At 38.1% G+C, this 57,000-nt stretch overlaps 5 protein-coding genes across 6 annotated transcripts; 3 read left to right on the top strand and 2 right to left on the bottom strand.

The window, feature by feature from the left end:
* Positions 1-6,168: 6,168 nt before the first annotated feature.
* Positions 6,169-7,253, bottom strand: LOC121976789 (MYB-like transcription factor 4). The gene is made up of 3 exons (XM_042529137.1): positions 7,022-7,253; positions 6,811-6,940; positions 6,169-6,716 (listed from the first exon to the last, which is right to left on the bottom strand). The coding sequence occupies exons 1-3, from the start codon at positions 7,152-7,154 to the stop codon at positions 6,329-6,331; spliced, it is 651 nt and encodes a 216-aa protein (XP_042385071.1). The 5' UTR covers positions 7,155-7,253; the 3' UTR covers positions 6,169-6,328.
* An 8,882-nt stretch (positions 7,254-16,135) lies between these two features.
* On the top strand, positions 16,136-20,754 carry LOC121976790 (pentatricopeptide repeat-containing protein At1g61870, mitochondrial-like). Its single transcript, XM_042529138.1, has 3 exons — positions 16,136-17,363; positions 18,950-19,051; positions 20,432-20,754. The coding sequence occupies exon 1, from the start codon at positions 16,167-16,169 to the stop codon at positions 17,349-17,351; it is 1,185 nt and encodes a 394-aa protein (XP_042385072.1). The 5' UTR covers positions 16,136-16,166; the 3' UTR covers positions 17,352-17,363; positions 18,950-19,051; positions 20,432-20,754.
* Positions 20,755-21,406: 652 nt separating this feature from the next.
* LOC121976791 (glutamate receptor 3.4-like) lies at positions 21,407-31,543 on the top strand. 2 transcript variants are annotated; one of them, XM_042529140.1, is made up of 7 exons: positions 21,407-21,721; positions 24,303-25,639; positions 25,733-26,010; positions 29,224-29,255; positions 29,340-29,746; positions 30,705-30,935; positions 31,327-31,543. In XM_042529140.1, exons 1-7 carry the CDS (start codon positions 21,451-21,453, stop codon positions 31,417-31,419), a joined length of 2,649 nt encoding a protein of 882 aa, XP_042385074.1. In that variant the 5' UTR covers positions 21,407-21,450; the 3' UTR covers positions 31,420-31,543. The 2 variants fall into 2 exon arrangements, with proteins under 2 accessions (XP_042385074.1, XP_042385073.1); XM_042529139.1 differs by lacking the exon at positions 31,327-31,543 and having other exon boundaries at positions 30,705-31,240.
* A 10,421-nt stretch (positions 31,544-41,964) lies between these two features.
* On the top strand, positions 41,965-44,204 carry LOC121976792 (transcription factor bHLH123-like). The gene is made up of 7 exons (XM_042529141.1): positions 41,965-42,344; positions 42,480-42,789; positions 42,858-42,980; positions 43,071-43,136; positions 43,213-43,278; positions 43,368-43,427; positions 43,523-44,204. Exons 1-7 carry the CDS (start codon positions 42,043-42,045, stop codon positions 43,673-43,675), a joined length of 1,080 nt encoding a protein of 359 aa, XP_042385075.1. The 5' UTR covers positions 41,965-42,042; the 3' UTR covers positions 43,676-44,204.
* A 3,032-nt stretch (positions 44,205-47,236) lies between these two features.
* Positions 47,237-49,927, bottom strand: LOC121976793 (H/ACA ribonucleoprotein complex non-core subunit NAF1-like). Its single transcript, XM_042529142.1, has 3 exons — positions 49,264-49,927; positions 49,087-49,164; positions 47,237-48,722 (listed from the first exon to the last, which is right to left on the bottom strand). Exons 1-3 carry the CDS (start codon positions 49,837-49,839, stop codon positions 47,475-47,477), a joined length of 1,902 nt encoding a protein of 633 aa, XP_042385076.1. The 5' UTR covers positions 49,840-49,927; the 3' UTR covers positions 47,237-47,474.
* Between the last annotated feature and the right edge of the window lie 7,073 nt (positions 49,928-57,000).

Consider the following 57,000-nt stretch of genomic DNA (forward strand, 5'->3'; position numbering starts at 1 on the left):
CAGGATGTCCCTTCTTCTTTTGCCTCTCCCGATTTCGATTCCATAACTTTTCAGTGATTGTTCGTGAGCCTTCCTTACCCGATTTGTCCTGAAATCATATTAGCAATACCTCGACGAAGGATTATCTCTAGGAGCCCCTTGCCTAGTTTTACGGTCTCTTCGAGGGATCTTCTAGAGACTCCTCTTCGAACATTATGACCTCGCCGTCTCGGCTCCGGCTCCCAATGCCTCCGTGTTGCTTCAATAATTCTCTGATCTTCATGCTGTCCCTGGGACTCAGCCGGACGGGACATTTAGCTGAGGGTGGAGGAGTTGGCTGTGGAGGAGATCGAGCTTGTTGGTGGTTTTGTACAGTCATGTTGATTTCTTTAACAAGTCTGTGACATGATTGAGTGGAATGTCCGTATACCTGGTGGAAAATACATAATGATCTCGACCCTGGGAAGAGCTGTTTGAGTTGGGTGCACTCGTGACTAATTCAGCGTAGGATGTTCTTCCAATGCTGGAACAACCTTTCCCCTTCTTGCTGTATTTGGGGCGCAATTGAGGAGGGGTTGAGGAGCTATGTTTCGAGAAGGTAGGTGAGTAGCTCTTTTTTCCTAGTCGAGTTTGGGACTTTTAGATGTCCCAGAGGGATATCGGCAGATTCATTCTTCTGAGTGTGCTGATTCTCTTCAACGGTAATATATTTCTCGACTTTTCCTAGGAGGTCGTCAAAATTTGTCGGAGATTTCTTTACCAAAGATTTAAAGAATTCTCCTTCTAACAACAAGCCTTCACAAAAAATACTAACGAGAATTTATGTAGTAGAGGTACTCCTAAAGCAACGATTAAATCGCTGAATGTATTCCAACAAAGTCTTCTTAATCTGAGTTTAATATGCTAAACCACCTGTGTGGGGGGGCCTACCAAAGTTGTTAGAAAAATCATGCACTTAAAGGAGGAGGAGGAGACGACGAAGACGCATGAGGGGAAGCAGAAGAGGATGAGGACGAATAAACGAAGGAAGAGGTGTGTGTTTCGGGGAGATCATCACGATAGAGTTTGGTAGCAACAATCGTGGACTCAAGATGATGAGCATCTCTTGCACTTGCCAAAGTTAAATATGCCTATTTGGTGACACAAATCTTAATTATTTGACCAATCTTTATAATAATTGATGCGGGATTCGTGTTTCATAGGGTCAAAAGTCATACTGATTTATCAGTCAAAATCAAAGTAAGATAGATATTACTAACGAGGGGATCAAACTTATCATAGAAAAAACTCAAGTCTAATCCAGTAAGCTTAATACATTCCTCCCAAAGATTCAAGATTAATCAAGTACAAGTTGTTAGTACCCCAAAGTATTTTTGATGTGATCAATCAATTTAGGTTATGCCTTATTAGTTTTTAACCGTGTCTAAATGTACATGAACTTAGGAGCACAGGAAGTCGAGCGAGAGACGCAGCTAGCGAGAAGGACGGCACGAGAGAGAGCTGACAGACTCTCAGTTAAGTATATAGGTTGCAGCTAATAACGCACATTTCTAATAGGAAATAAACAAATTAACTTGAGTCATCATAGACCTAACAATATCAGGAATAGTTCGATTTCTTCTTTTAGTGACCCCATTTTACTATAGAGTTTCAGGGATAATTAATTGTCTAATAATCTCTTTCTCATTATACATTGTCTTGAACTGATCAGACAAATATTCACTTCCATAGTCAATGCGTAATGTCGTAACCTTATATTCTAATTAATTCTCAACTTCGTTCAAGTAATGATTGAAGAAATTTAATCTTCATATTTGTGAGAAATTAAATACAGTTGACCAAAATATATGGAGTAATCGATAAATATAATGAAATAAGAACTTCTTTGTCTATCTTTCATATTTATTGGACAACAAATATCCGAATAAATTAATTGGAATGATGATTCAACCCTAATAGTCTTACCAAATTGTTTCTTAGTTGCTTTTCCAGTAAAACAATGCTCACATATAGATAAGTTAACCTTAGCATGAGTGTCGACCAGACTTTTTTTAGCTTATTTATTTATTTATTCTTGTCCTATATGTCCTAATCCAGCATGCCAAATTTTATTATTTACATCAGCATCGCTAGTAAGAGCAATGTTTGAAAAGCAACCATTATTATTATAATCAATACTTGGTTCTACATCAAGAATCATGAAATCATTCGATACATAATTATATCCTATTAACACATAGTTAATTCTTAGTTCCACACAACGACTGTAAAAGTTTGTACAATAATCCAAATCAAGAAGACTATTAACGAAAATTAGATTTCGTCGAATCTCAGAAGCATACAAGACATCATGTAGAAACAAGGTATCTCTATCACGTAGGTTGAGTTTGCAAGTGTCAACTCCTTTGACTTCAATCCTTGCAGTGTTGTCAGCTAGTACTCGACGGTACTTCATATATATAGCTCAATCATGAGCTACATGGTTTGTTGCTCCTGAATTTATAATCCATAAAGGATAAAAATTAGCAAATAATACTAAACTAGCAACATAATGTTCACAAAAAGAAGATAAACATGGATCTACTTTTTTCGGCTCAGTACCTTCCCGAGTATAATGATCCTTTTTGCCACAGTTATAGCAAGTCAGCTTGTTTTTAGATTTCTGTTCATACTTCTTTTATTTCTTTTTGATTGGGTCAGCAAGCAACACCAGCTTCTTTTTCCTTTCCCTTTCCTCTCTTAAACCATCTTCTATTATTCTTGGAATCAGAACCTTCAACTAGAAAAGCTAGGTCAGAAATCCTTGCCGATTCTATTCTCTTCGCCTCCAGTTCTACATAGTATGAGACATCAGTGAAAGTCTTGGTATTTTCACTGTGAGTTAGATTTTGTTTCATTATTTCCTAAGAATCAGGAAGGGAACAGATAACTATCTGAACCTGTTGTTCATCAGTCAACTCATGACCAACAATTTTTAGCTCTCAAATCATATTTGTCATTTCCTTCAAATATTAGGTCATGGTAACATTAAGGCACTTTTTGTAGCTGTCAAATTTTATTGTTAGCTGACGAATGTTGCTTAAACTTACTCCACTATATTTCTCTCAAAGGGCAACCCAAACTACATAAGCAAATGGTAATGACTCATACTCAAATACCAGGTCATCTACCATTGAACTAATCAATATTCCCTTAGCAGCGGGCATTAAGGTTACGTTTGTGTTGTGATGTAGAATCATCAGTAGGTTCTTCCATGAACTTATTTACAGTCTCTAGAACTTCTTTTTTCTCAAGAATATATTGTATCTTAAAGTGTCAGATTTTATAGTCATCCTCATATAATTTATCTCTGTTATTGAGTTTAGCTATGATGTTAAACACATTATTTAGTAATTCCGTGAATTTCATATGTATATAATTTATGATTGATTCAATATTAATTTGAGTTGGTATATAAAATCAAGTGGCAATTACGTTTCCACTTATCATTTATATAATCCAATCTAACCAACATTGATTAATACTATTATACACATCTCATCAAATGAACTAAGCATTAAGTGAACAAATTATGAAATAAATTCATCATTTAAATGAACTAATCATTCTTTTAATATTCTTAACACATAACATTCCCTTTTTCTAGTTTGTTAGCACATAACATTCCCTTTTATAAGAGATCTTATGCTTTCACAACAACATAATCATATAGCAAGCAAAAAGATTTATCATGCATTTAACGTTTGCTCTGATACCATTGTTGATCTAAATGCATGAAATGTAGAAATATAAAATCTGTAAAACTCATAGTGATCTATCATAGTAGATTTTGATCTTCGCTTGTCATCGGAAGAATGATCAAAAACGAATCAAAAAGTTCTTCAAGATTCCACGAACCAAATCCTAAGCCTTCTCTTGTGTTCTTCCTTCACTCTTATGATGAACTACTCCTTCAAATCCTTCAGGACAATGGCAGCGTTAATGATCGTTTAATGCCAACTTAATTACATAAGGAGAAAAAAGGTTTGTGTGACAAAATGTTAGTTGATCCGTTTGGACAAACATAAGTAAGTCGTGCTCGCACACAAATCAACATAATTTAGTACAATCCAGACCTTACACATAAGAGAGAACCTACCCCCATGTATTTATTCATATTTTCAATGCAGGTGAATCAATATAAAACAAACAATATGCCTAGAAACTTTCAATGTGGGACTAACATCCCATTCATAATGGAACTTGTATCTTCTTCCACCTCTTCTCTATTCACACATATTCATTAATTCTAACTCTCTCTTTGCCCTTCCTCTCCTTCACCGACGATCTCCAAGGATAAACACACGTCAACCGGTTCGTTGACAGATGGCTTGAATATCTACGATATTTGACCGGAACATTAATCATAGAGATTATAACATAAAGTCTAAAACTAATCTTCAAAGTGCTCTGTACGAGCTCAGGAGCTCATAAGCTTTTTTTTAAGTCGGTAACCGTTATCAGAGTTAAGAACAACGAGGTGCTTGATAATCGAAGTTTTGGGTAACAATTATGAAAATGTAGCTAAGAAAAATCAAACAAAATTATAAATTATAATCCACATTCCACATAGGCAGTCAAAGAACAAAGAAATAAACAAACAAACTGACCAAATCTTTACCCACAAACTTGGCAACTTTAAAGAAAAATAAAACAATCCATGGAAATTAGAGGATTGTTCAGGTCCTCAACGAGAGGCTGCCTCCTCCTCGCACTCTGGATCTGGTGCTGCACTCGTTGCAACTTTGCCTTCTCCATGCATTTTGATGACGGCTTGTAAACACCGTTCTCTCTCAAACTCTCCTTCGAACGCTTATGACGAGCAGTCATCGAGTTCACTGGAGAACGAGTTCTTTTCGCAGGGAGAGTCTGAGTTCTTGGAGATGGGGAGACAATTACTTGCTTATGGGGATCAAGCACAACTATGAGCGGTTTGTGGTTTGCAGAAGAAAGCTGAGGACACACACTAGTAGCACTAGCACTAGCACTAGTGCTAGCAGTACTAATGCTTGTAATTGTACAAGAACTGGTGGAAGAAGAAGAAGACGACGAAGAAGAAGGAGGAGGAGGAGGTGGGGAAGCAGAAGAGGATGAAGAGGAATAAACGGAGGAAGAGGTGTGTGTTTCGGGGAGATCATCAAAACAGAGTTCGGTAGCAACAACCATCGACTCTGAGATGACGAGCTTCTCTTGCACTAGGACAACATTGGAATCATCATCAATCTTGGGAGAAGCCTGGCAGCACTTGCTCACGCATGAACCCATGGTTGTTGCCGTTGCTTCCCTTCTTCAGTTGCTCTGCTTCTTTTTGGAAACTGGGTTTAAATTCGAGGGGCGGGAGAGAAGTAATTATCCGTTGATCAACGGCTTCATGTGTCGATGGCAATGATGGTGGCGAGCTTTTTACCACCCGGCGCTCCAAAAAGTGGAAAACTGGAGTCTCTGGTCTCTGCTACTTTTAAAAGGGGCACTGGAACACTTTCCCTGTACAAAAAGTGGAAGACTCAATTAGTGAAATTTTCAACCGGCCAAAATAGTAACGCAAGTGACACTAGAGTACAACTTGTTTGTGCATAATGATAGATGATATCCTCTAATACACACCTGATGTTTACCTGGGTGATTACTTTAATAAATTTTAAAATTAATTTTGATATAAGATATTTTATTGGGTATCTAATCTTTTTCATATAAAAGATAGATGTACTAAAATAAAATATCTTCCTTAATTTACCTACATATATTTAGCTAGGTCGACTAGACTAGATCATTTGAAATAAACGTTATCATTTTTTTTCCCCCTAATAATTTGGTTAAATTTATAAACTTTTACAAATTTAAGTTTATTACTATTTTTTTAAAAAAATAAATTTTAATTAAAAAGAAAAAAAGATGCGTGCGACGAGGAGTCGCCCCGCCAGGCCGTTTAAGCCCGTAAGAAGTAGCGCAAGCCCCGTAGAAAGTAACGGATGACATGTGACCGACGTCATGCTGATCGATGATGGGTCTGCGGAACAGGCACGTGATGCCCAATCATTCACTCGCTGAACTAGATGCTGACGTCTGATGACGTTAGATCGTGGTGGTTGCTACCCATCAGATGCATTTATCACGGATAAAAAATTCGATCCAACAAAAATATATATATATATATATATATATAATTTTTTCCTCGATCCTCTAAAAATGAAACAATAAATTAAAACAGTCCAAATCAATCTAAATGAGGAAGACGACAAATGTCGACATCCATGGCAGAATCGCCTGCCAAATCGCGACTCGATCTTACTGAGATCGAACTCCTCCGATCTTATCCACGGTGGCCATGAGAATGGCCGCTCGGGCTCGCGCGGCAGCTGCAAGCTTCGTCGCTTCGGAATCCGAGGTGGTAGCAGAAGCAAATTGTCTGGCCACACGACGCGGCTGGAGGCGCCGGCACCACCTCCGGGGAGGCGGAAGTCGTCGGCCAATTAGCAGCCGCGTGGGGGAGGCGAAGGCTGATGCTGAGGTCGAGATCGCCGCCGCCGCCGCTACAGCCGCCTTCGTCCGTGCTGCTCTGTCGTACTCCGGCCTTGAGCGGGAGGTGCGTCCGGGGGTCCAGGCCCTGGCCGACGAGCTTCCGCTTGATGTGCGAGTTCCAGTAGTTCTTGATCTCATTATCCGTTCTTCCCGGTAACCTCGCCGCGATCACCGACCATCTATCGACAGAAAACAAAAACAAAACAAAAAATCGAGCAAACTCATCAAATTCCTGAATACAAAATAAGAAAGTTAATCTGTATACGTACGTACTTGTTTCCGAGCAAAGCATGGAGGTTGACGATGAGCTTGTCCTCTTCCTCAGTGAAGTTTCCTCGCTTGAGGTCCGGCCGAAGGTAGTTCATCCACCGGAGCCGGCAGCTCTTGCCGCAGCGCAGGAGGCCTAATTCATCAAAAAAAAAAATAACTAACAGATCAGGATTATTAAGATTAATTATTAATTCATTTCTAAAGATGATTAAACCTGCAGCCTTAGGGAGCGACCGCCAGCAGCCTTCGCCGTGAGCCTGGATGTGAGCGATGAGCTTGTCGTCCTCTTCCCTGGTCCAGGCTCCTTTGTTGGTGTGAACTTGCTCGCAGCAGGGAGACCTGCCCATGACTAGCTAGCTGCTGGCCGATGAAATGAACGAATTAATCAACAAATTGAGTTAAGAAAGACGACTGACCGATCGAGTGAGAAAACCTTGGGAAGGCGCTTTATACGGGAATGATGGGGAGAGAGGGGGCAGGTTGTGGTTGGTAACTGCATGCAGACTGTTTGGTCCGTTTTGACTCTGTGTCACACTGTCCGTCACAATTGACTGGTGTGCTTAATTCAGCCTGGTCTAACCACGCCTGAAAGTCGGTCGGACTGACACCCGAGTCGTAGGTTCTGTTATGTCTGATCAAATCCGTTATTACGATTTATCCAGATGTTTTATGTATAGTACCATGAGTGAGAGACTGAGAGGAGTTTTTAATAAATACGTTTGGATATATATATATATATATATATATATATTTCATAAAAAAAAATTGTGAACTGTATGCCGTAAATTTTATCCACGTGAATTATATTTATTAATAAAACTTTTATTAAAATAATAAATAAATAAATATATTTTAAAATAAATAAATAAATTTGTATTATAAATTTAATCAAATATATTTTTTTTAACAATCAAATAAGTTTAAATTGACAACTATTCAAATCAAATTTAAACTCTACAAAAAAAACATCAAACCAGTCTTAAACAATTGTTTCAATAATTTAGTCCATTTTAAACTCAACTCGACTTAATTTCATTATCATATCAAATTTAATAAATTTGATTACTATCAAACTAAACTCGGTTGATTCATTTAAGGCCGTAGTTAAAGAATCGAGCTTTGGGGTTGTTATATGTAGTCAAGGATGAGCTAAGCCGGCCCTTTTACACTAAATTAATTCCGAGTAAACAGCTAACGACTTGGGTTTGTACAAGGATTGCGGCATGAATGGTTGTTATGTGATTAGTGCAACAGGGAGTTTGGTGACCCACTGCTCCTTCACGGTCATTAAAGACGATAATTGTGGTCTGGATGAGGTTGATGGAATCAATTGGTCGTTGACGTAGTTGACGTAGTTGACGTCGCGAAATCATATAACGACAAAAGTTTAATCAAAAATATTGATGTTGGGGAAGCATATAATAATAAAATTAGATTAATATGTTGATTCACACCGATTAGTCAAGAAAATTTAATAGTAACTAGTGTTTTATTTGAGTTAGAAGTGTGTTCGAGAATTTTTGTATGATCGATATGAATTGATCAGTTTAACACGCGATCCATTTTCTATCTAATCGAGCACTCACATGTGTCTTGTCGAGCGTTATCGTGTTGGCTCATAATCATATCTGATTAATATGAAATTTTATTTAATTAGTTTTTAATGTGATTAAATAGTGTACAAAATGCTGTCTTAATCTTTTTTATAGTATTCGATAAGCTACGTATATAGATTATCATGAACCACATTCACATTTGGGCCTCCATAATACAATATTGCATTGTTAAACAATGATTTAGAATCTACATATATACATCCTGAATTTAATTAGATCATCACCTTTCCTAATTAATTTACTTTATAATATTTCTTAATTCAACGTAATACAATATCATAGCTATGTATTATGGTGAAATCAAAGTTGTATTGACTCTAAAAAAATATTATTCAATAATCCAATTTAATTATATCATAATTAGAAATGTAGACATTCAATCGAAAGAGAATGATGCAGAAAAATTTGTTGTTAGTGAAAGGCGCAAAGAGTATAGCATGGTTCAGAGGGGCAAACATATCATGTAGTCTGCAGTCCCGTTGATCGAATAGCTAACATAGCCAATTAATTAATTAATAGATTGATTAATTATACCAGCTTTGCTATTGATTGATCTTGATTAGGGTTAATTAGTTGAATGCGTCTCACACATACTAATCAATCATTCATTTTATAATCTAGTGGTATCATACTGATTAGGGAATGGTAACGAATATATGAACATATTTTTATAGAATCATATAAATTTTCAAAATTACCAAATTATGTAGGTTAGTTTTAAAATTATCAAATTATATACTTATTTTCCGTTTTATCCTTAATCAGTCGAATGATAAAAACAATCAGTCGAATTAATTTTTATTTGAAAATCAATCGATTGATTTTTAACACTAGTCGAATTGATTTTCTCCATGCTGAAGTTTCAAGTAAATCAGTTGACTGATAATGGAAATCAGTCGAATTGATTTGCTTATGTATCAAATGTTCTAGGATCCGTGTGGCTGGCAAGAGGGTGAATTGCCCTTAAAAAAAAAAAATCTTTCTCGAACTTTTAAAATAATAAGACACTTGTATAAAAAAAATTAATAAACTAATAAAAAGAAAGAGGCTATAAATTTTTACTTGGTTATAACCATGAAGGTTATTAATCTAAGACTCTGAAGCACTACTCAAATTCTCCCTTCGTCGTAGGCAGAGAACACTCTTGCAAGCTTTGGAAGCGCACAAAGTAGTAGATGTTGAATAAAAGTGAATGGAAAAGAGATGGAAGAGCAAAGAGGCTCAATTGTGAATAAGATTTTAGTCTCACATTGGGAGTTTCATGGCATGATGGTTGATTTATATTGATTCACATGCATTGAGGATGTGAACAAATACATGGGGAGAGTCTCTCTCTCACGCGTGGGTGTGCAGGGGAGGTGCAAATACAGGGCCCGGATTGCACTGAAACCATGTTAACTCGTGTGCGAGCACGACCTGCGCGCCGAATGTCGGACCGGTCGGGGCAAAATTTGCCTAAGGGGAACAACTAATATTTTGCCACGTAAACCTTTTTGTTGTTGATCACAGGCAGAAGACACAGCAACACAAGCTTCTCTCCACCTTCATTCCCTCATTCTCTGTCGTGCAACTCCTGCTCGGGAGAGTGCCCGTGATAACATTCGGGTGTCTCTCAGTTCGTCATGACCACTAGTGCTTAGTGGAATCACGGTCAACCATTGTATCCTGGGAAACAGACGACCCGAGTAAACCTAGAAGAACTGACAAAGGTGGGGCGAATCTGTTTCAATGAAACTGCCTTAGTTACAAGCCTCGGTCAGTTTTCTTGGTCGGTCTCTTCATCTGTCCGGTCGACCTGTCTGCTCGCCCGCCCGGTCTGCCTTTCGCCAGACCTGTCTGCCTCTCGCTCGGCCGATCTGCTTCACGCGACCTGCCTGTCCATTCCTGTCTGCTCGCCCGGTCTGCCTTTCGCCAAACCTGTCTGCCTCTCGCTCGGTCGGTCTGCTTCGCCCGATCTGCATGTCTAGACCTGTCTACTCGCTTGGTCTGTCTTTCACCATACCTGTCTGTCCACCCAATTTGCTTCTCGCTTGGCTGGTCTGCTTCACCCGACCTGCCTTTCTATCCGCCTGACACTAGATCGCCCGGCCTGCCTCTCATCAGGCATGTCTGCCCGCTCGGTCAGCCTTTCTGCTCGGTTGGCCTTTCTGATCTGCTGCGTCCACTCGTGCTGCTCGGCCGATCAGCCCGTTCTATCAACACTGTGCAAACTGCCTTCATCACCTGGTAGAAACCATCCCCTGCTTGTAGTCTAAGATCATTCGCTCAGGTCATCTCTATTGTAAGTTGAATTTAAATTCTGTGTAATTTTAAATTCAGCTAAATCTCCAAAATCTCCGACAACATATTGTTTTGTCCAATAGTAGAACACTTAAAAAAAACTCATATATGAGTTGTTCTAAACTACTGGGATCAAGGCTATATTTATAACTCTGATCAAGGCGCCTGAACGTGGATAAAATTTTATCCTCATCGCAACGAATCACGCCACGTCACGATTTGATAGAGTTTTGGGTTCGGGTGCTCAGAAGGGTTCCGAGCGCCCGGAGTCTGGGAGTCCAAACCCAAAAGTAAACTTCTTGTTGACTTTTTGGTCCGGGTCTTCTGCTCCGATTCCACTCACTTGGGTCCGAGTCTTCCGCTCTGGCTCCTCTCGCTTGGGTGATTTTGGCCATTCGGAATAACGCTCACCCGAACTCATTTTTCGGCCTTTCTTGAGCATCCTTCCACTTCTGCTTCTCGCCCCTCAGAAACACCCCCCGTCTCCTTCTTGTCAGCTTGTGTACTATTCCGCAGCACCTTGTCCTTCAGACGCATCGAGCTCATCGACTCTCTCCTGTGTCGTCCTTCTCGCTAGCTGCGTCTTTTGCTTGACTTTCTGTGCTTTTAAGTTTCTGCATATTTAGACACAAGGGTTAAACCACAACAGGACCTAATTTATCCTAGTCGATCATATCAAAATTACCTCGGGGTACTTACAATCTCTCCTTTTTTTTATATGAGTAACCCAAGTTAAGTTAGGAAAAAAAACAACCAAATAATAGACATTTGGAAAAAAAAACAAATAATAGAGATATTTTGCATTTAAAATATGTAAAAAAATCTATCTCTATCTTCTACCTCCCCTTATACTTTACCTCTAATTTCTAATTCTCCCCCCTTTGATCACATTAAAAATGGAATATTAAACAAATGACTTGGAAACAAATCTAAAACAAAATCTAAGGGACACAAAGTTGAAAATGACTATTATCCAGAAAATTAGGAAAATATAAATTTTGAAAAATATTTTTAAGTTGAACTATTCTTTCTCCGAAAAATTAAGATTAAATTAATTTGAATCAGAAATTTTGCAGAACAATTTATTTGAAAGCATTAAATAATTTTATAACAGTTAAATGCTTAAAGTTAGTCAATTAAACATTCATTTCAGTAATTGGCTTCTAGGTTGTGTTGAGTCATTAGGTCATTTTGATTATTGGAACAACAATCACTTCTAGACAAAGTTTCTTAAAAAAATTAAATATTTAATTTTTTTCTGAAAGTCCTAGGTCTAACTTAAAAAAATAAGTTATGCACAAAAAGATAATTTTAATTTAAACATGACTTTGGAACCAAAAGCAGATTCCTTCCTACTAGATTAATTAAAAACTTTCTAGGAACATACTTCTGTGATATTTTTCTAATTTTCCCTTATAATATTTAAGATACCAATTTAGGTTTCTACAATTTTTCTAGGTATTTTGATTATCATATGCAAAGTTTCTTGATTTTTTAATTTGGTCATTCAATTTTTTATTTTCATCTTTTAATTTATCATATATTTCTAGGGGACATGTATTTTCTATGATTGTTCTTAATTCAGAAACTTTCTTTTTTATATTAATATTTTTTGTTTTTAGTTTACATAGCGATCTGATCCTGGATTTAATACCTGAATATGACTGGTTAGGGGTAGTAAACATATCTCACTTACCAGATCTGTTCTGAAGTTTGTTTCTTCCTTCTCGTTGAAACTTTCTTCTGAGGAGCCTCCCCCTTCATTTATGCTCTCCTCCAGGTGGCTTGTCATAGTGCAAATCTAGTGTACTCCTCCAGATTTGATTCTGATGATGACTCATCCTACGTCGCCTTCAGGATTTTGTGCTTTGTTGTGGTTGGTTCCTTCTTGTTATCCTTCTTCTTCAGCTTTAGCCAGTCATTCTTGATATGACCCTCTTCATTACAATTATAGCATCTTACCTTCCTTGCTCTTTTTTTCTTTGTTTACACTTGATTAAAGTTAATAGTTTTAAAAAAATTCTTGAATTTCCTTATCATATATGTTGTTTCATCATCGTCGAAGGAATTGTCGGCGTCTGATGCATCTTTCTTGGCTTTTAGAGAAATATTATTTGATTTCTCTATTTCCTGATAATCTATACAGCGCGACTCGTGAAGTTCAAAAGTTAAAAATAAGCTTTCAAGAGTGCATAGCTCAAGGTCCTTAGAGATGTAAGCATCTACTAAGGTTGACTACTCTTGAGTTCTCGGAAAAAAGTTAAGTACGTACTTTAAGGAGTCACGATTTGTTACCTTTTCTCCCAGGTTGTTGAGCTAGGTGATTAGGTCTTTGATCCTTACATGGAGTTGTGCTACCTTCTCTCCCTTGTTCATCTAGAGATTTGTCAATTCACTTTGGAGGATGTCCCGCTTTGCGAGTTTGGCTTCCTCGTGGAGCTCCAGGAATTTATCCCAGAGATCTTTGGCAGAGTTGTAGCTTCCAATCCAGCTAACCTCCTGTGGCGGAAGAATGTTGAGTAGATGAAACTCTACTTTTCCATTAGCCACGAAGTCGGCTTGCTCATGTTTAAAAAAAAAATCATTGCTCTTAATATATTGGGCAAAATTGATATTTGAGAACATGGATATAATCAGGAGAATTGGACAAATACATAGGAGCTAGTTTCATATCAATCTAAAGTCGTTTGGTTCATTAGACGGTTTTGGGTAAAACTAGTTGATGGACCAAACGTCCTCATATTGACATGAAACTAGTTTTTATGCGTTTGATTAGTTCTCTTGCTTATATCTATGCCCTCAAACATCAATTTGACATAATATATTGAGAGCGGTAATTTTTTAAATATGAATATATTTGAAAAATCTAATTCATGTTTAAAAAATTACTATTCTCAATATATTGAGTCAAATTGATGTTTGATGGATCTAGACAAACATGAAACTAACTCATATATGTTCGTCTAGTTCTCATGATTATATCATTTTTCTCAAATTTTAATTTGACCAAATATATCGAGAGCAGTAATTTTTTGAACATGAATATGTTCGAAAAATCTAATTCATGGTCAAAAGATTACTGCTCCCCATATATTAAGTCAAATTAATGTTTGATGTCATGAATATAATCAGGAAAACTAGTCGAACATATAACAACTAATTTCATACCAATCCAAACTCGTTTAGTCCATAAATCAATTTTGGACTAATATATTGAGAATAATGTTTTTTTAAAGATGAATTAGATTTTTCGAATATATTTGTATTCAAAAAATCACCGCTCTTAATATATTATATCAAATTAATATTTGAGGGTATAGATATAATTAGGAAAACTAGACGAATATATAGAAAGTAATTTCATATCAATCCGAAGACGTTTGGTCTATCAGTCAGTTTTGCCCAAAACCTACTGATAGACCTAAACAGTTTAAAATGACTTGGAACTAGTTCTTATGTATTTGTCTAGTTCTCCTGATTATATTCGTGTTTTTAAATATCAATTTGATCCAATACACTGAGAGTAGTGATTTTTTAAACATGAATATAATATATTTAAAAATATAATTTATGTTCAAAAAATTATTGTTCTCAATATATTAGGTCAAATTAACGTTTGAAGATATAAATATAATCTGGAGGACTAGACGAATACATAAGTTACTATTCTTAATATATTGAATAAAATTGATATTTGAGGGCATGTATATAATCAAGAGAATTAGATGAACATATAAAAATTAATTTTATGTCAATTCAAGATAGTTTGATTTATCAACTGATTTTATCTCAAATTAATTTTGATATCGGAATAAATTAATTCTATTGATTTTCATTATCAATTTGATTAATTTTCTCGAAACTTAGACATAAAGAAAAATCAATTTGTTTTGTGTTAAAAATCAATTGACTAATTTTTAAAAAATTGATTTGATTAATTTTTTTTTTATCAATCAATTCATTAGAAATAAAATAAAATAAAAATAGATACATGATAATTTTAAAAAATCTACCTACCTAATTCGGTAAACGCTAGTACGTGGTAAAAAAAAAAAAAAAAATAGAATTGTCACCCTAGAGGTTCCTAGCCTCGACCCCACCAAATTTCAGAGATAGTAAATTATGATTAATACTGGGTAGGATAAATGACTAAAGGTCGAAAGAATTTTTGGTAAAACGCTGGTATGTGAATCATAACTGGGATGTATATTTTTTTTTCACGTATCTGAAGCTCCCCGAGATCGCGAAAAGTCTATAACTTAATTTGACATCGCTACTCCATCTCATCTGATGATGTATTTTTTAATGAAAATAATTTACTTTTGTATTTTTGAAATTTGTACAATAATTCTCTTATTTTTTATGATGATCATATATATTTATATATATTAAAAAATAAATCTTATTGCAGTCGAAGCCGCCAACCAATCATTGATACATTTTTTTTTTCATTTTTCAATTTTTTATTATTGAAAAATAAGTACTAAAAGTCAAATTGCAGATACAGCTGGCCAAATTTGTGAACATGGGTGCGCACGGGCAGCATACCAAAATCGACTAAACTAAATGAATATATTTACTATATATAAATAGATTGTCTATAATAAATTCAATTCTTTTTTGAGATTCTATATTGACAACTATACTTTTATACCGTTAAATATCAAGATAGAGACAAACTACGAGTCTCTCCGATAAAAGTTTCGAGAATAACAGCCCTTGCGAGAAGGCCTAACTATATGAGTCCAATAAAAGCACTACGATTTACCTAGAACATTATATTAATTTGAAGTTAGGGATTAAATTATAAGTATTTAAATGATAATCTAAGTATTTTACTGTGATATTATAATATTAGGACCTATTAACTTTATACAGAGGATTTATATCCTTACAACGTAGCACAAACGGTAGATGCACGATATCTCTGGCCTAATAACTAGAGGTCAATTCTTAGGAACGAACGACTTGAAGTTTATCTTATCATACACCTGATGTCTGTGTATCTATATATACTTCCCTCCATATTCATGGGACTAACACTAGGAGACCATTAATATAATGAATCTACATTTATAAAAATAAAGAGAACTCATACTAAATAGTTTGTTTTAATAATTTAGAGTTTAGAATACAACTAATATTTTTAATAAAAAATAGATTATTTATATTATTTATTTGATTTTAGTAATAATTTAACCTAACTTAATTAATGTTTTAATCAATTTTGTTGTTAGATGATTATATATTTAATGTAAGGGTTATAGATTTAAATCTCAATTTTATTATAAATATATATGCGTATTAATTAAAAAAAAAGATCTTTGGGGAGAATTAAAATTTGAAAAAGCAAATCACAGTCCTGAATTAACCCTTTTTAGATTTACTACGATTTATTTAACCCTTTATCCAACAGCGAAATTGCTACTAAAAAAAGGGAAAAAAAACAATCTAATCACCAAGATGGCCTCGCCCTCGCTGCCTGGGCTGCGCCACCGTCTTCCTCCACTCCTCCTTCTTTGTCGTCGCCTCACCAACGCTCCGACGACGGCCTTTGAAGAGTCCCTCACCGCCCGCTCTGCTCTCGCCCTCCTCCGCTCCGAGAAAGACCCTACTCGCATCCTGTCCATCTGCCGTGCTGCCGCTCTATCGCCTACTTCCTACCCCGATCGCGCCGCCCTCTCTGTCGCCGTGTCGGCCCTATCGACCTCCGGATCCCAATCTTCTGTACGCTCTCTCCTCGATGGTCTTCTCTTGTCACCCTCGGCCGCCGCTGTCCGCCCCCATCTCATCGTCCTCTTTGGCCAGGCTGGCATGCTATCCGACGCCCTTCGCGTCTTCGAAGCTTCACATACTCCTTCAGTTCGTACCTTCAACTCCCTTCTTTTCGCCTGTATCCTCTCTAAGAAGCACTCCGAAGTCCCCAGAATCTTCTACGATTTCACCATTTCCTACCAAATAAAACCTGATCTCACTACCTACAACACTGTCATCAAAGCGTTCTGCCAATCTGGATCCTCAAGGTGCTTCTTTTCCGTTTTGGCTGAGATGAAGCGGTTTAGAGTCAAGCCAAATGCCACCACTTTCGGCACTGCCTTGGCCGGATTTTACCGTGAGCAGTTGTTTGATGATGTAAGGAAGATTTTGTTATTGATGAAGAAGCACAAATGCCGTGCCAATCTTTCAATTTACAATGTTAGGATACAGAGCTTGTGCAAGCTGAAAAGAAGTAATGAGGCGAAGGAGTTACTGAGGGAAATGCGAAAAAAGTGCATGGAGCCCGACTGGGTCACCTATGATCACCTGATCTTGGGATGTTGCGGCGAGGGGAATTTGAAGGAGGCAATGATGTATTTCAACGAGATGAAAAAGCGAGGATTGGTTCCTAAGAGTACCTGTTACTTCACTTTAATTTACTATTTGTGCAAAGGTAAGGACTTTGAGGTGGCTCTTGAAGTGTGCAAAGAAAGCATAGGGAAGAATTGGGTGCCACATTTTTCCATTATGGTGGAGCTTGTAAATGGTCTTATTAGTGTTTCAAAGCTCAAGGAAGCTAGGGAGATGCTAGAAAAGTTGAAGGAGAAGTTCCCTAGCAATTGTGAGATGTGGAAGGACGTTGAAGAAAACTTGGCTTTAGTTACACATTGAGGAGTTGGTGAGGTATGTGTTCTTTGGCAGATGTTTTAGTAATATGTTGTATTTATGACTTCTTCTCAGAAATTATGTTTTAGTAGAACTTACATGCAATAGTTGTTCTAGGTTGCCTTTTGAAATATAACACTATAATTAGTTCCTTATATACACTTGGTTTCTAACCGAACCAACCGAATAAACTAAATTAACTGAATTTTTTCAACAAGATTATCAAAATTTTCAAATCTCTAACAAAGGGAGGGAACGAATTGAGCTAAAGGAATTGAAGAACACAATGATAAGTTTACCAAGAGTAAATGGCACTTGGTGCCTTCTTGGCTTATTCAATAACAATTTTTGTTTTGATTTTACATGTCTAAAATTAGGAACAAGCTGACACCGACGATTTAAAAAGATGGGAGAAATGGATGAATCAATGCAAAAGGTAGACTTCGATTGGGATCTTAGAGATATATTTCTCTTGGAACCTCACGACATAGTTGGCCCACGAAAAGGAACTTCCGCATGCCATACTTGAACAGCTCAGATGTCTCCGACACCATAACGCAGAGATCGAACTGTTGCACCTCGTATTCTTTGCAACTGGACCATGAGCACTGGGAGGGTAAGATCGTGGTGGTAGGCACGGCGAGGCCAAGGACGAGGAAGGCAATGCAGGATGCTGCAAGGAGGCCAAGCGAGAAGGAGGTCGAAAAACCAAGCAAGGACAGGAGTACCTCTAGGTTGCAGAGGGTGGCGTTTAGATCCCTCTCACCTCTTCCGTACGGCACAAGCGATGCTTCACCAACCCCTCCATGCATAGGAAAAGGATATAGAGCGTGCATGCGGAGGAGCAGTGAGGTACTAGAGGAGGACAAGCAGCGAGAGCGACGGGAGGAGGAAATGCTGAGCAGGGCGGCGAGAGCGACAGGAGGAGGGAAGGCTGAGCAGGGGGCAGAGCGACAGGAGTAGAGGAGGGGATTGAGCGACAGGAGTCGGAAGGGGAATCATGATGCGAATGATTAGATTAGGGATTACGTAGGAATTTAAGTCCGGTTTGATTAAAAATTTGGTTTTTTTCGATTTAACTAAATAGGAAACTTTAAAATAGAAACCGAACCGAAATAACCTAAATAACCGATTTTTTTTTTAACTTAAATAACCGAAATTCCAAAATAACCGAACCAAATTTTTAAATTCGGTTGGTTCGGTCGGTTTGTTCTGTTTAATCGAATTTATTCTCACCCCTAACAACATGTAAAATTTTCAGTTTCTTTTATTAAGGTGACCACTATTTTGAGGATTAAAAACATTATGTTCTTGCCATTGGTAATTGATTTTTTTAATAAACAGTGATAGTTAGAATTCTACATGTTTCATTCAATTTTCTACCAACAAATGCATCCCGTATTACGTATAGTAAATGCAATAATCCAAATTGCACAATTTGTATATTATCACTTGTACTTAAGTAAACTTGCAACATTTTCAGATTATCAATGTGCATGAAATTGTAGCATCTTCCACTTTTTTGTTGTTCCCAAAATTTTAGGGTTGTCTATTAACTTGCATTTAGGAATATTGCTCCAAAAGTAATCACTGTCCTTTTTCAGGATTATCTTTCTGTATACATGTGGCTGCTGGCTACAGAAGAATTGAGCCTTTTTCAGATAAAAACTTGGTGATCATAGAGAAATGCAACTTTCTTAGTTTTGGTAAGGGAATCTGATGGCTATTGTTTTGCAATTTTACTTCATTTGCCATTATGTGTTTAGTTTGATCTTCCCCCAGTTGTTTTTGGTGTTTAAATGGGTCTGAACCATTTCAGTTTTGGTGACCTTGTCCACGAGAACCTATTATTGTCATAGAAATTCTGATGTAGCTAGACTATTATTACCAAGGTCACAAGCTGAATATTAACAGATTCAATGATAAGGCAAATTCCTAAAGTAAACTGCAGTCCAAATACAATTTAAAAAATATATCTTTATATTCTGATATGTTTTTTTTATTATATGAACTACAAAGTATATTTGTAAATTTTGAGTGGGGTCAATTGACATCGTTAACTAAGGTAGCTAGATGCCATGAGAGATATGAAACTGATTATATTCCATGGGATCATTAGTTTGTTTGAGGGGATTATCTGAGAATCCTAGTTGCTGTAAATTTTACGATAATAATGTTAGAATTAGTTTGTTTGATCTTGTCTTTTTATTTGCTTATATATGTTTTCATGCTTGGGTGTTATAACACGAGGGCAGTGACTTTATTAGACTCAATTTGCAACTTAGTATTAGAGTCATCCTCCCCTATCTCTCCTTGTTGCCGCCTTGAATCTATGTTGCTTCTCACATTGCAAAGTTCCTCTCAATTTACTCTTGCCCCTCTGCCCTCATCACATGTGATTGTGAAACTCCCCCTCCCTTCCTCATAGATCAACCTGCTGTCTCGTGCCAGATTGTAACTTCTTCCACTCTCATTCGTCCTCTTTACCCCCTCCCTTACTTGTGCATGCGCCTGCTTCTCTCTTCGTTCCTGTCTCTGCTGCAAAAGTTTCTTTCTTCCCCCTCCATCATTGCACTCCACTTCCCATCTTTTCCATTCTGCATGGAAGAAGCCTCCCCTTCCTCCCTTCCATGTTTCAAGGGATTACCGTATGCAAGTTTCTCAACTCTAAATCATAAGCTAGCCCCTTTGTTTTTTTTTTCCCTTCCTAGGATCACTGCTTGCTCGATGTGTTCTTTGAACCTTAGGACCATTGATTCTCCTTGACCTTAACAATCTTAATAGTGATATCGAACTAATACATAAAAGCTAATGTTTATGAACAATAGTGTTTCTGTTTTCATCCTAATGTTCTTTAATGCCGATAGGTCTCCACAATTTCTCTTCTTTGCCACTCTACAAAAACAAAAAAAGTAATCCTAGTTTCACTCGTAGTACGTAAGCTTTACATTACCGAATAACTTACAGGAATAGCTATTTGTCGAAATTCATGTAATACGTAATTCCTGTGAATCACTCGAGCTACTGTTTCAGTTTCTGTCTCCTATGCCTGTAACTGAACATCCTTTTCTGCTCATGTATTCCAGCACTACCTGGGCAGATCTTGCTCACTACTATCAGGTTGCACCTCATTCCAGCAATTGGATGCAGCAGCAAAAAACCAACCTCCGGCGATCTATCGAACCCAACTTTGGTGGTGAAGGCTTGCTAGATGCAAATTCTTTAGGGGAAGAATCTGTTTGTTGAAGACAGAGTCTTTTTAGGGTTTAGAAACTGTGCTGTATCTGTCTTCAACAGATACAGAGTCGTTTAAACGCCTCTGGCTTCTTAAGTTTATTTATTTATTTTTTAACAAACTGTGTAACTTCTTTCAGATTTATAGATATGTTTATTAGCAGTGTTCATTTTATTTAAAATGGTGGAACTCAATCTAAATAATGGGACCACACTGAATTTTTCTATGATTGTTTTTGAGAAATTGATTGAACCAAAGGAATATGTATACCCAAATGAAACTAAATTAAAATATCAAATTTGGTTCAGTTTAGTTTAGATTGAACTAAATTAGCATCTAAATATTATAATTTTATTATTAGATTATGATGTTATGGATTATATTTAATGGAATTTTGAGGAGCTATATGATAACTAGGTTCCCATTTCAAATATTCCGGCTTTTAAGTATGTATAAATTGTACCATGAATTTATCAAGTAGGGGAATTAGAAAGAAGATTATTTACCTTCAAAATTAGAACGCTTGAATTATTAAAAAAAATAAAATTAAAAATTAAAAAGTTGATAAATATTGAGTTGTTCATCATAAATTTTAATGATAAGTATATATGTTATTATTATTTAAAAGATACATTTATTTTTTTGTTTGATTGGATTATTTGTAAATCAAATAAAAAAGTAAATTAACATGGAAAGTTTGAAAGAATTGGAGGCAAACTAAAAAACTATTGAAAATGGGCGGTAAACTGTGAAAAAAAATATTTGATAAAAATTAGGTGCAAAGTGAAATTTGCCCTCGTCAGTGTTGTATGCTTCAGTTCATCAGCTGAAGTGGCACAAAATCCCACCACAGGTCCGCAACACAAAGCCATGGCCATTTGGATCACAGGTCGCGGTGGTCTGCGCTTGCTCTTGCTCGTCCTTGCCACTTCCTTTTGCGCGCTTGTGGGAGCCGGCCGGCCTGCCTCGGTCAACATCGGGGCAGTTTTCGCGTTCGATTCCATCATCGGCAGAGCCGCGAAGGTCGCGATTGAAGCCGCCGTTGCCGATGTGAATAACGATTCGTCTATTCTTCGAGGGACGCGGCTGAATCTCATAATGAAAGATACGAAATGTAGCGTTTTTCTTGGATCTGTCGCAGGTAAACAAGTATCGCATTCATCTTAGAAGTATTTGTGTTTTCCTTCCCCTCTAGGTTTTCATTGGCAATAGCTGGAATACGGTTTTATTTTTTTTTGACTATATATCTCTAATTGCTCCGTGGATCACTTCGTTTGCATAATCTTTCAGAAAACTTGAGAGCCTTTTCCACTTTACTTGTCAATGCTACTTGTTAGGACAAAAAAGGTAGAGACGCATTACCATCTTCTAGTCATTTTAAGGGCCGTCTTCTAACCTTTCCTTATGGATTTGCCCTTTCTACTTTTCATGCAAATAGAAAGTTTAAAATCTCTCATCCCTATTTTAAAGTAGATTAAGATCTAGCCTCTATTGTTATTTTGTCCAACCTTTGATAAAAAAAAAAATGATGGCATCCACATGATATTTGTGATGTCAGCAAAATTCATACGTGGATGTGTTTTTTAAATTGTATTAAAATTTAATTGACATTATAATTGTATTAAAGTTTAAACATTTAAACATCTTTTCTCATTGTCGACGTTGTCTCCTCTTTCGCAATCTCCTTCCTGGCCAACTAAGATGAAGTTCAAAGAGAAGATGAGGGTGGTGAACATGATGGCGACAATGAAAGAGACAACTTCCAACCAGGAAGAGAAGGGAGGAGGAAAAGCTAAGGAAATGTGATAACTCCACGTAGATGCAAAGTGCAAGTTTTGTTGACATAATAAATTCCACATGGAAGTCATGTCACATTTTTAATTTAGGTCATATGGTATTACAACAAATATTAGATTTTCATATACTTTAAAATCAATAGAATAGATTTGAAATTTTCTAACGATTTGGATAAATTTAAAGAATTGTGTTAAATTTGAAAAGATTTATTAACCTTATTTAGAAAAAAAATGATGGCTTCTAGTCCACACAACTCCCGCCAAATGTGGTCCGGGAAGGGTTGGATCACATTGCGCCTATTATAGAGCCTTATCCTGCATTGTAAAATGATGCTTTTGTGACTTGAACCCGTGACTATCATCAGGTCACATGGGGGTAACTTTACCGTTGCGCCAAGGCTTTCCTTCTGAAAATGTGTAAACATTTGAATAAATTTATATAATAACTCTAAATAGAATGCAGCTTTTGTTCGAGAAAAATTAAAATAAATAAAAAAATATTTTTGATAATTGTTTGTTAAATAATATTATTTTAACTTAGTAATTGTTGGAACCATATTACAGAATTATCAATTTTATTAATTAGTTGAAGATAAGATCAGACTTGGCCTATTCGATCAAGAGATATCAGCATATAATAAATGATATCTACAAATCTCTTGAACATATTAATAAAAAAATTAGAGAAAAATAAAATCAGAGGCAAACCAATTCAGTCCTAAGGTAGGACTCAGATTCTAATCTTCTACCTTAACAATACAATTAATACTACCCTAAGGATACAACTGATGTTCTAGTGTCAGTATATTAGTGTGGAGGCCATTCATAGGTCGTCGTAATTTTGAGCACCATAAAAAAATTTAGACTCAGAAGTATTTAATAAGAGTCGGGAGAAAGGCATTAGAGAAGACTTTAGATTTGAACTTTTTCCTTGGTATGCTTCCTCTAAATTTGAAATTTAAATTAAATAAAAATAAAATTTGAATTATAGTTTAATTTTCAGTCTCTAAATTAAAGATATCAATAATCCCTAACAAAACTCAAAAGTGAAATGGATTATTATAGTAAATAAATTATTTTTCAATATTTATAACATGCAATCAGAAGGGGAGCTTTGACACAATGGTAAATTTGCTCCCATGTGACTTAAGGTCATGAGTTCGAGCCTCAGAAACAATCTCTTGTAAAGTAGGGCAAGGTTTCATATAATAAACTCTTCCCTGGGACCCCACACCCTTTTTATTTATTTATTTATTTATAATATGCAGCCAATAAGGTGTTTCTAAAAGCTTAAACCTTCACTTGGTACTAAAACTTCCATTGGAAGGAATAAGGTGGACTACATCTTGAACATTATCCATGACTTTAACTAGAATACACATCATAAAGAAGTTTGAAATGTAGGTCAGTGCATTAATGGATGTGCACAATGCTTTAATTTTTTGTGAGATCATCTTGAAAGGTATAGCTTCTATCTGAAAGGATGTATATGAATGCTCCCATGTAAAAGATCCTTTTAGGAATATGTGTAAAAGATCCTATTTGAAAGACTATAACTATATCTCATGGTTTACTGTCTTGTTTTTTTAAGAGTTCTCTAAACATTTATCCTATTCTTTTGAAGATTCAAGTTGTGTGTTTGTTTGGAACTGCAAAACTAAGTCTTTCTTTAACTGGTTACATATTGGTTAAGTGCCAAGGTCATACTTTTTCTTCTTAAGATGTCAGATAGAGAGTTCATAATAATTTGACTTAAAAAATAATGCCATTTCTTTGTATTGCTTACATTATCCTATTTGATTCTGTTAATAAATTCAATTGAATTTTACTTGTATTTAGGAGAATATTCAATATTCTTTTCCAATATGAAAGTCTACCTTTTATGTCTATTTTAACATTTTTCTTGTTTACTTTTCTCTCCTGCAGTCTTGACAGTTCTTGAGCAGGATGCTATTGCGATAATTGGACCACAGTCATCTTCAATAGCTCACATGCTTTCTTCATTTTCTAATGGACTTAATGTACCACTAATATCTTTTGCAGCTTCGGATCCTACTCTTTCTTCTCTTGATTTTCCCTTCTTTGTCCGTACGACATTCTGTGATTCTTATCAGATGGCTGCAATGGCAGACCTAATAGATTATTTTGGATGGAGAAAGGTTATTGCAATTTATGTTGATGATGATTATGGAAGGAATGGAATATACTATCTTGATGATGCACTCGCCAAGAAAATGTCAAAAATTTATAAAATTGCTTTTCCAATCAAAGCAAGTCGGAATAAGATAATGGATTTGCTGCAAATGTCTAAGCTAATAGGTCCACGTGTTTATGTGGTTCATGCTACCCCTGACTCTGGTCTGGAGATACTTTCTGCTGCTGAGCAGCTTAATATGCTGACTGATGGATATGTTTGGCTGACAACAGATTGGCTTGCAACTGCTCTAGATACATTTCAATTGGTCAATTCAAGCTATCTGCAAGGAGTCGTTGGTTTCCGTCAATACATTCCTCATTCAAGAGAAAGGGATTCTTTTTTGTCTAGATGGAGTGATTTACAAGTTAAGGGTGGAGTAAGCTCAAGATTGAATACCTACAGCTTCTCTGCATATGACACAGTTTGGGCAGTTGCTCATGCAATCAACCACTTTCTAGACGAACATGAGAATATAACTTTTTCCTCTAACAGTGACTTACTGGGCATAAAAGCGAAAATGCAGCTGGGAAGGCTCAAGACCTTTGATGGAGGGAGCTTATTACTGCAGAAGATATTACTTCTAAACTTTCCTGGTTTATCTGGTCAAATTCGGTTCAATAACAACAAAAACCTCATTAATCGTATGTATGAAATTTTCAACGTTGCTGGTTCAGTGGCTAATAGAGTTGGGTATTGGTCTAACTTCACTGGTCTGTCCATCTCTTTACCTGATAATCTACCTTTAAGCAGACCAAAAAATTTGAGCCTTGGCAGGGTTCTTGGGAGGATAACTTGGCCTGGTGGAAAGACAAAAATTCCACGAGGTTGGGTTGTGGCAAGTCATGAGAGGCCACTAAGAATAGCTGTTCCTAATAGAGCTAGTTATCTGGAGTTTGTGAGAATATCAAACGTCAGAAGTGGGGATAATATCAGTGGATATTGCATCGATGTATTCAAAGAGATAGTAAAACTGATTCCCTATGAGGTTCCTTATGAGTTTGTGCCAGTTGGCAATGGCCACTCAAATCCAAATTATAATGATCTTGTGAACATGGTGGTGCAAGAGGTAAATTCCTTACCACCAACCTTTCCTACTCAGTTAAAATAAGTTGGTTATAAGTCTTTAGTTTACTGAATTTCACCATGAAATATGGTTTAGGTCGTCGATGCTGCTGTTGGTGATATTGCTATAGTCACAAACCGGAGTAGAATCTCTGATTTTACACAGCCCTATGTCTGTACTGGCCTTGTGATTTTAGCTCCTGTTAAGAGTACAAAGTCAAGTACTTGGGTTTTTGTCAGACCTTTTACTGTTGGGATGTGGTGCATGACTGGATCATTCTTTTTCATCATTGGGTTTGTTATTTGGCTACTTGAGCATAGGGTCAACAGTGCTTTTAGGGGTCCACCGAGGCGGCAATGCATAACTTTATTTTTGTAAGGCATTTCTAGAATTCTTTCAAACATGCAGTTTAAATTTGTCTTCTGCTTATTCTAGTTAGTTTCCTAGCAATGCCAACAACTTTTCACATTTAAATTCTCTTTGCTATATTGCAATAGCACTGGTTACATATAAAATTATACAAGGATACTCCATAAAGAAAATTTTTAGTCTTATTCTTAATCTTCTTATGTACCTGGCATCAATAAATCTCATTTTTTGTAAGTTGTTGACAATGAATTATGAAGAAAACTTGTTCACATTATGTATTAATTAGTCTCAACAATTTATCACATCACACAATTTTAAGAAATACTCAAAACGTGCACCAATATTTGATATTTAGCAAGGCACACTTGTTCTCAAAAATGCCACTCCGCTCATTGCAACCCCAAACCAAAGCGTTGAATTTGATTTCTCTTGGCTGAACCAAACTGAACCAAGGAAAAAAAGCATAAACTTGGTTATTTCATTAAACATTTTCACCCCAAAGTCATTGATGACTAAAAAATCTCAAATTCATATCAAATTAACACTATTGCACTCCTAATAAGCTTCTGAGTTCATTTATATATATATATTTTGAAATTTTAAACTCTTTAGTGCCATTAATGAGTTGACTTGATGATCTGGTTCACTTGGAAAAATAAAAATTTTTAGAGCCTTTTAGAGTCATCAATCACTTTTTGTCAAAAACTCATTGATGGTTGAAGGACTTTTTGGCAAAAAGTCATTCATGGTCCTAAAGAATTCGAATTTATTCTAAATTTATATTGTTGATAATTCAGGTATCTAGCTCTTACGATTTGACTAATCAAGTGATTGGCCTTGCTCTACGGAAGTTTTATACTGACCACCAAGGTCAATTGGGAAGCGCAGATGGGTCCTGACAGATGGCCCAACATCACAAGTAATTTGAACTCCTTGGGTGCAATGTGCCCTGGGTGAGATTCGAACTCTCGTTGCCTAGAGAGCCCGCCCCATCACTTACCATTGCATCATAGCCTCGGGGGCTATTTGGTGGCTCTTGAACCTCATCAATGATTTTTCCAAAAAAAAAATCATGAATGGCCTTAAAGAGCTTAGATTTATTCCAAATTTGCATTGTTGCATTCATATGATCCCTGAATACATCAAATGATTTTGTGTCAAAAAAAGTCAGCCATCAATAAACATTTGACAAACAATCATTGATGGATCTTTAGACACCAGATTCACTACAAATCTACATCATTCTGGCCTTGGAACTCTTCTAGGTTTTATCATGCTTAACTTCCTTTTCAACCATCTATCACTTTTGACCAAAAGTCATAAATAGATCTAGACACATCACACGTCACACATCAGATTCACTTCAAATCCGGATCGTTCTATTGTTGGCACTCAACCATGCTCAACTTCCCTGATTCCTTAGTCATTTCAGTTAACTGGAACTTTACTCTTCACTGAATATGGATAATTTAGTAGACTGAAGAAGTTGATTTTTGATAAGAGCATAAAACTATTTGAGAAGGCTTTTTATATTTACCTAACGTTTATTTTTTTCTAACTTGTTCATTGTAGGGAAGACCCTATTCTTGATGAAATGCTCACATTTATTGAATTTATTAAATCAAGATTGCAAGAATGACCCCTATATGCTAATCCAGAGAGAAATACTATCAATGTGCCACCTGTATCTAGGTCTAGGTCCATCAATAACTTTTTGCCATTCAGTCCATTTTTTTCCTTTTTTTTTTTTTTTCAAATTTGGAGTCTTTTATGTTTATCAATAACTTTTGGCCTTAAAGACTTTGAATTTGTTCCAAATTTACACTAGTAAATTTCTGATGGTGTTGAATTCATCCATTTTTCTTTTTTCAAATTTAGAGTACTTTAGAGTCATCAATCATTTTGTGTTAAAAGTGTTTGATGACCTTGGGCAAAATTGTTTGGTGACTCTGAAGATCTCAAATTCATGTCAAATGAGCACAAATTTGGAAAACTCATGGGGTTAGTGTCCATTCAATACAAATTTGAGATCTTTAGACCCACGAAACAATTTTGGCCAAGGGTCATCAAACACCTTTGTCACAAAGTCATTGATGACCCTAAAAGATTTTAAATTTTTTAAAAATATAGATAAATTTGGAGGACCATCAGGAATGCAACAATATAAATTTGGAACAAATACGAGCTTTTTAAGACTATCAATGACTTTTTGCTAACAAAAAGTCATTGATGGCCCTAAAGGTTCTAAATTGGTAATAAAAAACATGGCTGGATTCAAGAGGTCACTAGAAGTGAAACAACGTAAATTTGGAACAAAATTGAGCTTTAAAGAGTGGAAAAAATATAAACGGACTTAGAAGGTTACTAGGAGTACAATAATGTCAATTTAACATGGTACGCAGATATTAAGGTCATAAATGACTTTTGGATGAAAATGTTTGATGACATAACTAAGTATATACATTTTGCCTTGATTTGGTTGGGTTTGGTTTGGCAAGAAAAAAACTGATTCAATGCTTTGGTTTGGGGCTGTAATGGGCAGAGAGGCATTTTGAGGAACAAGTGGGACCTTTTGTAAATACCAAAGATGAGTATGCATTTTGGGTATTTCTTAAAATTAAGTGCATTTACATCTGTAGAATCTCAAGCTGATAGGATCAAACCAGATGTATGAATGAAAGAATGACACATACTGTTCCAGTAGATGAATAAAAAAACTACTAGCAATTTAGTATTTTTTTTACAAGTTCTTAGGCTTTTTGTTCATTTTGTATATCAACACATGTCCCAAGGAGACTTGTAGAAATTCTAAAGAACTGAATATTGATATTAAATTATAAGTGGACAGTATTTAGATATAAAATCTGAGAAGGAACTAATGTGTCAGCCTAATTGGCATAAAAAGTTACAATAACACCAACGGGCAAAAATCTAAAGACAAAACTGAGTTTATACCTTACCATAATATGGAAACACGCAATGATTTTATCATCTTTATCTCTCTCCTTCTTGTATTTTATACAAAAAAATTTATACATGGATTAAAATGTTTATAGAGTAAGATGTCATAATCTTCAAATTCATCTTGATACAATTTGGTTAAAGACCCGTGACAAAAAAAATGAATCAATGTCTAGCCTACCATCATCTTGATTCATGGTGCAAAGTTTTATTATTAATGATGCTTTGCTTCTGACTAACCTGCATGTATTTTACAGGTTTAGTTTCTCCACTCCCTTCCAATCACAGCGTGAGTGATTTTCTAATGTCATTTGTTTTATAACACTAGCCATGATTTTTTGACCAAGAAAATTAAGATAAGTTTGGATTTCAGAAGAAGACGTTTTGAGTACTCTTGGACGATTTGTTATGATGGTGTGGCTATTTCTTCTGATGGTCACGACATCAAGCTACACTGCAAGTTTAACTTCACTCCTTACTATCCAACAACTTTCATCTCCAATAAAAGGAATTGAGAGTTTAATTGCTAGCAACGAACCTATTGGCTATCAAGAAGGATCTTTTGCTCAAAGCTATCTTGTAAATGCACTCAACGTACACCCATCAAGGCTTGTTTCGCTTGGCTCTCCTGAAGCATACAAAGAATCACTAGAACTTGGGCCAAACAATGGAGGTGTAGCAGCAATTGTAGATGAGCTTCCATATGTTGAATTATTTCTAGCCAAAACCAATGGTTTTGGCATTGTTGGGCAGGCCTTCACGAAGAGTGGATGGGGATTTGTAAGTGAACTCTTTTAAATTCCAATAACATGTGATGACGTAATCTGAGTTAAATCCATATTTATGGATATGTTTTTGGACATTTAGATAGAGTAACCGTATTCTTCTTGTTTAAATTGTTGAATCACTACATTCACCTTCTAGGAAAAATCAATAAATTTAAACATCTAGTGAAGAACAACTAGAGAAAAGTTGTTACTTGGCTGATGATTGTTAGCCTACCGCCAATTGAGCCTACAAATTTGATGCTTAGAAACAGAATGCAGAAACTGCAATAGAAATCATTTTTGATACAGGAAGTAAAACAGCATTGATCTTTTCCTGCCTTGGATCTGTAACCACTGAATTGCTATTCTTAAATTATTTTTTTTATAACCTCGAGCTTTATTTTTCACCAAATGGACAGCATGAGAGATATCTAGTTATGCAAATAGCTTTCTTCTGTTCATGTTGCTGATTTAAACTTGTATAGCTAAATATTTATTTAATGATGAATTTGTTGGAATAAACTGTTAATTGACCTTCCTAAGTGGTTTTCCAATTAAGTTTAAGCTTCTTGATTTTATGTTTGTTTGAGAACTTTATACATTAGAATCCATGTAATTATTTCATAATCATCTGGTGCTGTCAGCATGGTAGACGATCTTCAAACACAACAAAATTTTTTACTTGTTCTTTAGGAATTCACTGCAGATATTTTATCCTCAGGGAAAACAATAACTCGTGTCATACATAAAACAGATTGATAAATGAAAATTGCTACAAACATCCACTAACCATTTGCTGACTTGACAATTCTTCTGGATAATCTAACTCAAGTTAAGTCATATTGTTTATAAAAACAGATTAAATGATTCTCTAATAAGACAACTCTTACGGGTACTTGGGTTTGGTCATTTCCCCATGTGTGTAGACACAAATTCGTTTGTTTTTTTTTACATTTTTGAATTTGCAACAGGCCTTTCCAAGAGATTCTCCCCTCGCTGTTGATATGTCAACAGCGATACTAAAGCTTTCTGAGGACGGAGTACTCCAAAAGATCCACAAAAAATGGTTTTGCAACACAAGCTGCATTTCTCTGACTGGCAGCAGCTCCGAGCCTAACCAGCTTCATTTGACCAGCTTTTGGGGATTATATTTGGTCTGTGGTGTTGCTGCATTTGCCTCACTTCTATTATTCTTTCTAAAGGTAATTTGTCAGTTCATTCACTCGAATAGGAAGAATGAAGATCATGTATCCACTTCCTCTGAGCTACGTAACAGAAGCTTTTCTCAAGTCATAACCAGCTTCTTTGGTTTCATCGATCAGAAAGAAGCAGCCATAATGAACATGGTTAAGCAAAAAAGCTCCTCAGTACCTGAAATTAAGTAGTCAAATCCTTTCTTTATATCATGTCAATAGATGGATAAACGTTTTAAATTTTTGTCCTTGTTTATTGGCATTGAATCATAGTGTATCTTGCTATTGTTAATTTAATCGCTTGTTATCCTCGACCCGCATGTCATGTTCATGTGAAATTTTTTAAAAAATAGTTTTTTTTAAAATAAAAACCATGATGGCTTTGTTGTATTGTTCGCAGCTAGCTTTCCAGGTTGTATTCTTTACTGGAATCTCCCTGTTGCTACTTGATTGCAGACAAAGGATCAAATTTTGCAACTGGGCAATCTGTTAGTTTCCATGAGCAATTTTGCTGCTAAGTTTTTGATAGCTAGTAGTATTCGGTGTTTAATAGACTCTTGTAAGATTATCTATTGCACATACGAGCTAATTCGGAGCATGAGATTCACAATTGGTTACCTGCAGCATTCAATTGCGTATGTGGATTCTATTGCTAGAGTATTTTCAATTTAACTTGGAAGAAAAATTTATTGCTAGACTTTGTTCTTTAGAGGTTTCATCTACTTTATCTTAATTGTAGAGTTACATACTCATGATAAAGTTATCCAAGTCAATGGCATTCCATCCTACATTCCTACTTAAAGACGCAACTCTATTGCTCTAATTAATGATCTATCTACTAATGCCCTTTAAACTCTTCTTCTCAAAGCTTGCTGATTAGGTGAACCTTCCTCTATAGACAATTAATATGTCATCAATTCTTTAAGAACTCTGTAGGCAATTATGGAACTTTGTAGTCAAGTCATTCTTTTTATTAATTTCTTAATCATATTATGCATCAGTGTCAGGTTTTGGTTGTTCAGTCCTATTTTTTTAAAAGAAAGATATATATCTACTCCTTGGATCTTCCATTTAAAGTTTAATATTTGGAAAAGAGAAAGGAAAAAGGTGTTTGCATTCCCTTTGTCTAACAATTTGTTAAACATTAAAGAAAGGAGTTGTTTTAACAAATTCTTTTGTTCACTTGCTCTTCGAGAGGATTAGTCAAATCGTTTTGGTAATTTAGTTATTAGTTGGACTAGTTCTACTTAGTAAAATAAAATGATACAACAATAATTAAATTTTATCTCATTAAATGGAGTTTTGACATTATTGACTTTATATATATATATATATATATATATATATATCTCGAATCCTATTATTATTAGTTGTATTTATGAGTGTTTTATCACTATATTGCTGGGACCGTTGATGTTGCTAGAGGAGATGAATGATATTTCATAATTCTTTCATCGTTCTTGATTGTCACGCTCGATTACAGTGTGTCAACATGCAGTAGAAATAATAAAACAAATAAAACATATATACAACAAATCGAGGTTTCATGTGATTCAAAATCCTCGATTCCTATTTCATAGCTAGTTTTAGTGATAATCCACTATTCTTCTCCTTTCTAGAGACTTTTCGAGAAATCTCTTACAAAACCTTGTTCTTTACAAATAAATATAAAGCAAAAATAAGTGTAAAAATGATATAAAAACAAATCAAAATATATAATTTACACTAAGAAATTTTACTTTGATCGTTGTTTAATTTGTCTCCTGAGGTTTGAAACTACAGTTTCACTACATATCCGTCAAAACACCTAAGAATGACCTCTAAGCTCTCTTTTTTTTTTTTTTTTTTTTTATTTTTTTTTATAGACTTTAGGTTTGGATTGATTTTCACTTATCACGCGACTGTTTATCTCATCATCAGTTGATTGTTGTACTAAAATTGACTGTTACACTTGTAAAATGGTTCTTACCAACTCTGGTTTGACCATAAATTGTAAACTATTATTGTTCATCAATCTATGGATGCACAAATAGTTGAGTGTCACAGTCAACTCAGAAACCTTTTGTTCGCTGCAATAGTGACATCAATTGAGTACTATTCATCAATCAAATACGCCAAGCAATTGAGTCTTCGCAATCAAGTTCAAAACATTCTTCTATAGTGCTATTAGTCGACTATTAGTATTCATCAATCTACTGATTTGGTATCAGTCGAGTGTAACAATCGAGTTTCAAATTTTTTGTTCACTACTACAATGTCATCAATCAATTGATCAAATTCATCAGTCGATTGTTATTGTAACAGAAAACATTATAGTAGAAACAATGTTTACAGTTGACCTACACCGTTCATCAATCAATTGTACTGTAACAAACAATGTAATAATGCTGAAAATACTGTTCACAACAAATACCTTTATGCCGAGGACTCTCATATCTCCGAAACTTCCTTGTATGATTAGTATAGGTCAAACTTAACTTGCTAGGATTTCATTCTTGCCTAGTATTCGATTGATTTTAATTTACCAGGACTTTTTTTGCAAAACATCTGATAAATCTTGACTTACTGGACTTTATGTTGTCTAGCATCTAGTCAATCTTGACCTGTGAAAATCTCCTCATTGATTAACATTCGGTCAACCTTGACCTATCAAGATTTTATTGTTGGTTAATATCCAGCCAATCTTGACTTGTTAGAACTTTCCATGCATATCTGTCTAACATTCGACTAACTTTGATCTGTCAAGACTTCATTTTCTCATGTATAATATTTGGTCCTCTATGACATGTTAAGACTTTCCAAATTATCATATATCTGGTCAAATTTGATTCACTTGGATTTCTCTGCTGTTAAGTGTTTGATCAATCTTGACCTATTTAACTATTTACTCTAGTCAATAAACATATTAATTGACTATCAAGTATAACAATGACCTATTGCTTAATCAATTAATATATTGATCAAATACTAAAATTCAACTCGAGTATGATTAACTGAGATTGTTTGATTAACCTGATCAAGAAAATTGATTGTACCAACATATACTGTTGGTCCCCGTGAGTATTTTGATGTGATCAACCAAGTTGGTTAGGTTCTGCTTTGTGTTTAATCCCTGTGTCTGAGTGTGCAGGAGCTTAGGAGCGCAAGAAGTCGAGCGGAAGACGCAGTTAGCGAGAAGGACGACACGGGAAGGGAGCTGACGGGCTCGGTGCGTCCGAAGGACGAGACAGCTGCGGAAGAGTACTCCGGTGGACGAGAAGAACGTGCGCGACGTTCGAGGGACGAGAAGTCGGACGGAAGCCTGTTCGAGGAGAAGGCCGGAAATTGGGTTCGGGTGAGCCCTATTTCGGTTGGCCGGAATCACCCAAAAGAATGAGACTTCAGAAGACGAAGCAAAAAAGCAACCAAGCTGGAAAAGCTGCCAGCCAGCTTGGAGGCGCCTCTAGCTTGAGGGCGCCTTCAACCGCTTCGGACCCGGCAGAATTGAACGTTGAGCTTTTGGATAAAGTTTTATCCACCCACTCGATGGAGACGCCTTGGACCCCTGTTGGAGGCGCCCTGGACCCTCGAGATCAGATTTCTAGAGGCTATTTAAAGGCCCATGGAGCTAGGAATTCAATATTGATTATTCATTCAACTCTGTAACAACTTCCTAGCAATAGTTCTGAGCCGTTATTGTGTAAAAGACTTCTCCGCCTTTAGCAAAGGAGATCTTTCTACTGCGCTTTTCTTACTGCCCTAGATTAACAACCCTCTTGGTTGTAACCAGGTTAAATTCCTGTCTTCTTATTTCTTTATTACTTTTATCAGTTTATTTACTATTGCACTATTTGAGTTGAAAGCACGAGGAGGGTATAATTTTTATTTGCAGGCAATTCACCCCCCTCTTGCTAGCCTCCGTTGCACCTACAATTGGTATCAGAGCGAGACCGCCTCAAAAGAACTAATCGCCGACTGAAGCACAACGATCAAGATGATTGCCGGAGCAAATATTCATCCTCTAAAGTTCGACTGAGATTTCGCTACATGGAAGTGAAAAATGGAGGTATTTTTTAAAACTGAATTTGATATACTTTTAATAATGAAATATGGATATGCAGCACCGAAAGATAAAGAAGAAAACACGAAGGAGCAAGCCGATTTTGTCGCAAACGGAAAAGCTGAGTTCCACCTGCTCAGCGTTCTGCCACCTCAGGAGGTAAATCAGATCGGAAGCTACGACTCCGTGAAAGATCTCTGGGAAAATTTCCTGGAGCTTCACAAAGGTATCTTCGAAGCGAAGCTAGCAAGGCGCGACATCCTCCGGACCCAGTTGACGAACCTCCGGATGAACCAAGGCGAGAAGGTAGCGCAACTCCAAGCGAGGATTAAAGAGCTGATCGCGCAATTAAGCAACTTTGGAGAAGAAGTAAAGAACCGAGACTCGATCCGGTACGCGCTCAACACCTTCCCCAGAACTCCAGAGTGGGCCTCCTTAGTAGATGCGTACTACATCTCTAAGGACTTCAAGGTAAGTACTCTAGAACAACTGTTTTCTACTTTTGAACTTCACGAATCTCGAGTTGCAGAGTCCAATGGAGTAGAAAAGACTAGTCAGAACATTGCCTTAAAGGCAAGAATAAAAGGTTCTGACTCCGAAGCCTCGGTCGACGAATCCGAAGCGGCACTACTGGTAAGACGCTTCAATAAATTTTTTAAATCTAATAAATTGAGATCGCAGACAAAGAGGCATCAGCAAAGAAAAAGGACGGTCCATTGCTACAACTGCAATAAAGAAGGGCACATCAAAGATGACTGCCCGGACTTGAAGAAAAAGGGGAAAAAGAAGGAAAAGACAAAGTACAAGAAACCCGAATCCTCCAAGCACAAGAATCTGAAGGTCACCTGGTCAGATTCATCTTCTTCCGAATCAGACATCGAAGTCTTCTCCGGATTAGCGCTGGCAGCCAACCATCTTCCTGAAGATGACTCAAGTTCAGAGATGAGCATAGATGAAGGGGGAGGATCATCAGAAGAAGAAAGCGACGATGAAGGGGGAGAATCACCGAGTCAGGTAAGTAAAGTACGTAACCTAACCCCGACTCAGTCCTTTCAATTTATTAAATGTCTTTCTAGAGATTTATTCAAATTAGAAAAAGAAAATGCTGAATTGAAATCAAACCTAGAAAAAGCATGTCCACTAGAAATGTATGATAATCTAAAATTGGAAAATGAAAAGTTAAAAGTTGAAATTAAGAAATTGAAAGATAATGATGCATGCCTAAATAGATTTCCAAAATCAAAAGTTAGAATTTATGGGAAATTAAACTGGTATATTAGAAAGCATTAAGGTCAACTTAGGAAAATTCTAAAACTAATGTACCCCATAGATTTTTAACCAACCCTGTAGGAAGGAACCTTTACTGGGTTCCAAAATCTTTGCTAGTTTAATTTGCTCTTTTAGTTAAAAGCTTACAGTGAGAAAAATTAAACTTTGAGTTTCTTTATGGAAGCTTTGTCTAAGGAAGTGGTTGTTGCTCCAATAACCAAGAAGGCCTAGTGCTTCGCCACGACCTGGAAGCCGAAATATCGAAATAAAAATGTTTAATTAACTTTATGATAAAAGCATTAAAATTAGAATTAAATAATACATTGAAAAGCTTTTAAACATTGCCTTAGGAATTCTTTACAATTTGTTTTGGAAGTTATCTTCAAAATTATTTTTTTTACTTAGAATTATCTTAAAAAATTCAAACAAATCATTTTAGTTAGAATTCGTTTATCACTTAGAATATATTTTTTAAATTTCATTTTACTTAGAATTTTTTTTTTCTATTTTTGAAAACTTTTGCTAAAATGTTTTCTGTTACCCCATTTTTCCTGTGATCAAAGGGGGAGAGAGAAGTACAAGTTTAGGGAGAGAGTATTTTTTTGAGAGTATATTTTAAAAAATATAAAATATTTTTTTGTTAACTCTTAATTAAGTAGTTGCAATTTTATTTATTGCAAACTGATGCTTAACATGTTAGTTTAAGTGATTTTTTAAATTACTTTTCTGTCTTTTTTTACCCTAACTTGAACTTGGGTTGATGCACATCAAAAAGGGGGAGATTGTTGGTCCCCGTGGGTGTTTTGATGTGATCAACCAAGTTGGTTAGGTTCTGCTTTGTGTTTAATCCCTGTGTCTGAGTGTGCAGGAGCTTAGGAGCGCAGGAAGTCGTGCGGAAGACGCAGCTAGCAAGAAGGACGACACGGGAAGGGAGCCGACGAGCTTGGTGCGTCCGAAGGACGAGATAGCTGCGAAAGAGTACTCCGGTGGACGAGAAGAACGTGCGCGGCGTTCGAGGGACGAGAAGCCGGACGGAAGCCTGCTCGAGGAGAAGCTGGAAAAGCTGCCAGCCAGCTTGGAGGCGCCTCCATCAGGCTTGGAGGCACCTCCAGCTTGAGGGCGCCTTCAACCCCTGTTGAAGGCGCCTCGGACCCGGCAAAATTGAATGTTTAGCTTTTGGATAAAGTTTTATCCACCCACTTGATGGAGACGCCTTGGACCCCTGTTGGAGGTGCCCTGGACCCTCGAGATCAGATTTCTAGAGGCTATTTAAAGGCCCATGGAGCTAGGAATTCAATATCGATTATTCATTCAACTCTGTAACAACTTCCTAGCAATAGTTCTGAGTCGTTAGTGTGTAAAAGACTTCTTCGCCTTCAGCAAAGGAGATCTTTCTACTGCGCTTTTCTTACTGTCCTGGATTAATAACTCTCTTGGTTGTAATCAGGTTAAATTCCTGTCTTCTTATTTCTTTATTGCTTTTATCAGTTTATTTACTATTGTATTATTTGAATTGAAAGCACAAGGAAGGTATAATTTTTATTTACAGATAATTTACCCCCCTCTTATCGACCTCCGCTGTACCTACATATACTACTGCCCTAATTCACTCACATGGTGTAATATACCGTCATTATCATGCTGTATTCATAGCACAACAACGATGACCAGAAAAAAAAAACAAGAAAAGTTTCAAGCTACTCTTCCTCACCATCATAGCAATATCCTTGATATAACCCTAAACATACACACCTAGATAAATAGGACGCATCATCAGGATGCCACCTTTGGATCGTCAAAGTCAAACAAGCTGACTTGACCTGCATCATTCCCTTCAAATATCTCTTTAATTTCTTACTGTTGATTGAAAAAAGAAAAAAAAAACTGTCTTCAGACATTTGCAACTTGACCTTTTGAAACCAAAGACACTACTCTTGATATGGTTAATTATGCAAGTGGTAGATCTTGATGAGACCTACCTAACCTTAATTTAAGGCACTAAGTTGACCGCTTAATTAATTAATCCTAGAGCTAGCTAGGGTTTATATTTTATGAAAGGAAAGAAATCGGGATAGGATAAAAATAATTAATCAAGTTAGATAATATCGAATCTAAAATAATCGATCTAATTTCACGAAAGTTTTTTATCTGTCATCTGGGTAAATCAAGGAAGTGTACGTGGAGACATATCCTGACAACCAGCATTCTCAAGTCTGCTACCTATTAAGGAGAAATGTTTTTTAATAATATGTCACAACTGAGTCACGAACTCTAGATCCTTGATTTATTATTGGAGGACCTAAGCATAACACCCTACCTCGGGAACCCATATTAGAAGTCTCATATCTTTATTGTTGGTGTATATTATATCATATATATGCAGGAGCGTAACTACATATGCCAAAGGGGGTGTGACCACCCCCTCAAATATTGGAAAAATTAAATACCTAATTATAAATTTTAAAACCTTTTAACCTTATTTTTTAAAAGACCAATTAAAAATCTCTTCTCCAATTAAAAACCTATTTTGGTTTTTTCTTTCTCCCATATTTTTTCCCCTCTTCTCCCATTTTTATTTTCTTTTCTTATGCACTTTCTTTTTCTTATTTCGTCGTGTTTTCTTCTTCTTCTAATCCCCTTTGTATTTTTTTCCTAACCTTAATTTTACCCTCAAAATCCTTCGTCACATGTTGCCATCACTGCTATCTACATTGTTATTGTAGCACACTATTGTTACAAGCGTCGCTATCGTTTACTGCCAGTGTCGTCATCATCACTTTATCGACGCTCCACAACAAAGACCTTTTGATTGAAGTAAAGTTTTCTTACTTGATCTATTTTGATTAAGGATTTAAGTGTTGAAAAAAAATATAGTGTTAATTTTTATATATTTATACTTTTGTTTGTTATCCATTTTGTTTATTATTTGTTTTTGAATTATTATAAAAAGATAGTCATTAAATTAAGTGATTATATTTTTAAAATATTATGTTAATAATAAATTAAGTGGAATAGAAATATTGAAGTATTTTAAATAAATACGAGATGAATCTATTTCAAAAAAGCATCTCTTCATCCACCTCCTCCTTTTGTGTTTCTTCCACCACTTCTTGATGTATGAGTATATCTTGGTCTAAGAAAAACATCCTCGAGTATAATATGAATGACGGATTGTTATTTCAAATAGAATCAAGGGCTAAAATTAAAAATTTTGAATTTAAATTCATTTTTAACTACTTAAATTTAAATTTTAGATTTTTGAATGGTGTACATCAATTTTCAAAAATTGCTCTCCTTATCTAAAATTTGGATTGTATTAAATTAAGTTGACTCGTACGTGAATATAATCTCCGTACGTCGAATGTCAAACCGATTGACAAATCAACTCATAATAACATTCAGATATTATCTTAATTCACTGTGACCATATATACTTGATGGAGATTCTAGTTTGTCCATCGCAAGTCTCGAAATCTCTACTCGGTCGTCAGTCAATTTTTCAGCTAACTCAATTAGTGTCTAACAGTTTTATCATAGCTTAATCATTACCAAAGGTCAATGTTTTGTGGAGTCAACTCTTCCACGTGGTACATGAGGAGACAGTGAAAAGATTGCCTAACCTAACTACGTTACTATCATGGTGGACACCTAAACTTGCACTCGTCCTTTTTTGTCCATGATTTTCATCTTTCTTGAATATATTTCCTCTATAAAATCCTCTCTTGATTCACTTCAATCTAATTCACCTCTTGCTCAACCATGCTGACTTGTACGGCACGTCAACGGTTTGATAATCTTTTTTTCTTTTTCTTCTCTCTTGCCGTTGTGACAGCTCAAAGCAACACAATTTATATACGGATTAATTAGCCGTATTAAGTATTAACTTCATTATTTTAATTCTTTATTACTTTGACTATTTCCCAGACAAAAGGATATCTGCGACGGGACGTGTCTATGGTCGTTTACAACCCACGACCAAGTGCCAATTCGTCGCCGCCACGTCCACGGAGGACCGCCGCATTACCAAGGTTTGACCCGTAGCAGTGAGCGGTCAATATTTTTGTCGTTACGCTGAGCAGAAAGATACGCGGCCCCATGTGGAGACGGCTGTTGACCTCGAGAACGCGCGTGCGTTCGTTGGGTCCCACGTTGACCTCAACTAACAACACGCAGCCGGTGGCGTGCCAGCTGAAGGACGCGCCGCCTGGTGAAAAAACAAACAAAACAAAAAAGAGAAAAAAACAATTTGATAACTTCACGTCAATATTTCACTCGCACTTATTTTCCTAAATAACTTTATAGGTAAAAAATTTCTTTTTTTAAAAAATCATTGAAAAGATACTAAATTTTAATTTTTTTTTTATTATCAAAAGGACATCCTCCTTAATGTTCAGTTATATATATAATTATTTAATTATTCTCGATTATTATCCAGTATTATTATTATCTTTTATTTAAATCTCCTATCTAATTTTTAAATCGGTACAATTTTATATCTATTACAGTATAAATATTAAATGAACAGGGTAAAAAATGTATTGTATCAATATAATTATAGTATCGTAACTATTATAATATGAATGTTAACTTTGCATTGTACTAGTTACAATTTTATAGTTGGTATAACATAAATTCCTATCATTTATGTTGTTGCAAGTACGATTTATCAGCTATGAAACCATGCTTAGAATTCCTACTAATGTTGAATTGATTAATTATGTATTATAATAATTATGAAACCGTAATTAATATAATATGTGTAACAATTATAAAATCAAAGCTACTACAACATGCTCAATCGGCTCAAGATTTAGGCAGGAGATAACAACATTAAATAGTATTAAAAGACAGTTTGATAATTATATATGGTTGAACAGTAGAGTGAGATGACTTTTGATTAAAAAAATAAAATAGGGCACCCTTTTGATGATTTAGAAAAAAAAAATACCCTTTTGATTATTATCCAAAAATATTTTAATATTAAAATATGTTTTAGATAAAATACACATGTGTTAATTTTTTTATAATTATATCTAACTTTTAAATGAGCTGACTAATTCTGACAGCCTATAAAGATAAATTATAAAGTACTCATAGTTAAATATTTTATTTTTTTTAATTTTCAAGTGTAATGTGATGTGATTTATATTCTCACTGTCTTAGTCTGTTAAATTATAATTATATTATGAAGGATAAGAATAAATTTATCGTGTAAGCGTACAGATTGGATTTGAGGAGTGAATATAGCGGTCAGAGTTCACCAGGGAATATATCTGATGGGCCCACTGTTGGATTTATTTAAGACTTTGACATTTCTTTGATTTTTGTTCTTCTCTTGTCCTTCGATTAAAAATTATTTTAGTTATGATAGAAAAATAGCATGCGTTGTCTTAGAATTGAGTGGGAGAAGTAGGTATAGGTGTAATATGTTAAAAAAAATCTCCCATTTTCTAAAAGAAATAAATTTATAATCATTTTAGATAATTTAAATTTAAAAAAAATGCAAATCAATGTTTCTTTTTCTAAAAATCTATAAAATTTTAATACCAATTGATAATAAAAAATTCAATCTTATTTAGATAAGATAATAAAAGGACCTTGAACAAAATAACTCGTTATATAATATGGACAATTTAAGTAGCAAAAAGCTCAATTGATCAATCGATGACCTGGTTGAGTTGAATTGCGTTGGGCTCCACCATATGGCTTTATATAAGTGGTGGGTATTAATAATAATTCATCATTCCTTCTCCTACCAAACCTCTCCCCCTCCTCATCTCCCTCAGCTCAATTCCATCCATCCGATCCATGGCCGATCACCAGTTCCAACCATGCAGCAGCTGGTGGACTGCTACAGCCGCCGGATTCAGGCAGGACGCCGTCAGCCTCCCCGCCACACCACCGCCGTTGGTCAGCTGCTCCACCGTGCTCGGAAGAAGCCTCAACTATTGCAACGAGATGATGATGACCAGTACTACGTCACCATCCGCGTCGGTCTCGAACAGCTCATCGACCTTCCAGGACCGCCCTTCCGCTCCGGCGATCCCTGCGCCGCCGACGGATCACTTCCACGCCCCCCATGACTACTGGAGTACTCAAGTGCCCTTCTGGTATACATATATATATTAACCCACGATCTTATTCTCTTCTCTCATGATCAGTAATTAATTAAATTAATTAATTAATTTCTAGGGTTTCTGATCGATTGAGCCTGAATTAACTCGATCGATTTAATTCGTGAACAGTTTCCACGGCCTGCTTCAGGAAGACATGGTGAACATGGACATGAATCCACTAGATGTCTCATCGATCGATCAGTCTTCCTTCGCGTCACCTTACGCGTTGCTGCACGGGCTCGGTCTCGAGCAAGATGGCGGATCGCAGAGCTCTTTGATCCAAGTGCCGAGGCAGCAGCTTCCGTTCTCCGGCGAGGCTCTCTTTTCGAATCCAACCGCAACGGCAACGGCAACCGAGCACCATAACTTGAGGCCTCCCCCTCAGCCTCCCCGCCATTATCCCAGCTCAAGTAGCTACAGCAGCACTAACCTCGTCAAGGTTAGTTCCTTAATTAATTTACTTATTATGGTATCATTTCTCGCTCATTCGATCAAAGCTGCATGCAGACACCTTCCACTTTAGGAACGAAGGCTTCCATGGAGAATTATAGGAAGAACAGTAGCGAACCAGCTCCCAAAAGGGCCAGATTAATAGAGACTAATTCGTCCCCATTACCGACGACATTCAAGGTACATACGCAAAGAGTTATTCTATGTCCTTTTAATCAACGTAACTACTATTAATCGATCGATGATTGCATTAATTAATTGTAAATTCAGGTGAGAAAAGAAAAAATAGGGGATAGAATTACTGCAATCCAACAACTAGTGTCACCTTTTGGAAAGGTATACCGAAACTGGCTAAAACCTATTGATTAGTCTCCCTTCTTATTCTCTAACTCCATTATTAATTATTCTGCAGACCGACACTGCATCAGTATTGCACGAGGCGATCGACTACATCAAGTTCCTCCATGATCAAGTTCGCGTAAGTTAGAAATGTTTAAGTTGTGTATGCATGCATAAAGGTTATATATATATATATTCCTCTCACACTGCAATATAATTGTTGATCAGGTACTGAGTGCCCCCTACCTAAAGATTAATGGTCATCCAGTGCTGCAGCAGCAAATAATGGTATATGCATGCAATTAGCTAGGGTTTTCTTTCTAATCTATATCAACTGTTTTTCATGAACTCCATATCTAATGTGATAATGATATACATGGCAGAATTTGGAGAAATCAAAGGGATGTGATGTGCAAAACCAAGACCTAAGAAGCCGAGGGTTGTGCCTAGTTCCCATCTCAAGCACATTTGCAATTGCTAATGAGATCCCAACTGATTTCTGGACTCCTACCTTTATGGGAGGAGCCTTAATTTAGGTAGGGAGAGCATGTGTGTAATAGTTATCAGTACTAGTGTTTTTAAAATCGGACCGACCGAATCAGATTGAATTGGCTGATCTGGTCCGGGTTTAAAAACACTGATCAAGATCTAGATACACAAATTGATCTTTTAGTATATATAGCTAGGCAAAATGACTCCTCATGATCAATATATAGCATCATTTGATATGTGTTTTTATAGAGTAAAGGGGAAGGAAAGACATGTGTGGTGGTGACCCAACAAAACTAGGCATGGAATTTTGGGACACCACTAGTTGTTGTTGTTGTTATATTGGATGATGAAAATGGGAACAGGTGGGGAAACATGGCATGATTAGTGGTTTGGAGTAGGGAATTAGTTAATTGATGTTTTGTTTTTTTTTCTTCTTCTTGTTCTAACAAATTATTATTTGGAGGAGAAAAAAAAAGGAAATAACAAGAGCAAGTGTATGGCTTTACTGACAAAAGGATCAACTTCTTCTTGATTGTCCATTTGAATTTAGATATATATATAATGCTAGTGGAAGTCTGAGAGGGTGGTCCTCAGGTTCTTTATTTTGTACTTGAATGAAATTATTGTCCTTCTTCCATGTGTTGTTTGGGTAGAGTTCCTTTATGATTGATTGATTAGTAAGGAAGCATTTGTGATTCCATATAGACGAGGACGTTTCTCGCGAAATGTTTATACTCTTGATTCTAACGTGAGATATAAATAATATTTTGTTGGGCAAAATAATTTGTTATTGGAGATGATCCCGTCCGTAAGCTGAGTTAGACGGATCGTCGGGTGAGGTGGTGCGGAGGGAGGTGTGCTGAGATGACTTCTATGTTGACCATGGGTTCAAAAGTCTCCTGGTCAACGCTACCTGCAGCTAGCTACCGGGTCTCCCCGGTCCCTGGTACCCCGAGACTCAAGGCAGATCCAACGGATATATGAGTAACAGACTAATAATATAATAATGAAATAAATGAGGGAAGAGTACGAAAAACGTACCCTGGCCCAGGGGGGCGCCCTCGGATGAGACGCTGCTCGAGTGGTCGTGACCGGAAGAGTGGATGACTGTGCCGGACGAGGAGCTGGATCTGACGACGCGAAGTCGGACGCGACATGAAACCGGAAGACGAGTTGCAGGTTAGGATAAAACACCGGCACGCATGCCGGGAGGTACTAGCAGCACACAGGCCGGGATATGACTTCGGCACGCAGGCCGGGATATGACTTCGACACGCAGGCCGGGATAATATATCGGCACGCCAGCCAGAACAAGACATCGGCACGCAGGCCGGGATAAAATATCGGCGCGCAGGCCAGAAGACAAAACATCACACAGGTTGAATAGTAGTAATGGTACCAAGTCTAACCACGACAAATCAGAACAAGGCTGAGATCGAAACATAGACTTTGCTCGAAGGCTAGAATACAGCGATGACTCAAAGGCAAGAATACGACGGAAGCGCGATATGGTCCGATCGGCGACAACGATCGTAATAACTGGATTCGTGCTAGGCCCCAGTCGGAGAGGAGGGTCTTGACGAAGCCGACAGCGAGCGTGTGGGTCCGACCATGGAGGCAGCCGATGAGGCTGTCGGTTGGAGGGGATGAGGCGGTGCTGCCATTGACCGGCGAGGCTGCACATACAGTGCTTGGGCTGTGGTGTGTCTCCAGTGATAAAGAGGGGGCAACAAAGGCAGCTCTGGCGTGAGGTGAGGTGATGGAGGTGGTAGCCGGCAGCGACAGGGGCGGCGTGGCCAGCAGCCCCTGGCGGCGACGGAGAAGAACTTGTGGAAGACCTCTTGTGCGCGAGGCGGCGGAGAAGAGGAAGAGCAGAGGGAGAGGTGGGTCGTCGAGTCCGTTCGGCGGCAGCGTCGCAAGGAGGAAGAGAGTAAGGGTCGGTCTCTTCGACGGCAGCGTCGCGAGGAGGAAGAGGAAGAAAGGTGGGCCGGCGTCGGTGAGGAGGAGGAGCGCCGGCGAGAGGAGAAGGAGAGAGGAGAGGGAGAGGAGAAGAGGTGGTGGTCGGCGCCGGCACCGACGAGGAGATGGGAGGGAGGAAGAAGGCCCTTTCTCCCCCCCCCTTCTTTTCCACTAATTCCTCCTCTGCCCTAAATCATATCCGCATCAGGAGATATTAGTAAGTTAGTTGGATTTAAATATATAGAATTAAATTTATTTATCTGTCAAGATGACATAAATAAATAATCTTAGACTGCTAGCAAAAGCTGATTTATGCCAAGTGATGAGTCCATATTGCACAATAGCTGAGCGGCAGAGTATGTTGAGAGGCCGAGTGTCCGACTGGGTAGAGAACCCGAGCGGGCAGTGTGCCCAAGTCATTGAACGAGCAAAGCTGACCAGTGGTCGACCGGGCAGAGTAGCCGACCGGGTATAACAGTCGAGCAACAGATCAGTCTAAGTGACCAATCGGGTATAGGAGGTGATCGGGTATAGCGGTCGAGCAACAGAGCAAACTGAGTGATCGACCTAGTATAGTAGCCGACCGGGTATAGCAGTCGAGCAAATTGAGTGACCGATCGGGTATAGCGATCAAGCAGACCGAGCGAGTGAGCAACCGAGCGGGCAGACTGAGCGATCGTACAAGAGGTCGAGAGGGAGAGCGACTGAGCGGGCAAATAGAGCGACCATGCTAGAGGCCGAGCGGGAGAGCGGGCAGACCGAGACGCCGAGCAAGAGAACTGAGCGGCCGGGAAGAGAGGTCAAGTCACCAAGGGAACTAAGAGGTCGACCGGGTGGACTGAGAGGCAGACCGAGCGAGCGTACCAAGGCCTGCGATGGACGTAGTTTTCTTGAAACGGATTCACCCCACCTCCGGCTGTGCTTTGAGGTATACTCGGATCGTCTGTTTCCCAGAATACAACAATTAATCATGATTTCTACCAAGCACTGATGATCACGACGAACTGAATAGTACCTAATTATTATCATGGGTACTCCATTAAATAAAAGTTGTACAAGAAGAGGAGAATATAAATGAAGAGCTTCTACTTTTCTACACGTATAACCTTTTATTTGTAGCCATAGTCTCCTTACCTCAGACTAATGGGCGACATTCATGATTGTTGGAGCTTGTAGTCGCCTTTAGCTTAGCTATATAAATAATTCCATTACTTAAAAAATTTAACTGCTATCGTATAGTGGTGAGTATTCCGTCTGTCACCCGTGAAACCCGGGTTCGGTCTCTGCTGAGTTTTTATTATGAAAAATGATATGCTCAAGGAAAAAAATCAAGGATAGATACATAAAGTGATGGGGCCCACAAAAAATGAAATGGTGGGTCATAACTTTATGTGTCTATCCTTGAAATTTTCCTTGAGATTTTTTTCTTGAGCATGTCATTGCTCTTTTATTATTTCAAGGATTTGGCAATGTCTGTACGAAGGATAACATAGCAAACAGCTACTTCTCTGACAATTCGAAGTTCATTTTTAAAAAAATAGTTTGCAACTCTAAAATTGACAAGTTTTTTGAGCAACAAATACAAGGAATCAAAATGTATTCACTTTTTCTCCAGATACGATTGGAACAACTTTTGCAACTGTCAATTAGAAGAATCTAAAACAGCATAAACTAATTCAATAGCATAAATGATCTGCTATACCTATCGCCAATACATCAGTTATTACAACCAAACCTCCTAGGGTGTTGATATGCTACAACATGTTGTGCTTCGAAATACAAAGAAAGACTTATTGTCTTGAGCAATTTAACAAGCTGACTAAAGTTTATAAAACTTCGTAAGCGAAAAAAAGGCCTTCCCAAACAAGAATCCCTTTTTCAGCTTCACGTGCCTCTCTTAAATGAATTGCCACCACCTTTTCGGCGGGGCATTCTTCCACTACCAGATGAACTCCCTGGGTTAAACTGCATAGGATCTGTTATCGCACTTTGTCTGGAAGCTGCCAGGAATGGCTGACCATGACTTTGATGATTACCTAGCATCGGGGAAACGCCTTGGACGGCGGGCACGGGCATCAAAGGTGCTTGGCCAATGCCAACCTGTCCCACCAGGGTCGGGGGCACAAGAGCACAAGAAGAATTTATGCCTATTTGTGGTAAATTTGGGGTGCTCAGCATCTGGAAAAGTTGTGGATGAGACGGCATCAAAATGTTGTTTTGATGCTGGTGAAGCCGAGCTTGATTCTCCAGCTGTTGGTTTAGAAACAAATTCATCTGCAAGCCGGTCATAGCAGCAATCTGCTGCTGCATTCCATGAGCAAGCATCACATTCTGAAGCTCTTGCATTGGAACTGAAGGTGGCCAAAAAGTTTGCTGCTGCTGCTGCAGAGGTATAGGCATTCTGAAAGCCATGGAAGGATTCGTTTGCTGCAAAAATGGCATTGCATGGCCTGGGGAAGCATGTTGATGTTGTGACAGTTGATAGGATGGAGTAGCAGGATTGCTTAGAGCATTGACAGCTAGTGAGGCTGCCTGTGCAACTCCACTTCCACTAGCCAAATGTCGGGAAGATAATGACTTGACTGAACCAGAATTGCATAACCTAGAAGGTTTGTTATGACCACGTGTGCCAGGGCCTGATTGTTCCACAGTTTCTGGACCATGGGAGAAAGTTGGAATGTTGCTCTTGTTAGCCCCTCTACCTTTATCCCTAGTTTTCTTTTTCTGGGCGCCCTTCTCTCGATTCCCAAATTTGAAATCATCAGTTCCTCTCTTTGTCTGGCGCAGAGATCTCTTATACTCTGTTTCCTTTTCATCATCTGAAAACTCCATCTCATTGAAGACCTCCTCATCATTCTCACCAGATGCATCATATCCTCTCTTAGAAATGTCCTTATCTAGGACATAGGCAGCAAATTCCATAACAAACGAGACAGCAGTTCCCTCAATAATCCCAACTGGAACATCTTTCTCAGAATTATACCGAACAACATAGTAAGGGTTCTTTACTGGCCCAAATATTTCATCAATTATACCCAATGGGATCCTGGTTTCTGTAATCCACAGAATGGAACCCTCATTTAAAGGATTGTGATCCACTGAGCCCTCAACAATAACTCTATTACCAAATACCTGATGAATGAAATAACAAGAAGCCATTAATATAATACATCTAACAAGGACAGCATCCAAATCACACCTTTAATCTGCTTTGCAAAATGACATATATAATTTACAAAAGAAAAACAACAAAGAATGTAAGTGTTTCACTGAGACGTCGTATTAGCACATGGCCATCATTCACTGGAAAGGAACATGTAGAGTCTCGTGGTGATGGATCATCTAGAAACAGTGATAGTTAGCAAAGATTTGGGGTTCTAAACTTAGTGTTTCATTATTAAAAAGTAAGCTTGACTAGGGAAGAACATGATGGTTTATTCTTTGATCTATCAGAAAGTTGAAAATTACCAAATTGACAGATGAGTAGGCAACTTACTGATGAAATCAACCCTACTGGAATTGTCTGGTGATGCGGCTCCAAAGAGACTTCAACTGGAGGGACCGGAGGAAGAACCTGCATTATAACTATGTCAACAAGCATTCATTGGCAAGAAATAGCAAAAATCAACACATCCATTTCTGGTTTAGGAAGTGAAAGGCAAGATTTTTCAACCTCAAGCTCATTTTTTGACTTGACAGGACAACTCAAAACCTCTTCTTCATTGTCGCTCCCAATAGGGCCCTCTTCGATGCCCACTCCACCAACACCATGAGATCCGGCATCAGCCTCTTTCTCATCTTCGCTACTGCCTGTTGAAGTAGACGAGTCCGAGTCTTCGCTCGACGATTCATCGCTCTCAGAGTCGTCCGACCTTGTTTCACCACCTTCCGAACCACTATCCATATCGTCATCTTCTGAAAGAGGATGTTGTCGCGTAACCTCTCCCGCAGCCACAGGGACAGGGGGATCAGGTAACAGGTCTTCGCAATTCCCAGACAAGCTAACGCCCTCCATCTTCTCATAGATGGGAATATCCAACTCCGAGCTGTTCGACATGAAAGCGTCTGCGTTCAGCGCGGACGAGACGGATTCTCCTCCCCCGTTGCTACTTGGGACAAAGACGCCTTCGTCTACTGTGCTGGATTCTCTTGGCGCTTCTACAGGGAGATCGAAGGCAGGAGATCGAGGTGGAGATCCATGGGCGAGGCCGCCGTCGGGCGAGCTAGGGTTTATCTTTTCTTCGTCCATCTATGGAAGGGGAGGAAGCTAGGGTTTCCGCCGGCGACGATGATAGGGTTTAAGAGGAGTAGTTGGCTCTCGCAATGCAAAATATTTACAAAAAAGTCCTTGAGAAATATGTAATAGCATAATAGCCGTATAACTTAAATATAAATAATAAATTTTAATAAAAATAATAATAATTCTAATTAGTCTTGGCTATCCTTGGTGACCAATCCGACTCCACTATCCTACCGCGATATCATAATCTCATATATATAATAATTTACTATACGACGGGCCATTATACCATGTGACTGAGCAAACCGTTTAAATTAAATTCAGGTATTTTGAGAAGTTTTTATTTTATTTTTTTAGCTATATTATATGTATTTAGAGTTTAAGATTTTAATATTTAGAAGTTATGTCATAATAGATATGAGCTAATAAGATTTTCTTTTGAGACTTCATACTTATCTTTTGGTTATAGTGTTTGATCCTGTCCGAGCGCTGAGTCGACGGACGCTGGGGACGTGGCACGCTCTGCTGTCTTCGACTGGTGGTGTAGCTCTCCGGCGAACCTGCAAAGAAACAGAGTCGGGAGGGGTTTTCCAGCGACGACCCTCCGACGCTCAAGTCAGGCAACGAGAGAAGCAGCGTAATGTGACTACAGTAAAGATGTGTGCATACCTTCGTCGACGTCTGGGGGTCCTTATATAGGACCCCGAGGAAATGCGGGCACGTTTCCCGATGCGTGTACGCTTCCCCAAACATACCTTAACGAGCATGTGTCAGAAAAGTACCTCTGGCGTCATTCCACAATCGTCTGAGCATATCCCGGATGTAACGGTGGAAGCTTCCACCGTATAATCCTGTGTACGGCTCGGCCGCCAACTCTGTTGCTTGTCGGCGGCAGGTGTCTCGAGGATGATGTTATCTTCTGTCTCTTTTGTCTTCTTGCGATTCCTGTCTGTTCCAGGGCCGAGCGGTTCGTCCGCTCGGCGAGCATGCCGTTTCTACCTCGGTCGTATGCTCGGATGAGATTGCTCTTGCCTCTATTGCCGGGTGCCACGGCCGATCGGACGTCCCGCTTGGCCTTAAAACCTTTTTACCTTGAGCATCGGAAACCCGACCCCCAGTCGGGTTGTCTTCGTTCGGTTCGGGAGATTCATGGCCGATCGCCCTGCGCCAACCGGTCGATCGGGCAGAAATGTCCAGTCGGTCGCCCTGTTCTCCCCGGTCGACTGGGTCTCCAGGTTGGACCTCTTGACCTTTGACCTCCACATGTCGTTGTCCTTCCGACCCCGAGGGTCCCCCGTCCTTATCGCCGGATCACATGCCTCCCCTTCAAGTTTAGTCGAAGGAGGCTCTAAGTCCGACTGACTGGACTATGAGTTTGGTTGAGCGACATTCACTTTGTCGCTCCTGAAAGTGTATTTCCGATCGGCTCTAGGAGGCCCCTTAAGTTGATCGGCGAGTTGATGGCCATGCCTTGCCGTTTTGATTTCCATTTGTTGCTTGTTGCTCTACTATTTTGGGGATGGTCGGAGTCATCGGGTCTCCTCAGAATTCGTGCCAATCCTCATTAGGCTGCCCACGCGCGAGTAATGGCGCTCATTAAATGCTGCCCAATTGCTGATCGCCACCTGGCAAGTCCGTCGTCATCGTACGGTGAGGGCATCAGCTTCGATTGGACAGGCGTCGGTTCAAATTCGATGGTCCGATGTCATTGCTCCTTTCGATGACCTGGATCGGACGGTTGTGGTGGACTGAGCCCGGGGTTTATGAGGCACCGACGCTGACCCTCCTTCCATCGTTCTTGCCTTCGCTTTTTTGGTGATTCCTCTCGCGACCCTCTTCCCGTCGTTCGCTTGCCTTGGTGCTCCGACGAACTTCCGACCCTCTCCTTCACGCTTTACTCCCAGTAAGTCTTCTCCTATCTTCACTTTCTTCCGTTTTCTCCTCTCTGGTGGTCTTTGCATTCGTTCAATATAGTTTCGATCCTCTCCGTCGACCCTTTCATTTCTGTTTCCCTGGTCCTTCCTTCCTCGTTTCTGTTCCGGCGATGGCTAGCACCTCGCAGCCTTCTGACCCTCCTCCTAGCCTATGGTATATGACCATAGTAAGCCGGTTCGATGAGACTAACGCGGAATGCTTCCTTAACGAATTTGAGCTTCCTCCTGACCATAGACTAGTTTTAGCCAGCTTATCCGATCGGCCTCACAGTCCGCCGATTGGCACTGTTTGCTTCTTCCGCGACCAATTCATGGCCGGTCTGCGCTTCCCCCTACATCCTTTTATCCGGGAAGTTTGTAATTATTTTCGCATCCCGCTCGGCCAGCTTGTCCCCAACTCCTTTAGGTTGCTGTGTGGCGTAGTAATCCTTTTCATGCTGCACGGCATTCCCTTAGTCCCCAAAATTTTTCACTACTTTTACTATCCCAAACAGTCCAAGTGGGGTACTTTCCTTTTCCAGTCGCGGATCGGCCTCGTCTTCTTCGATAAGATGCCTACCTCAAACAAGCACTGGAAGGAAAATTATTTTTACCTTCGCTTTCCCGAACTGCCATCCTTTCGCACCCAATGGCAGACCACCATGTCGAGCCCGCCTGACCTTGGTAAATACAAGAGTCAGCCGGATTATCTTCATGCAGCCAATCTACTGGCCGGCCAGAGGTTCAATATCGATAAACTACTTCACGAGGGGGTGTTGTACATATTCGGCTTGAGTCTGATCCGAACGCAGCTCTCGAGTAGCATGGGTAAGCACTTTCCTTGTCCTTTTTTCCTTTTGGTCTAACTGATTTATTCTCCTGTTATGCAGCTGACATCATGTGGCGCGCCAAAGTTGCTGATCGGTTGAAGTTGAAAGCTGCCGAAATTGAGGCGGTGGCCGCCAAGGAGATGGCCGATCGGGGCATCGAGCCGGTTGGCTCGCATGAGGGTGAAAGCGGAGGAACTCCAACTGAGGCCCGAGAGTCTGCCGCTCAGGTCCCCGCAACTGGAGCGGTCGGGGATGCTATCTCTTCGACCGATCAGTAGCCTACGTCAGAGGACGCGGAGCGCTCGGCAGGTGATTCCCCATTGATAATATGCAAGCGGCGTCGGACGGCCATTGCGCGGGAGGAGCCAGTGGTCGGGCCAGTCGACGCCCCCTTAGAGGCAATCAATCCGCCACCCGCCGCACATGAGGCCGTCTCGTCTGATCGGACTCCCTCCCAGCTCGACCAGCCAGCAGCTTCAATTGGGGCGCCACCTGTTAGTTCTTTGCCTCGAGTTCGCCTTCGGCTCAAACGCTCGGACATCATTTCTGCGCCGCTCGGCAAGTCGTCCAGCCGAGCCGTTTCCTCCCAATCGAATCCGAGCGGTCGTCAAGTGATCCAATTCGTCCTCCGTCTTCCCACCGAGGAGTTCCTTTTGGTGACGGATCAGCCCACTGCTCCTGAACATCAAGTTACTATTCGAGGGCCGCTTGCCAAGACGTGGGAAGATGCGAGGGCTCAGGTTGCCCTGATGACTCCCGGTCAGCTAGCGGACAGCCATATGCAGCAGGCCACCGGGGTATGTTTCTTAACACTATTACGACTACTTCACCAGGTTCCTGACATTATCCCATCCGAACGCAGCAATGGGTGGAGAACATTGCGGTTAGCAATCGTCTGGCCGAACTGGAGGAGGAGTTGAAGAAACTCCAAATTTCTGGAGGGGCGCCGGCTGAGGGGCCCTCGTATGCTACGCTTAGGTCCGAGCTGACTCAGATAGAGAAACTACTAGCGACCGAGCGACACAAATCTTCCGGCCTGGAAAGCAGGGTAGCTGGACTTGAAGCCCAAGTCAAGTCCCATGACCATCAGATCACTGTGGCCACCAACAGAAAAAATAGGGTCATTGCTGATCTAGACGCGATGAAGGTGCAGGTCCGAGCGCTGGATCAACGTGTTACAGAATTGACCGACTTGCTATCTGCTGAGAAAGAGAGTCGATCTTCCGCTGAAGCTAAACTGCAGGCAAATAAACAAGATCTCCAAGGAGCTCTCGACGCCTCCCGAGCGGCGCTCAAGGAATACCAGGGCGGAGAAGCTGACCGCTTCTAGGCGATGAAACAAAACTACCTCCGATCAGACGCATTTGGTGACAAGCTCAGCGATCGGCTAGTTCTGTCCTTCGAAGAGGTCATCCGGGCGACCACTGTCTATCTGAAGGCCAAGGGTCATCTCCCTGAGGAGAACTCTATCCCCCCTCGAGACATGGCCGGCCTGCTGGAAGCTGTCCCGGAGTCCATCTTCGAGCCCATAGAGTGAGGAGCGTTTATGATTTCCTTTAGCGTTTTTTGTAACCCTTCCGATCGGCTTTGAGGGCCTGAATTTTAATGGATATGCCATCTTTTTATTAGCTTACTCTGTCAATATTTGTGTCCTCCGATCGGATCGCAAATCTGCCGCTATTCGTGTCCCCTACTTTTCCTTCTAGTTAATCGTCTATCGTCCTGCTCTCCAAAGGAATCCCTTGCAAGTATTTTTGATAATCAGGCCTCTTGTCTGAACACACCCACTTCTTTAAATGGAATTCACGTTAGATGTCCGCGAAGTACCTTTGGTAACTTTGCCGATCGGCCTCTCGACTCACAGGTTGTCCTTTTTATTATTTTCTTCCGGTCGGGGGGTTTATAGTCGCCGGTTCGACTCTAGGGTTTAACGTCGGAGCTCGACGGTCTTCCGACCGAGGGGTTTATAGTCGTCGGTTCGACTCTAGAGTTTAACGTCGGAGCTCGACGACCTTCCGACCGGGGGGTTTATAGTCGCCGGTTCAACTCTAGAGTTTAACGTCGGAGCTCGACGACCTTCCGACCGGGGGGTTTATAGTCGCCGGTTCAACTCTAGGGTTTAACGTCGGAGCTCGACGGTCTTCAAGCCGGGTGGTTTATAGTCGCCGGTTCGACTCTAAGATTTAACGTCGCTGCTCGACGACCTTCAAGCCGGGTGGTTTATAGTCGCCGGTTCGACTCTAAGATTTAACGTCGCTGCTCGACGGTCTTCAAGCCGGATGGTTTATAGTTGCCGGTCTGACTCTAGGGTTTAATGTCGGAGCTCGACGGTCTTCAAGCCGGGTGGTTTATAGTCGCCGGTTCGACTCTAAGATTTAACGTTAAAGATTAAAAATTTTAGATGTGATATATTATATGAATTTAGGATTTAAAATTTTAGAATTTAAAAATTAGGTTATAATGAATTTAATTTAATAAGATTTTTCTTCTAGGATTTAGACTTTCCTATGAGATTATAGTGTTCAAGATTAAAAAAATTTAGATGTTCACATAATATAATTTTCATCTTTAAAGAAATGTTGACTTTTAAAAATTAAAAAAAATAAATTGAGGTACCTATATTTGATCCTGCCACCTCAACCTTGTAAAAAAAATTTGACCAAGATACCTCCAATACATTAGAAGCGCCTCGAATTGGGTCACGCACAAGTTCGTAGCATAATAATTATATAAATTCATAGCCGCTAGACAATCACAACTACACTTTTATAACATATACCATATACATTTTAATTTTGATCAACAATAATAATATTATATTTTAACAGTTATATTTTATAACAGTTTTAATACGAGTAATACTAATCAATATTATATTATAGTAATACTTTAACTCATATCAATATTAACGACATTTGACGTAGCAATTAGATAGCTATTATAATATGAACGGTTTTATTTTCACAACCCCTTATTAACATCAATTAATATTATATTAATCTTCCGTCGTACGAGGATCCGAGAAAAGATTCATTATACACAACCTTATTTTATTTTTTATAAGACATTATTTTCATAATTTAAATCCATGACTTTTTTAGTTACACGACAACAACCGTTATCTTTTTATTAATATAGTCAACATTGTACCAACTAATATTATATTATAGTCAACTATAAATTATATCAATCAATATTATATTATATTATAGTAAACTATAAATTATAACTGATATTTTATTTTCGATCTCAACTAATTACTATAATAGTACAGTTAAAATAGTTATAAAATCATAAGGACCGTTACAAGATTGTTATAATTTTGTCACTGCTATACCAACTTAAAAATAAGAATCAGAAATAAAAATATAATAGATGCTCTTTTAATGAAAAACATAAAAGAGGGGCGCTATTTGGATGATTCCAATAAAAACAGAACACCCTTTAGACTATTCTAATAAAAAGGACCCCTTTTTCGCTAGATTTTAGTAAAATACCCCTTAAAATTTAGAAACACACAGAAATAATAAATTGTGTAACTCTGGATAAGTAATTTGAAAACAAATAAATTATAATGGAGCAATTTTCAAAAATAGAAAATAATTAAATCGAGTGATCTACCGTCATATATAGAGCTCCAAAAAAAAAAAAGACCTTGATTTATAAGAAAAATCCAAAGATAAAATAACCAATAAATCAAGATTATAAAGTTAAAGAAATAGGTGAAGATTATAATGTACTTCAATTACTATTTAAGAAAAATATCCAAATAACGTACAGGTGCAAAGCATACAAGTACACTTGTTTTCCTCCTAACTAGGATTTGTAGGTGGCTTTTGGACTGTAAACGAGTTAAATCGAGCTTTAATATGTTCAAATTTATTTGATAAGATAATCGAACTAAGCCAAGCTTAAAATAAACTAAGTTTTTCAAATAATTGTTCAAGTTTGGTTTAATTTAATTTTTACGAACTTGAACTTGATTAAAGCTTGACTTGAACTTGGTTCATTTAGATATTATCAAACTCTCAATTCAAGTTTAGCTTGAGTTTTTAGATGTTATCGAGTTCTCAATTTAAATCTATTTGATTGTTTGAAACTTTTAGTTATTTGATTAATTATTGAATTTGATAATTTAAATTTATTTATTTATTTTAATTTATTTTATTATTTATTTAACATATTGAAAAAAAAATTTATTAATAAATATAGTTCATGAACATTGTTCACGAATCACGAACGTTATTCATAAACATTGTTCACGAACGTTGTTCATGAATGTTAACAATCTGAACACATATGTGTTCAAACTTGCTTGTTTAGTTTAACAAGCTGTTCAAATTTATTTGTTTAATTAATCTTATATATATTGAACGAACATAAACAAGTTCTTATCCAACCAAACACCAAATTTACTCACGAACGCT

Source organism: Zingiber officinale, chromosome 4B (genome assembly GCF_018446385.1).
Source record: "Zingiber officinale cultivar Zhangliang chromosome 4B, Zo_v1.1, whole genome shotgun sequence".
NCBI lineage: Eukaryota > Viridiplantae > Streptophyta > Magnoliopsida > Zingiberales > Zingiberaceae > Zingiber > Zingiber officinale.

Coding starts and splice junctions, on each gene's coding strand:
- LOC121976789 (XM_042529137.1), bottom strand. CDS start 7,154: ATGGGCAGGTCTCCCTGCTGCGAGCAAGTTCACACCAACAAAGGAGCC. Junction 6,941..7,021: donor GTCGCTCCCTAAGGCTGCAG/GTTTAATCATCT, acceptor TTGATGAATTAG/GCCTCCTGCGCTGCGGCAAG. Junction 6,717..6,810: donor CATGCTTTGCTCGGAAACAA/GTACGTACGTAT, acceptor TTCTGTCGATAG/ATGGTCGGTGATCGCGGCGA.
- LOC121976790 (XM_042529138.1), top strand. CDS start 16,167: ATGGCCTCGCCCTCGCTGCCTGGGCTGCGCCACCGTCTTCCTCCACTC.
- LOC121976793 (XM_042529142.1), bottom strand. CDS start 49,839: ATGGACGAAGAAAAGATAAACCCTAGCTCGCCCGACGGCGGCCTCGCC. Junction 49,165..49,263: donor AGTCAAAAAATGAGCTTGAG/GTTGAAAAATCT, acceptor GTTATAATGCAG/GTTCTTCCTCCGGTCCCTCC. Junction 48,723..49,086: donor CAGTAGGGTTGATTTCATCA/GTAAGTTGCCTA, acceptor TTCATTCATCAG/GTATTTGGTAATAGAGTTAT.
- LOC121976791 (XM_042529139.1), top strand. CDS start 21,451: ATGGCCATTTGGATCACAGGTCGCGGTGGTCTGCGCTTGCTCTTGCTC. Junction 25,640..25,732: donor TGAACATGGTGGTGCAAGAG/GTAAATTCCTTA, acceptor AATATGGTTTAG/GTCGTCGATGCTGCTGTTGG. Junction 29,747..30,704: donor CGAAGAGTGGATGGGGATTT/GTAAGTGAACTC, acceptor AATTTGCAACAG/GCCTTTCCAAGAGATTCTCC.
- LOC121976792 (XM_042529141.1), top strand. CDS start 42,043: ATGGCCGATCACCAGTTCCAACCATGCAGCAGCTGGTGGACTGCTACA. Junction 43,137..43,212: donor TAGTGTCACCTTTTGGAAAG/GTATACCGAAAC, acceptor ATTATTCTGCAG/ACCGACACTGCATCAGTATT. Junction 43,279..43,367: donor TCCTCCATGATCAAGTTCGC/GTAAGTTAGAAA, acceptor ATTGTTGATCAG/GTACTGAGTGCCCCCTACCT.